We start from the raw sequence: 72,089 nt of genomic DNA on the forward strand, positions 1-72,089 counted from the left end.
TCTTCTTTCTCATGGTTGAATAATATTCCATTATATATATATACCACATTTTCATTATCCATTCATCTGATTGGCATATAGGTTATTTCCATATCTCGTCTATTGTAAACAATGCTAGAATAAACATGAGGGTGAACCTATCTTTTCAAGTTAGTGTTATTGTTTTCTTCAGATAAATGCATAGATGTAGTATTGCTGTATCATATGGTAGTTCTATTTCTAATTTTCTGAGGAACCTCCATACTGTTTTCCATAGTGGTTGTACCAATTTACATTCTCACCAACAGTGTACAAGTGTTCCCTTTTCTTCACATCCTCATCAACACTTGTTATTTCTTGTCTTCCTGATGAACAGCCAGTTTAACAGATGTGAGAAAATATCTCACTGTGGTTTTTCTTTGTACTTCCCTGATGATTAGTGATGTTGGACACCTTTTCATGTACCTGTTGGCCATCTGTATGCCTTCTTTGGAAAAATATCTTTTTATTTCTTCTGCCTATTTTTAAATTGGGTTTTGTCTGCGGGATTTTTGCTACTGAGGTATATGAGTTCTTTATGTATTTTAGATAGTAATTTCTTATCAGATATATGATTTGCAAATATTTTCTCCCACTTAGTAGGTTGCCTTTTCATTTTGTTGGTGTTTTTCTTTGCTGTGCAGAAGTTTTTGAGTTTGATGTAGTCCCACTTGATGATTTTTGCTTTTGTTTCCTTTGCTTTTTGTGTCAAATCCAGAAAATTTTCTCCAATACCAATGTCAAGGAGCTTATCTCCTATGTTTTCTTCTAGTTTTATGGCTTCAGGTCTTATATTCAAGTATTTAACACATTTTGAGTTAATTTTTGTGGATGGTGTAAGATAGTGGTTCATTTCATCCTTTTGCATGTGGCTGTCCAGTGAACCTGTGTTTTTTAAGTAAAATCTAATGGACTAACACAGCACATCCATGAAGAAAGGATATATTCACAATATATGTGTCCAGCATTCCTTATCACTCCATTCACATACAGTATTTGTGATGCTCCATGAGCACAGATTTCCAGTGGACACACATGCATGGGAGTCCAGGGAAATCAGGATGATTACAAAGTAAGCTGGTTACATCTACATCTGAATAAATGGAGGTACTGAGAGCTCCTAGAGGACACGCTTTCCTTTTGAGCCAAAACTTGCTTCAAATGCAAAAAGAAGCCAAAGGAGTTCTATGAAATACAACCCTATCATATCTTTTCATGTGTTACGTCCCTGTATTTGCCAACATTTACTGCTAAAAATGATGACATAGAATGTAAGGAAAAGATAGGGCAACCCATGGATCCTTTTCCTTCCAGGCCTTCCTTACCTATGAATAAGCCAAAGAAAGTGTTGATGGAATGTACACATACCAAGAAGAGAAATAAAAACAGTTGAGTTAGTTTTGTGCAGGGTTTCCAGTGTTCTGGTAAGAATGGGATATATGTACAAGCTGTGAAATACAAATGATGCAAGTTCAGTGATTCCATACAGGAGTTAAATGCTCTTATATTTGCATTTAAAACTATTATAAAGATGAAGGGTTAAATTCATGGTAATAATCTAAAATGTTGATGTTTCTTTACTTAGAACAGTAATAACTAGCAAATAAAAACTATGATAAGTCAAGAGAGAGACAGATTATAGAAGAAAGAGAAAAGCTTTTATTTTAGTAGTTTTAAAGGCACTTGTTCCTGCTTTTTGATCAAGGGATTCCACATTGCTGTAGTGCACTGCGCCCTGCAAATTACATAGCCAGCTGCAGATAGAAATGGTACCTGCTAGAGGTGGAGCAGAGAAAATTAGGTTTCTAACATGATTCCAAGGTCTTGGTTTGGTGACTGGGGATGACAGTGCCACTGCTGGGTCAGGGGAGCCAGAAGGAAGAGCAGGGGGAGATAATGATGGCAGCTCAGTAGATGTTGAGTTAGAGGCGCCTGTAGGACATTTAGATAGACACATCAGGCAGATGGAGAGAGAGGTCTGTACTTAAGAGGGAGATGTTATCCACAGAAGGGGGCTCTCATGCAGATGGCCAAGAATTGCTCTGAAGGCGCATCCCCAGAAGAAATGGGGAGAAGTGTGGCAGGTGGTCCTTATGCATAGGGTAACATGCCCAGGACACTCCAGGTGCAAGAAATGTCATATTTCTTAATTTTTATAAATAAATTAAATTCTCTCCAGGGATCCCATTTGAAAGACTGGCAAGAAGCCCTCTACCCAGTCGTTTTGCATGGTTCCATGTTCCTCTGCTGAAGGAGCAGCACTCTCAAAATTTACAAAGTTTTGCACACTGCTTTGGTTTCACAGTATTGCTACCAAGCACCTTAGCTGAGAAAGGAAAAATGTGTAGGCAGCCTTCTTTCTTTTTGACCTGACCACCTCCCTTGCTGTCCATCTTCTTCTGTAGGCATGAGGGGTGGATTTAGAAGGATGCAAATAAAACCAGTTTCAGAACCCCTTCTAAGGAACTATACTTAATTTACATGAATAATTTTGTATCTTTTCCTCAATATTTTATCTTCTCCTAAAACTGTATAAGCATCAAATCCCCAGAAAGCACATTTTCTCCCCAGATGCTGCATAACGTACACACCAAAGCCCTAGACCTGCTGATATGGTCAGTGCTCTAGGCCTGGGTGTCTTGATTGCAGTGTGAATGTTATACAATTCCTCTGATGCCATTTTCATCAGAGCTATTTAGGGAGGGGCTACCAAGCTGAGGAAAGTGAGGAAACTTTTTGAGATACGACCTCCCTGAAGAACTATTGCTATTTCTATGTATTCTAGAACATATAAAATATGTATATTGCTTAAAGTATTGCCATCTGCTGCAACAAATATCTTCTGAATTGTCAGGAGCGGAATGCAATGGTAATTGAGTTCTTGCTCACACAGTCATCAATGCAGTTGTTCCTGGCTGGCAGGCAGGTTTCACGGGTGTGACTCCTTTCATCTGACTCTTCATCCTGAGAGCACAGTCCTCTGGATCTCGCTAGAGAGAAGGAAGAAAAAGTAGCCACCTCCTAAAGACTTTGGCCCAGAGGGGACGCACCTCACTTCTACCCATACTGCATTGGGGAGAAACAGTCCGTGGACCAACCTAGATGCAAGGGGTGCTAGGAAATGTATTCCCTGGCTGGACAACTAATTACCAGTGATAACTCTATATTATATAAGGAAAAAACAGAAATTGTGGTGGACAGTTAGGTTTCTCAGTCTCAGTGGGGAAAGCTATTATTCAGACCACACATAAAGAGCAAATCCCACTTTCTGATTACACTGGGAAGAGTGAATAAATGTCACAGACAATCTCTTTAGCTTTGTTTTTGTTTTTGTTTAGGTTGTGGGGCTGTTGTTAGCCAAAAGATAGGTGCTCTCCAGAAATGTTAGTCTCAGCTCCAGGGATGGTAATTTCTAACTGACAGAGCATTTGTAAAGGCTGCTCCAGGTACTGAATGAAGCACGTGCCTTTAAATCCTATTTCTGTTTGTTTCAAATAGAGTCTGTACCTGAGTCCAAATTGTGGAATTTGAGAAGTTTGACTTCAGGATATCCAGTCATCTCTTGGTACTCAATTTCAGATGCCCAGGGCCTGCTGGATTTTTAACACTGTCCCTTATCAGACAAACTGCTCCAAGGCAAGGCCCTTATCTATTTCACATTTGCATACTTGAAGGAATGAAGTTAGCACCTGAAAGACAGTGATATGAAGCACATGGGAAGGTGGGAGTCTTCTGGTGGAAGGGAGTCATCTCATTCATGGGATTACGTGAATCATGTCCTGGAGTTAATCCTATTTCCAACACTTTCCCTTGTTGGGAGTGGAGTAGGAGAAAGAGCCCTTCCTTTCCAAGTTCCTTCCCCACCTTCATGCTTAGCAAGATGATTAAGCTGCTGTGATCTGCAAAATGGGGAACCTCAGACCTAGCCAAAAGAGTCCCCCAACCAATCAGTGGCAAGAAGTTACCATTATTATAAAAAAAAAAAAGCAGCAGCAGAATAGTAGTAGCATTTGCTCTGTACTGGGTATATGCCTACTAGACAGGTTTCTATTGCAATCATGCCTCAGAAAAAACACCAAACATCTCAGGAGATTATATCAACATATTTATTTTTCTCCTTCATGTGTCTGCAGGGTGACTGGAGTGCAGCTGGTCTTGGTTGGGCTCACCTGGGCTTGGCTGACTAGATTGGATTCCAGGCTGGAGGGTGGACTCTGATCAACCCCAAAGGTCTCTTTATTCTGAAACCAGGAGCTACAAGACGTGTGCTTCTCCCAGTTCTGGCAGATGGCAGAAGCAAAGGAGCCAAGTCAAACCATGCAAGCACATTTAGAGCCTCTATTTCACTGAAATTTCATGGATCAAACAAGTCACATGGCCAAGCCCAAAGTCAATGAGGTGTGGCACTGCAAAGACTCATGACTGATAACAGGAGAACTGGGGACAGTGAGTCTATCCACCACAGGAAAGAGCTCTGACCACAAAAGTAACGTGCACTAAAAATGGAAAACCAGAAATACGCACACGAATTCGCACGCAAGTACACAGAGCACACATAATCTAACCACCAAAGGAAACAAAATTGGAATACTTTTCACCTAGTCTCCCACCATTCACACAGATGCTCAAGCCAATACCTAAAAGTCATCTTTACTTCTATCCTCCTCTCACTCCCAGCATCTAATTCATCAGTAAGTCCTATCTCCAAATAAATCTCTAATCCACTGCATTCTACAAATCCATTGTACCTTCATGGTCCAAATCTGCAACATCATTTCTTGGAAAGATAACTGCAATTCTTTCCCAATTGGTCTAGCTCCTCCACAATTTCTCCTGCCCCAGGTACCCACCACACAACAGACAGAGCATGTAACCACCACCAGCAGACACAGCATGACAGACACCATGTACCCACCACACAACAGTTTCAGCGTCAATCTCTAATGCAATAAATACAGATATAACCCAAATAAACAAAAGCTCTTTGAGGTCCTCAATAATTTTTAAGTGTCTAAAGGCCAAAAAGCTGGAAACTGCTGCTCCTCCCAGCCAACCTGAACCTCATGATACTCTTGGTCCAGTATTCACCTGACCAATTGGGACCTCAAACCTTAGGCCATACTCAATAACTGAGTACTGACTCCTTGTCTATTGTAGGGACATCAGAGCCAAGCCAGATCCAGATGTGTTCTCATCCTTCAGCCTTCTTCATCCCAGCTCCGGGCCTGTGGAGATTTTCTGTGTGGTTTCAAAATCTTGGGGGTGGGTTGGAAATTGACCATCAGCTCCTAGGATCCCTTAGCTATAATGGTGGGGCCTAACAACACCTACAGCCTTGGCCACCTCCAACTTCTCTGGTCCCCCTTCCTCTATCCATGACCTCCATTTGTGGTTCCCCCTCCCCTCTTACATCCTAGGGTATCCTGTTGCCCTCACCCCAAGCTCAGAGTGTCTGATGTAACCTGGAGAATCAGGCTGAATCTGTCACTCTGATATTAAAGTAGCATATTTTCTGCCTGTTGCTTTCTCACGTGTTCTTTTACCTTTTACGTGAAGTTCTCTCTCTTTTTCACATGTTCTTTGCCCAGTTGCTTATGTGCAATTTCCTTTTCTTCATTTTCAAACTCTTTTCCCCCTGAGAGAAACCTCTTTTTCCCTGTGGCATTTCCTGATATGACAGATGTTCCCAGTGACGAAAAGGAGCAGAATAGGTATGATGACAACCAAGGTCACCATCTGGGGAGATGTGCTGGGAATAAAGCATTATGAAAAGAGAGCCAGAAAAAATCCCATTTAATGAGAAAAAGGAGACTCTGGATGAGAGCTCCCCTCAGGACTCATATCTAAGAGCACCCCCAGTGCCCTGCTCTGTTGGCTTCTCTTTCAGAAAGCCCAGATAGAGAAAGGGTCACCTCATAGTGATTGTCAGGGCTGGGGGCCAGGAAACCAAGAAGCAGAAAAACATGGAGTCACCATGAGTAGGACCAGGGTAATTAAAGCTAACCAATCACGCCGGATCACCATGGCCAACACCCTGGGACAAGCCACCATCCTCTCTTGCCTGGAATATTGCAATGCCCTCCTCCTGCTTCTGCCCACACCCTCTGCAGTCTATCCTTAGCACAGTAGCCTAAGTAAGAGCATGTTCTTGCTTTCCTCAAAACGACGTTTCCTATCACATTCAGTCTAAAAGCCAAAGAACATTTATTGCATTCATTGACCCATATGATCTAGATCTATTGTCTCTCTGCATTCATCTCCTTCAATTTTCCCTGCACTCAATCCACTCCAACTACACTTGCCTCTAGGGGTTCCTTGAAACTGTCAGACATGATCTCAACTCAGGCCTTTTGCATATACTATTCCTGCTACCTAGCTTGCTGAGTCCTCAAATATCTGGATGGTTCCTACCTCACTTGTCAAACTGCCATCTTTCCCATGAAGGCTTACTTGACCACCCTATTTATACTTACAACACCCCTATGCCCCTAGCAGTCCCTATACTATCCCTGCTTAATTTTTCCACAGTACTTGTCATCAACTGATATAATCCACAGTTTCATAAATGATTTCACCCGTTTTAATTACTTCATTTACTGCTCTCTGCTGCTCTCGAATGTGAGCCCCACGAAGGTAGGGATCTTCATGTATTTGTTCTGTGATTTATCTTTGGTTTCTAGAACAGTGCCTTGAGCATATGTGATGCTTATTAAATATTGAGTGAATTTATGAATGTCTGTAGATAGAGCATTTCCCTGCTCTGTCCCTTTGGGAAACTTCAGGGGCAGGAAGGGAGGGCTTCAGCAGGCAGCACTTCTGGGTGTAGACAGACACCCACCCATACCACTCTCCGTGTTTTATGATTGTTCTAAATGTTTAAAAATTGCTGCAGGATATGAATTATAACAGGGAAAAAATGAATGTATTTATCCTCAGAGAAGAGGCTCCCACTCACATGTTTTGAGACTATTTAATTTTCCCCTTGTGACAAGAGAAAAGTCTTTAGCTCAGATGCAGCCATGAGCTCTACAGGGCCCAGGACCCTTGCACCCCACGCCTCTACCTCCCCATTCATACTCCAGCCTCCAATCAGTCTACTGAGGATCCTACCTCCACACAATGAACCTACAGAGAGCAGAGAACTAACCTGGAATGAAAATTGCAATTTCCTTCTCCTGGCCAAGCAGGGTGTTCTTGATGCAGCAGGATACGTTCCTCACAGAGTGGTCCCTGATGATCACAGCCATGGTGACCATAAAGAGGCTGTATGTGTCCACAGTGTAAGCCTCTTCCATGGCAGGCATGATCTCTCCATAGGGGTCCCTCCAAACTACTCGGAGCTCTGGGTACCACCCTACAGACGTGCACTACAGCCAGATGCCTTCATCCTCATGGCCCTTCCTTTCAATGAAGGACTTCAAGCTCAGGCCTGAGGATAAAGAGCGGAGCTCAGATGAAAAGGCAATGGTGTCTTAGCCAAAGTTTCTTGGAAGATCAGCTCTTCATGTTGAGAGCCAAGGGAAGCAGTGAGAGCAAGCGTCCAGAGAAACTGATTATGCATATTCCATGCATTCCTGCAGTACCTCTTTTGTGAAAGGAGGGTGGAAGGAAGGAACAGAAGGAGGGACAGAGGAAGGAAGGAAGAAGAAAGGAAGGAGAAAAGAAAGGAAGAAGGGAAGAAAGAAAATTTCAACACTGGAGATCGCCAGGAGACCAACATGCCAAATAAATTGTGAGATCGCTAAAGAGAAAGGGTTTCATTGTACTGTTCTTTCATCTCCACCTACAGATCCCATCACAGTACCAAGCATCTGCCTCCTAATAAATGTTTGTTGATTAATTCATTCATCTAGAGGTTTTAATCTCCCCACTTCTGCGTCAATCTGTCCACTCTGACCTGAAACAAGCAGGTAGAGGATTTCACTTCTGGCCCTGGGAGGACTTCTCAGTAGCCTTGGCTTCCTGAGCTCTAGGTTAATTTGATAAGGACAGAAACCTGCCAGGATGGTAGAACCTTAAGAAACTTTTTGACCTCAAGACACTGTCCTCTCCTGGTTTAGAACTTCACATCATGACAGCTATCTGATAATCATAAGGAGCTGTTGGTTTGTAGGAGAATGGACAGAGCTAGAGTGAAAGACAATGCTTAACCCAATTCAGAGATGTTTACCTCCCTGGGGCTCAGTCAATTACACGGTTTTCTTAAAGTCCTTCCACAACATCCACCTATTAGATCTGGATGCTCTGGGATCCTCAAGATGACAATATCACCTCCTCAATGTCAGCAGAACATCGTCAAGAATCCTAAGAATCCAGACTCTTCCTAACTTATTCTGTCTTTAAAAGAGATACTGGGTGGGAGAGAGCTGCAAGTACATGGTCCTGGGAGACTTCTTCCCCTTTAGCCATGTGTCCAGCCGTCATCCAAACTACTTTTACGTAACCCCTTTGTTAAGCCTATCCGACAAACAATACCAATGACAAAATTAAAGCTATCACTTAAGTCTTAGTGCTTCCTGCTCAACTTGATTTTTGCCAAGTGGAAAAAAATAAAACTAGTTGTATATTGAAAGGCTCACACAGAAACTCAGAAGTCAATAAGACTCAAAATAACAAGGCAAGTTGGAAAGAAATTCCACAAAACATTTCATGGAGTTCAATAAGGGTGAGCATGAGACAACATACCTAAGGAAAAAAACAGCCAGCTTGTTAACAAAACAATAAACAAACAAACAATTTTACAAGAACTCAGTTCAGACTGGGGCAGGCCAGACCATGGTCATGCTTATAGGGAAACAGTAGAGGGTTCCTGCCAAATACACACCCACAGTGTCAGCTCTGCAGAGTTGTTATGAACAGAGTCAGGACACCATGTTGAGAAACACTCCTTCATGATACTTTGTATTAATCAGATACAAATTTGCTCTTCTGAGTAACAAAGATTGGGGCGCCTACCAGCTATGATCTGAGGTCTCCTGGGAGGTCACGCTGTCCCCAAACCTCACTTTTACTGGTCTGATGGACTGGTCTGTGTGGTCTTCAAGGCTTTTCCAGTCTTCAGGTGTTTCTTTTAAAGTATAATACACTGACTCCAGAGTGACATCATACCTGAAAGCCATTCTTAATGAACTCCTAAAAATCCCAGTTTGAATGCCACTTTTATTTTGAAGCCTTGCCAGACTCCTCCCAGCTGAATTCTCACCCTTTTTCTCTGTGAGACCAATAGGCTGAGTACTTAATTATGCTTTCACCTATGTACACGTGAGCCATTCTCACTACAATTAGTATTTAGAGAAATTTAAAAAAAGGCAAAATTAATCTTTATCAAGAGTGAGGTGTCCATACGTTGTCATTTGATGGGCAGTCCTTGTTTATTCCAGTTGTCCCAGTGTAATTATTGACAGCACCTCCCTTCACTCTCCAAAGTGCTCAGTTTGAATGATAAAGTACATGGTCCCTAACAAGAAGCCACGTGCCAGGCACTGTGCTGGATAGGGTTTCACATCGGATTCTCTCAGTCAGCCCTGGAGGTGCAAGGCTCACTCCCTCACTGCATTCTGGTTTTGCTCAATTGCCATCTTTTTTGATGAAGCTTTCCCAGACCATTCTGTTCATAATTCCATTACCTGCATGCCACCAGCACTCTCAACCCCTCCCTGATATCTTTTGTCTACAAGACTCATCACCATCTGATATAAAATACTATAAAATACAGCTTAATTAATTGTCTTCCTGTATTTTGTTCTCCGATTTATCCTTGGTTTCTAGAACAGTGACTTGAACACAGGAGATGCATGTTAAATATTTGTTAAATAAATTTATGAATGGCTGTGATGAGGAGCCCAAGGGTAAATATTTCCTGCTTTGAGATTTTGATTCCCATAATTCATTTTTTTTCACTCATTCATTTGATAACTATTATTAGGTACCTACCAGGGGCCAAGAAATTTGCTAGATGCTGGAGGTACAGTGATGACTAACAGCTTGCGTGAGTGAGATCCTGACTGGTTCTAGTGTGACTTGGAGTATTAAGCTTTAAAAGAATGTCCAGTAACAGAAGACTGAAAGGGTGCTCTTTAGAGCTGTCCACCCTTTTCAATCCCCTGTGCACACGGTTAGGACTGCACTTCCCTCTCCTGTGTGGTGAGGCATAACCATGTGACCTGCTTTGTCCAATGAAATGTGAGTATAAATAATGTGAACACCTCACAGGCAGGAGCTTTAGGATCCAGTGAGTGATTTGCAGGCTCTTTCCCTCTGTGAAGGTGAACTGCACAGGGCCAGGTCCCTGAGGGAGGTCTGTGTGAAGTAGAGTCCACCGGACTCATGAGGGACATGTTCCAAGTGTTAGAAATAGACCTTTGCTATGTTAACCTGCTGAGATCTGAGGGCTGCTTATTACAGAGCATAACCTAGCCTATCCTGACTAATGTACACCTCAAAGGTGATTAAGAACATGGACTGATCAGAGGCTCATGGGGAAAGGTTCAAACAACAGACCTCAGGTGTAGACTAGAGATAGCTCAGGTGTGATGATGACGACTTGCAGCTCATGGAGCAGATTTATGTCTTCATTAGATTAATATCTGTGGAGCAACTATTGCACTCCAGGCTACATGTGGATACAGCAGAAGCAAAATAAGGAACAATTCTTTATGGAACTTACATTCTAGTGGAAGAGACACAATAATCAGGATAAATAAGTAAAATGCATCCTATGTGAGAAAGATATACCTACTTCAAAAATGGTGTTTGATCCTCACAGTCATGGAAAACAACTGACTAGAAAGAAGAAATAGATTGAAATTGTATGTGGAGAATCTTCTCGGTGGAATTCACGAAAATTTTAAGGAGCATCACATACTATTGGTCAGAGTATATATTGGTACGAAACACTTGGGAAAACAAATTTGTAGAATCTATTAAGGATGAAAAAAAAATATTTCTCATTATACAGACTTCCATTCCTAGGAACATGTTTCAGTTGGGGATTTTGAGAAGAGGCATGTTAGGGACTGAATTGTGTTCCCACAAAATTCATGTGTTGAAGACTTACCCTCCAGTACCTCAGAATGTGAGTGTATTTGGAGATACGGCCTTTAGGGAGGTAATTAACTTAAAATGAGGCTGTTAGGGTGGGTCCTAATCCAATCTGATTGGCATCCTTGTAGGGAGAGGAGATTAGGACACAGGAGACACCAGGAAATAACAGTGGTAGATGCTGTTTTAGTGAGCTGGTAACATTGTGGATGATCAGCGCCATGCTCCCCTTGCTGACCTCTTCCTTCTCAAAGGTTGTCCTTCCTCGGTACTCCTCCATCTGCCCCTCTGTCCTCTGTCGCCTGCCCTTATACACAAGCACTGCGGGGAGAGCTGAGACCGGAACCACCGCACCTCCATGTCCTCAGTACTTTCCTCAAATGACGGGTGGCAGCATGACATGCTGTTTCCTCCCATTATGATCAGGATTGGATCAGCTGGCCCCACGACAGTAAACTGGTCTGTTTAACAAAGGGGTTGAATCAGACAGGGGCCCCAGGATCAAATATCCAAGGCAGGAAAGGAAGTGCATATTCCAGGGCACAGACAGATTCTTTCTCTATCTCTAATATTTTCTTTCAGACACATTCTTTCTAAGGCCACAGGGACTTACTTGGCTGTGGATTCTGGGAGCCAGAGGCTGTGGCTGGTCAGCAGCAATAGATACCTAGTAGGAGTATCTATTGAGGCTGCTAGTGTTTCCTGAACAAAGATTGAGAAGTATAGACTGAGCACCCGCTACGGATCCGTGCTCACGGAGGTTTTCTTCCATTCCCCAATCTAGCACAGAGCCTGGAGTGTGGTATAAACTTGAGCTGTTCAATATGGTAGCCACTGGCTAGTCCCAATGGAAATGTGCTGTAAATGTAAAATACACAGACACAATTTTGAAAATTTCGATTAAAAAGTATTAAATATCTCATAGTTACTATCTTACATTAATTAAAATTTAAATAATATTTTGGTTATTTGGGTTTAAACAAAATATGTTATTAAAATTTATTTCATCTGTTTCTTTTTTACTATTTTAAATGTAGTTACTAAAAAATTTAAAATTGTGTATGCAGCTGGCCTTTGTGTCTCTCATTGTGTTTTGATGGGACGGTGCTGGTATAAATTCAATGAGCATGTGCTGAAGGAACGGATGAGTGAACACGACTGCAGCACTTCTTCAGACTGCAGTGTTTTGCAGACCTAAGTGTCGATTTTCCTTTCTGAGAAGCTGATAAGAGCTAGTGGCAGGGACCCTAGCTGAGACCAGTGCAAACAAGCTGAGGAGGTGGAAAAAGAGAAAGGAGCCTCGCAGGGAGAAATGCAGGGAAGCAGCTGGCTCCATAAGCACCAAAGATGAGTCACCCAGGAGGGGCAGGGACCAGAGACCTAGCCGCACATACATGGAGAAATCAGCCAGGGAGACTTGGCACCACAGTTTTGATCTAGGTCAAACATTCCTGTGACCTGTGTCGGTATAATCAGCGCCCCGACTTCTGTCTTGAGCAGCCTCCTTCCTCTCTGGGTAAAGGTATCTCTTGAAAGATTGATTCATTAAACATTCCATGGAATAAGCCAACAATACAAGGTTGAGGGAGGCAGTTTTCCACCCTACTCTGCTCACTTAGCTGGCCAGAGTTTGAGTTTCTTCAGTTGTCACTTCATATTCTTCCATGACCTCCCTCCCTTCCCTTCCTCCTCCTCTGTGAGTCAGGCTGTGCAACCTGAGGTAAAGCCAGTCCTGGAGGGCCTCCCCACTAGGAAGCTTCCCCCTCTTTGGGACCCTGCCTTTCCCCCCATCAGGTTCCCTCCTCCACTTACCGCCCCACCTGCACCCCAGAGCTGTAGAGATTCCCCTCCATTTATTACCTTCTAGAATTAATTACTGCATTTTCTTCTCTCCTCTGATGCTCAAATGATGATTTTTCTGCTTATCCCTCTTCTTTATAACCCACTCATGGGCACAGTCACAACCACAGAACAAACATTATTGAAAATAGAGAAAATTTTTTTTTCCTCTTTCATTAATTACAGGTGGAGAGCTATGGAACCTGGGATCCCATCTACTCTGTGCCCACAGAAGTCCCAAGATTTCCAGTGAATGTTTCAGAGCTCAAGATTGGCCTGCTGTGGGTCAGCCAGCCAATGGTATCCCTGAGTCTACTTTCTCACTAGTTACCTGATAGAATACACAGAAATAGTATAAGAATTAAAATCTCAGAGCTGCAAATAGACTTTTGAGATGTTCTAGCCTTTTTATTTCCTTTTTCTGTTTTCGGAAGAAAGATATTTCTCTCTCTCTTTTTTTTTTTTTTTTTTTTTTGCAAAACCTTGAGATTCCCTGAGGAATGGAGCATTGCTGCTAAATAGGAGGAGAGGCTTCTGTGTATAGAAGTGTGTATGCAGTAGAGGGTGGCATTGGGCGGGAGGTGGCGAGGTGATGAGGTAAACATAAGCAGCCCTCTTTCCAAAGCCAGAGCAATATTATTCATGTTGTTTCCCTTGTTGGGGGCCATGGAGACATAAGGGGGAACACAGGGAGAGGTTAGAGGGGTAGAGAATGAAGCAAGACAGCAGCTGCAGTAGTAGACTGTAGACCTTGTCATTCAATCAAAAACTATTGAGGGAGAGACGCTGACGACACTGAGAGGAAAACTTTCTCTAATGGAAGCGGCATTCTAGTGGGGCAGGAGGATGGCAGCAAACAAAGACTTTCTAGTTGGGTTTCATCCTCTCCAGTAGATGGACCTGTTGAGTCCAGCACCCACTACACCCACACAATGCTCCGCTCCCATGCCTCACAGACCCCAATCAGGACATTGTATAGACTTCGTCTAGAATAATCTTCCTGAGACACATTGCTTCCCATTTTCCTCAAGAGCTTAAATACTTCCCCTGGAGGCCTCCAATTCCTTTCTGATTCAATTCAAAACTGTGCAATTAACACACTAGCAATGACTCCACAGTTTCCTCCCAGGACTGGGTTCCTTTTGGGAAGGGATAGAAGAGGGGGTTGTGAGCACATAAGAGCCTGGCCTGACTATAGCCTCCATCTGAAGAAAACAAGGCCCAGGGGTTCTGGGGAAGTTTGTGCCAGAAGTATCCAGTGAAGCCAGGTCTCAACCACTGCAGTAGCTGCCCTGAGCCAGAGGGACCCACATGTGTTCTGAGCATGAGGAGGACCCACTGCCCATGAGGTAACTTATCAGGGAACCGCTCCAACCAGGTTGAGCCACTTCTGATCGTGACAACCTGACCCAATCATTTTCTGTCATGAGGCGAACAAACCTAGAGGGTGCATTCCTTCCTTTGAGTCACCTCCAGCTGTGGATTCTTTCCAGGTTTTAGGTCCTGAAATTTGTGGTAATTTATTATGACAGAAATAGAAAACTAATACAAGTACAATTTGTGAAAATGTTGCAATAAAGTAAACTGTGAAACTGTGGTAAATGAATGTTAAAGACTTAAATTCTAGAAAAACTCAGTAGAAGAGTGAAGATTATTAACAAATTTATTGAACAAATTTAACTTGGAAACCACATGATAGTTAGAGGGGATTCAATAGTGAACAATAACAATGATGATAATGAAGAGTAGCCTTTCCCCAGTATCTATCAGTTAAAAGGAACATCTGTTAACGTCAAGGAAGGATCAGGGGTGGAAATATCCCTTTTCTGGAGATGGATGCTATGGTGTGATAAAAATACTGAAGGTTATCCAGCTGCCTTTCTCCCAAATTCTTATTCCACAGACAATCTTCAGGTGTTAAGTTGTGCTTCCTAGAGACCTTCAAAGTCGGAGAATTGGTTCTGGTTCCATGAGCACACATCATATTGACAGAGTGGGTACGTATGTGCCCATTATTAGTTAAGAGTTTGGCCTCTAGTCCCTTCACATCCTATATAATGCGGTCCCTGTGAATTTATTCTCTGGACCATATCACCCTGCAGAATCAGTCCAATGAGGGGCTGGACCTCTGGCTCTGACAACTGACCTTGAAGGAACCAAGTGGAGTGTGGCCTCCATAGTCACCTACAGTGCTCCTCACCCTGGGATGCACTGGAAAGGGAACCTCAGCGCTGCACATGGTCCCTTCCTCACAGGGGAAATGGGTTAGGAAAAGAAGAACAGGCTAGGGGGTGGGGATGGATAGGGGCCAAACCTTCCCCAGCAGCACAAATTTCTGTATGAATTATACAGTTTACTTAACTTGGCCCTGCCTTAGTTTCCACATTTATGAAATGAGACTACCTCACAGGGTTGTTATGAGAATTAAATGAGTGAAATTCACTTAAAGTCTTCAGCAAAACACCCAGTACATTCTAAGTTATCTATAAATATTACTTATTGTAGTTCAAATCCCAGCTGTCATTCACTTGTTGAGTCACCTTTGGAAAGTTAATTCACTTTTTTGCACCCCATTTCCTTATCTGTAGTAAGGAGACAATAAAGTGTTACCACACTCAACTGTCATATGGAATAATGGAATTAACATTAGTGAAGTGCTTCACATAGTGTGTGCATTTATTAAATATTTTCTTGCAGTCTTGTGTTGGACTGAAGGGGGAGGCCCTCAGTTCCAGGTTGAGCAGGGGGATGTAGGGATATTACTTCAGTCTAAGGGTCCCCATTCCCATCAGCAGAGCCAGGGGTCACTGGGGCCTCCAGGGAAAGGTCAGACACTAGGTCAGTAATAAGGGAACTCTGCACTTAAGTCAGTGCTAGGCAAATGGTCAAGGCAGTGCACTCCCATGACATCCGTCTGAAAACAGAACACAGATGCCCAGAGAAGGAGGTGTGCATGAAGATGTAGATATAAGATCCATCCATGGCATTTAGAATGAGACTTCACCATTCTTATAGTCCAGGAGAACCCCCACTCTTTGAGGAGGGTTGGCAATTTTTAGGTTGGTCCGGGGATGAGTGACAGCCAGATAGTCATTCCACTCAGACAGCCCCATAATCCAGAACCCATTCTCGGGCTCTCTATATAAACCCATTTTCTCTTCTTCACCTTCTACCTACACACCTCAATATAACACTCTTTCCTGTTCCCCCACATCTACCTCCCAGAAATGTCACCCCGCTGTGAAGCTCTTTGAGTCAAGCACACAGTAATGCCAATCAAATCCCTTAGGGTTGTCTGGAAAATTCCATGGTATGTCTGCTTCCTGCAGGCTCCTCTGGTCCTCAGCGACAAGGAGGATAGGGTTTGCTGTGTCTGGATCCAAAATCACATCCCCGGTAGAAATTTTGGGGATGTGCCGTGGAGTCAGCCATTTTTTGTAGATCACAAAGCCTCCGCCTTCAAGACCTGTGTCTGGCTGAGGAGGTCCAAGTCGAGAGCCTGGTGTCCCCAGCCTGACTTGAATGTAACCCTCTCAGCAATACCAAAAGAATGGCCCAGGGGTCTTGTTTTCAGTGTTATAGAGTGCAGAGGGTAAGCATCTGCCGGACCCAACATCTTGAGCTGTCTCCTACCTTTCATCATTTTCCTATTTCCCTCCCCAAAATAGCACTGCCCACCCATGATTTATAGTCTCATAGATTTACCTACCACTCATGAGCTAAACGACTTTTCCTTTTCTGCAGTCCCTTTTTCCATAGACCTAAGCTATATAATATCTTTAAGCCTCAATTTTCTCATCTGAAAAATGTGGATAAAAATATTAATCCCTGGGGTACAAAGGCAACACATGTGTTATACATACTCCAGGGCTAGGTATGGAAGAACTGCCTAATGTTATAATAGCTCCATGCCTCTTCTGTGCTAGAGGCCATTTTGAGGGCTTTCTGCACTCCCAGATCCACTCTCCACCTTTCTCTACTTCTTCTGGGCTCTGGGAATCTATCATCTATGGACAGAATCACTGGGCTCCCTTGCCTCTGGTTACCTGTTGGGTTTGGCCAATGGTAGGTACTAGATGAAGAATGGAAGGAGAAAGAAAAGAGAGGCTCAGCATTTATTTCCCCCACTTCCTCCCTGAACACATCAGATGGTGATGCTCTCACAAAGGCATGACTCCTCTCAGGCAGCCTGTCCTTGAGCTACATCCTCCTCTGGGCTCCAGGAACTGCTCCCTCTCCCTATTCCTTCAAGCCTAGGGGTGGTGACAGCCTCCTGCTATTGTGAGCCCTGGGGCTCTTCACCCTACCTTGTTGGTTTCCCTTAATCCCATTCCCGCTTTTGTAAACAGTTCCTTTTCTGAATCTTCTTCAACCACCCAGTTTGAACATGCCTTCTCTTTCTTGTTGGTTTTTTGACCAATGCACATTAAAAACCTCATTTAGTCTTTACCTCAGCACTCTTATAATAGGGATTTAGATCATTATTTGAAAATGAGGAAACTGAAGTCCAGAAACATTGAGTCACTTGGGGACCCACAGCAGCAGGAGGTGGCATAAGAAGCCTGGGAAATGCAAAGATATTTGCGAATTGCCTTCCATCCTTGGTCTTTCCACATCCTCACTCTCCCTGCAGTGTTAGTTCACTCTGCCTCTCCTTCCCTCAGCTCTATCCTTTATGCCTCTTCCTTCCCCTAAAGATCTGTGGAATCCAGGAGAGCAATCCTCCCTGCTTCTCTGGGCTCTCAGCAGGAAGGCCCTGGAGATGGGCACACACAGAGGAGACTAGGACCTCAAGTCACCCACCAGGAACTCTCCTCGTTATGATGAGTTTTCTTTCCATAGTCCCAAAAGGTGGGAAAAAAAGGGAATGTGGTTCCTCAGTTGTCGTCCTAGGGAATATACAATGATTCACTCACCAGCTTGGAAGAGGGCTATCTTCCATTCTGAAAGGCAAGAGACACAGATAAGGAAAGGACATTATTTCTATTCTTCCCCCCACCTATTCTCCTCTTTAATACTTTTCTCTCTCCGTTTCTTCAGTCTCTTCCAATGTCCAGCTTCCTTCATCTACAGCTCTGCAGGATCAGGCAAATAACCTCTCAAACATGATGGACTTGCATTGCTCCATCATGATGGGGCTGCAGGTAACATGACCATGCTTTGCCAGGGTGTGGGCATGTGAGCCAGAAGGGTAAGAGGTGGCTGAAAATGGCCAGATATTGTATTAGGTAGGTCCTCTCTGAGGCTCAAGAAAAGCAGAGGTGATATCCCCCACAGAAAATGAGCCTCTGGGCTAGATCTGATTGTTCCTACTGTGAATGCCAATGGGTCACAGGGCAGAGAAAAGGCTTAAATGCTTAGTACATATGTGTGAGGAAACTCATAGAGCATTCAGGGTCACTCACCAGTGTATGTCTGAGACTTTTCTCCACCTACAATGGAAGAAAGGTAGGGATTTAATCTGAACTATGTTATTTCTTTGCTCTTCTTTTGCACCCATCTATATTTTTTTGACCCCCACCCCCACCTTTCCTACCTTCTCCCTCTGCCTGTTCAATTCTCTCCTCCCCTTTCCTCCTTGATATCAAGTCTGAGAACATTAATTACATGCTGATGATACCACAGGCACCATGTAAGTGCTTTCCCAGCTGTGTCCACACAGATCTATTTTGTATGTATCTATACTCCCATTCCTGGGCGTAGATGTCACTGTGTGTACACATGTCTTAGTATGTGTACTAGAATCCATCTGTCTCAAGCTGTATTGTGTCCGGCCTACTGCTGAAAATAATTGGGCAACTTAATGAGGAAATGTCACATAGTATTTTTTTAAAAGCAGTTCTAATAAATCTATGACAACTAAGCCACTTTGGCCAATCCTTTTTTTAAGTGAACTTTTCTCTCCTTCTTCTCTGATTTTCTCCTTCTTTTAAATCTTACGTTCCTTGTTTTCATCTTAGCAGCCTACAGATTATGTAAAGCAACTAGTGAGGTTCCCAGCATAGGGAAAGCACTTCATCTAGGGAGTTCCCATCCCCCTCCTCCTCCTTTCCTTTCAAGTGAACCCTGGATATTCTATGATGTCTTGCTGGGCTTAAGAGTCTGTGGGCCCCTCCTGGAGAGAGACTGAAGTCCTTTTTCTCCTTTAAAAAAACACGACTCCCCTGTGCTTCCTCCTAATCAGCCACCCTTCTTTCTTTCCCTCCTGAAAGAGATCCAGGACATTTCACAACCCTGGGCAGAGTTAGGGGTGAGGAAAGGGGCTGGGAAATATTGGACCAGAGAGTCTTAGATGAGAATTCAGAGAAAATGTTAGAACCACTCACCCATGAGCCCTGATCAGGAACTCTCTCCTCCCTGCATGGAAGAAATGTGAAGAGTCATTATGACACTTAAAGCAGGGATACCAAGATGTGAGTGGGTCCCTGGGGAATTGGAACTTACAGAGTTCATGCTGGAGCTTCTCTGGAAAATAAGCATAAAAAAAAATTTACTGTTATGGGGCTGGAGTGAGGAGGACCTCTGCAAAATAAGCCTTACAAATGATGCAGTGCAGGTGTGGGTGCCCTGGGTGGGGATGGGGTAAGTTCTTGATGTACCCTCCCTTAAGCCAGGACCTTAGGTTCCCTGCCTGGTTGGATACCTCTTGCCCTTTGTTCCTGCTTCTTTTCGGCTTGTGCTGTTTCTTTTTCCACTTGCTCTCTCTCTTTCTCCTGAGATAGAGTCTCTTTTTCCTTCTCCTTTCTCCACAAGAGGTAACCCATCCCTGCAAGAAGCAGCAGCAAGACAGGCAGGGTCCCCGCCAAGGCCGCTATCCAGGACCAGGCCCTCCAGAAGAATGGATCTGCAATGGAATGGAGCTTTAGTCTCTCACCCCCAGGGTGGGGATCACAGAGTTGATCTCATGACATTAAATGATCCTTCTCCTCCTAAAGTCTCAGCAAACTTTGGGTTAAGACCTCAGTAAACTCTTACTAAAACATAATACTATATTTGCCTTGAAATGTCTGCTTTTCTTACATGTGAATATGAGTTACTTGAGCATCAGAATCATATGGTTTTTCTAATTTAATTTTTCAATAGGTTACATTTACATGGCTCATATATCAAAACAACATAAAACTCGTCCAAATCTCCCATCCACTCCCTCCTCCCTCCCCCCATTTATTAGCCTCTCATTAGTCAGCTTAATACGGTGGTTAAGAATAGGAACTTTGGAGCTGGAGGGACTATGTTCACATTCTGGCTCCTCCGTTTGACTAGCAGGATGATCTTCGGCTAATTACCTAACTGCTCTGTTCCTGGTGTCCTAACCTGTACCATGGGGTAATAATAGTACCTCATTCATAAGGTTAAAAGGATTAAATTAATCTTAATTAATTAATCACAATTAAATTGTGTACTAAATTTGTAAAATATAAACATACTCATTTTTTTCCTTGTTTACATCAGAGAGCATTCTACATAAACTGCTCTGCAACTGGCTTTTTCTCTTCATCTTGGAGATCCTGCCATATTAGTACATGGAGAATGTCTGTGTTTCCTTTCCCAGCTGTGTAATATTCCATTTCATAAAAGTTCTCCATTAATAGACATCTGCATAGCTTTTAACTTTTTGCTATTATAATTAATGCTAGAAGAAATAAAATTTACAGGGGTAATTTTATACATATGCAAGTGTATCTGTGAGATATATTCCCAGAGGTGGGACTTGGGGATCAATAAATAAGTAGTTTGGAGAAATACTGCTATATTTCCACTAATAGAAGTTGTGCCAATTTACACTAAAAATATACCAAATTGTACCAGCAAATGTCTAAGAGTGACTGTCTCCCCACAATCCTGCCATCACAATGTTGATCTGACACCTTTGTTTTGTTTTATTTCATTTTGTTGCCAATCTCACAAGTGGAAAATATTTTAATACACCTTCCTCTATTGAGTAAGATGGGACAATGTCTCATGTGTTATTTCTTTCTGTGAACTAATAATTCACGTTCTTTGCTCATTTTCCTACTGGGTTGTTTTACATTTTAAGGAGATTAGCTCTTTCTCTAAGATATGAGTTGCATGTATATTTTACAATTTTGTCATTTGTCTTTGCTTAAGCGTCTGATCTTTACCATTTTCCCCCAATTCCCATTGCCTGTCATAGCTTCTGGCACACAGGAAATACTCAGTACATATTTGTGACATAAACAGCTTTATGTGGAAAAGAAACATCCCTGGAGTAAGAAGGATGCTCTAGATCCCTGCTCTGTGACTCATATTCACTGCAGAGACCCAAGTCAGCAACAGAGAATCACACATCCTTCTCCTTTCACTAGCCACAGCTCAGCACAGTATACCTAAGACTAAGCAGGGGACTGACCTGCAATGGAAATCTTGGCGATCTTTTCCTGGCTGAGGAGGGGATTTCTGATGATACAGGATACCCCTTCCCCAGAGCTGCCTTTCACGATCACAGATGCTGTGACTGCATACAAGCCATCTGCATCTTCAACCAAAGATGCTGTCACAGCTGCCATGTCCTCTCCCTTGGCATCTCTCCACTGCAACTGGGGTTGAGGATACCAACCGGCGGACATGCACTCCAGATGGATCCCTCCATCTTCATAACTCTTCATTTCAATGTGAAAATCAGAACCCAGAGCTGTGAAAGGATAAATGAGCCTGAATTCTTTGAAATCTCCTTTATCAGTGAGGGTCTGAACTGAAATCAGTGGCACACTCACATTAGATAATTCAAGGGGGGTTTCATTAAGGAGCTGTTTACAATGTGTGGTCAAGGTGAGGGGAAACTACATGGGATTCAGCAATACCCCAGGGCCAGGAACAGTGGAGCTGTCACCACCCACCCCTAAACCCAAAGGGAGACAGAGAGAAAGCCTTTTTGAAGACTAAAAGAAGAAAATCATGTAGAGAGGGTTTTCTTGAGAGGAGTTGTGATCTTCAGGAAGGGAATGCAACCACTAGAAGTGGGTCTGCAGGGAAAAAGACAGGGAGATAAATGTCTGGACCTCTCCCTCCTCTCTCCCTCCTTCCATCTTCTGCTACGCATCTTCTGCTCCCTATTGACCAACCAAGCCAGAAACCACAGGGCAAGAGAGTGCCCTGAGAAAAAGAAATGCAACTCTTGACATCTGGACATTGGTCTGGTCTTGGTGTTTTCCTGTGGAACATAAGCAATGTCCTGGAACATCAACATCCAATAAGGGCACTTTGTCACTATGACGGGTCAAGAGAGAAACAAGACCACTCAGCAATTGTGTTTGAACATAGAGAAAAATATGAATGCTGTCCAAACCACAATCATGAACAAACATTTCCCTATCCTATATAATATGAGGAACCAATGCGCCTTGACCAATTACAGCTTTAGACTCACTCTAGTCCTTTTTCTAGATAAGACTTACTAAGACCTTCACTCACAGAATCACACCTCGCATGTTCCTGACAGTATCCAATCCAGGGCAAAGCCCCACTTCCATAAACCCTCCCCCAGTTCCCCTAACACAAGCCCAAATTCTACACCAAAGCTTCTCTAACACCCTCTTACTGAGATACTCTATGGTTCCCACATGGTGTTCATTCTCCCGCCCTGCTACAAGTAATAAACACAACTTAGTCAACTCTAGATGTGTTCCTGGTGGCCTTTGGTTGGAGATCATTGGCAGCACAGATGTTGTCCCACATCAATCCCCCAGGGCCTGCAGCAGTGTGTACCTGGAGGGGGCCACAGAAGCTATCTGGAACCCAAACACCTGTGTGCCATGACTGAGGAGATATTTTCTTTTCCTTCCTGTCCCTGAACTTCCACACCCCTGCTTGGACCCTGGTGGCCAGCATGAAGGAGTGCTTTACTTGATATCACAGAGTACAGGAGGGATTGTTCCTGGAGGAAAACCTGTGTCTTTCTCAAGGACCTGAGAGAAACAAAGTTGGAAGGCAGTGGAGGAAGTTCCTAGAGACCAGCCACAAGTGCCCTGAGGTGAATTTGGAGCATGAACTCTGCCTCTGCTCCAAGGTCCCACGAGAAACGAGCTTGGAACAAACCCTGGAGGCTCACCTGCAACGTCCAGCTCCACGATGGCGTTTTCAGAGAAGTTGCCATCTTGGAAATAACACAGGTAGTTTCCACTGTCAGAGGTTCTGATATCGTGAATTCGGAGAGTAGCCTTCCCTTCAGTGATGCCATCTCTTAAAATCGAAGTTCTCCCTCGATACTCTGCCATCTGTTGGTCTTCTACTTCCTTCCTATTTGCATACTCATATACTACATGCCTAAGGCTGGATCTCACCCACATCAGGTCCATGGTCTCCGCGCTCATCTTTGGGGACAGATGACAGGGCAGATCAGCATGTTCACCCACCGTGGCCAGGATGGGCTGACGGGGTCCAATCACAGAAAACTGAGCTGATCAATAAAAGAAAAAGCTCTAACAGAGGGAGTTGTGACCATGAGGTTAAGGGGGGTTCAAGGCAGGGAGCGTGAGGTATAAAAAACCTAGAGAGGAACATGATCCTAACAGAAGTACAATTTTTCTTAATGGCATATGCACCTTCAGCTTGGAATGCCACTTCCAGGCTGAGAAGTTGTCTGAGGTTCTGGCTGGGCACTGACAGGTAATTGCTTCAGAAACATAAAAGCAGAATTGTCCCTACCTGAGCAAGGGGTAAGCAGCTGGACCACGATGAGGAAGACAAGGAGTTCGAGCAGAGGGAAGTCTAAGGAACTTGCCATTTCATCCGTGGTACAGATAGACACCAGAAAGAGTCGAGCAGAAACTATGACCTGGAAGAAGATGGCGAATTCCACATTAAACCTCCACCTCCCCAGGGCCTACTCAGGGTGAAACCACAGACTCAAGATCCTCTTCTGCCAAAGTGTCTGTTTGAGAGTCTTGTAACCTTTGAGTTCCAACAAGGAAAATCATCCATAAAATATGCAATGTTAAATGTACACACATTTAACATATAAATGTTATGTATGTAATGTTAAATGTACATACATTAACAGTAACCCATTAGAAAATCTTTGACTCTACTGTCCAAATATATTCAGAATCCTTCCCCTTTCCCACACTTCCTCTGTTATAGCCAGATCCAAGACTCCACCATCACACCTTGAATAATGCAGGACCCTCCTCTCTGGGTCCCCTGATTCCATCTGTGTCCCCTACAGTCTATGCTCAACACAACAGTCAGAATGTTTCTTGAGTCACCTCATGTCACTGCTATGCTCAGTACCTTCCACTGGCTCCCATTTCACTCAGAGTAGATGCTGAATTCCTCACAATGGCCAACATGGCCCTCTGGGACCTGCACCTCTCACTTCATCTCCCCTACTCTCCTTATCTTTTCTAGCTACACTGCCCATCTTACTGGTCTTTGAACAGACCAGGATGGAGGACCTCCGCCCTGATTCTTCCCTCTACCTGGAACCCTCTTCCTCAAGGCTCACTCCCTCACCTCCTTCAAGTCTTTTCTTTAAAGTCAGTTCCTCCATGAGACCTTCTCTGACCACAGGATTATGGCAAATTGCTCCCATCACCCTGATCCTGCTCTATTTTCCCCATTGAATTTTCACCATCTAACATACCATGTCTTTACTGTCTGTCTCCACCTGCTGGAATGGAAGCTCCACGAAGCAAGGATATTGATCTGATTTGTTTCCTGATGTGTACGGAGCCTGTAGAACAGTTTGTGGCTCACACAGAACCCTCAGTAAATATTTGTTGAAGGAGTGAATGGATGAGGGGTAATATATTACCCCATCAATACTTCCTAGTATTTTAAATCTCTTTAGATGATCAAATTGATGGTTGCCATCCAACTGCAGGGGAAGTGAAGAGTTGTGAAGATAAACATTTGCCTCCTTAGTGGTATCATGCTCTTTTGGTCTGGCTTCCAGAGAAGAGCCTGGCCTCCTGTGCTCCCACAGGGACTTACCTATATTAATGTATTTATTCCTAATTTTAATGAAGTGATTTCAAGAATAAGTATGTCCTGGATATGCATGTAAGAGTGTCACAGCTAAGACTGCCTCAGTGTACAACTGTTCTTTGGGGGGGAGAAACAGCCCTGGAAAGGAAATTATTCACTTCCTATCTTCCCTTTCCCCAGGTGTTCACCAATGCTTCTTGGCAGATGGCCTCTGGGCTCACCAGCGATGGATAATTCCCCTGGTCTTAGTCTTTCCACTCATACAGAAGTGACTTTTAGAGGCAGAGATGTTAAGAGCTGGTATTTAGAGACAAGCAGTAAATATGTTAGGCTAGGAGCACACAGCAGCCCAGCAAAGCTCATGCCTCTACGAAATGTTGAGGTTCTCTCAGCTCAGAACCAGGGCCCCTGCAACTCCCTACTCCCTGCCCAGTGCTCCCAACTGTATCTTGGCTCAGAAAAGTACCTCCAACATCTTTTAAGCATGGTCTGTGGCATCACTGTGAACCTTTGTGATAAGGGAAGCCTCAAGAGCTGGTAAGGCTTGATTCTAGCTGGAGTTCTAGCTTGGCTTCCATCCTAACCACCCAACAGTTGTCTGCATCCCTAGATAGTGGAGAGCCTGAGAGCAGGCCTAGGTGGACTACTCAGAGACAGGACTGAGAACTCAAGACCTAGCTCTTCCCTTCTCCCTTAGTCCTCTCCCATAATGTATCCTCTCCTTCCATGAAAGTATCAGGTGGAATGGGTGTTGATAAATGACTTGAGGGTGTGCCTATCTGAGGAGCAACACTCCAGGCTCTTCTAGGCCCCAACCCACGGCCATCACCAAATTGGAATTACACTGCCATTAGATTCTGGTAAGATCCAGGCAGATTCCCTAGTGGACGTTCTGGAGTCAGTCAGAGGCTGAACCCACCATTTCTTAATCATAAGTTAATGAATGGAACATCTATGAATAAGACCAGGTCTCATCCATCTTTTCATTCATTCATTCAACAAATATTTACAGAGCACACACTATGTGCCAGGCCCACTATGTCTTAGGTGTAAGAACAAAAAGGAAGTGGAAACTAGGTAATGGCTCCATGATTCACAAGCTGTATGATCTCAGTCATGTGACAAAATCTATTTAAACTTCAGTCATTTCTGAAACAATCTGAATTATGAACTTTAGAATGTGCAAAATTGACCCAGCAATTCCATTTCTAGATATGTGTTCCAGCAAAGCACTTGCATATGTCCAGAGAGAAACATGTGTAAGGATGACAGTGCAGCATTATTTTTAAAAGTGAGAAAGCGATCAATAACCTAACCAGCCACCTATAGGAGACTGGTTAGTTAAATAATGGCTCATCCCTATGAAGGAATTCAATGTGGCAGTTAAGGCTAATTTATTGTCACCAACTCAGATAATCAAGACGTATTAAGTGAACAAACAGCACTTTGCAGAACAATAGTAATGATTCTATTAAAAAGCAAAAACAAAGCAATAAATTTGTATGTTCATGTTTATGTAACTGCCTTAAAAAAGATCTAAAAGGATAAATGCAGCGCTGAGAATTGGGGTTTGAGTGAAAGATACTTTTGTCCTTTGCACTCCATGCTTTGAACATTATTTGCATGTTTTAAATTTGAAACGTTTTCACGTATAATTTAACAATTTAACAATTTAACAATTAAAAATTGTTACCAGTAATTACAGTGACTGCAACATATTAGTTGTTCAGACAATACCAACTCCTCCAAACAAACCAGCATGAGGCCCACAGTCACAGTACCTGCAAGTCCAGGAACTGCTGCAGGAGAAGGGAGCAGAAGTCTGTGCAGCTGGCACTCCTTGTTTGAAACCTGGATACACCCTGAGACGAAGTATTGGCTTTCACTGATCCTCTCCTCTTGAAATTGTTCTCTACTCTGCTAGAAGAGGGCAGTATCATTATTATTATAATAGGTAACAATTTCTCTGCTGTCGTCAGAGTGGGAAGTATATTTTCACTTATTTTTTAGGATGTTTATTGCTTTATCCAATATAAAATTGATCATGGACAATTTTAAAATGGAGAAAAATATAAAAGAACAAAATTTGAATAATCTGTAATGGTAATCATATACTTTGCTCCAGGGGAATGTAAATATTTCTGGAAGTATTTTGGCCATGTATATATACCAAATGCCTTAAAACTGTTTCAACCTTTAACCCAGAAATTCCACTTATAGAAATTATTCTTAAAGAAAAAAATCTGGTTTTCACACCAAGATTTATGCTTAAAGCTGTTCATCATAGTAAAATCTACAAGAGAAAAATGTAGATATAACATAAATATATGAAGTCGATCCAATTTTGTTACAATTATAAATAAAAACTCTTTATTAAAAACCTGATTCCTAATGACTGTATGGAAATCCCTTCATTATTGGACAATGTGTTGTTTATCCATCCTCCAACTGTTAGGTTGATTCAGACTTTTCTGCATTACAAATAATTCTGTAACGAACATCTTTACATATAACTTTAAGGCACATCTGTTTTTAGAATCTCTTAGAATACATTCCCAGAGGTGACCAGGACAGATTATAAGAGTCCTTTGCTCCTTCCTAACACAGAAAGTTCCTAAGACATGAAGTTGGCAAGTTTCTTCAGGTTGTTTCCCTCCCACCAAATTTCCCAGTGCAGGTCTTTACCATTTGCTCTGCCTCCCCATTCCCCATCCCCTCAACTCACACACAAGCCCCAAACCCCTTTCTCTGGATAAGGACTTCCCTGTACCCACTCTCAGCATTTTAGCCTCTCTCCTTCCAGGGCCTGTGGGCCTGGTTTTCCCAATTTCCCCCACTTACCCTTTGGCATTCACATCTGAAAATCACAGCCCACAGAATGAAGGGAATCAGTAGTTCTTCATTAATGTTGACAGTCTGCTCTGGAAGAAAGGGAAGAGAAAGAAAGGCTGTTCACTGTGAGAAACAGTAACAGAGGCCCTCTTTGGAAAAATTAGTTTTCTGATTGGCTCAGAGGGGTGTTTCTTATCAGTTGCTGGACAGAAACCAGTGGGGAAGGTTAGAATGAAGACTGAAATATATTGGATTGTACAAAATGAAGAAACATTGCAGTCCTAATTCCCACACTGTTTGTGTCTCTCTCTGTTTACTTATTTGAATCATTTGTGTGTATGTTTGTGTATACTCAGTATTTCATTATACTCACCTGTTCTATGTCTTTTATATCATAATAGATTTATAGGCAGAACTAAGCAGAAAAATCACAAGATTTTAATGTGTGCAGAGAGGAAGATGTGCATTAACTAAAATGTGTCTGTGGCCATTTGCTAACATCTGTGTGCATGTAGGTGGACACATGGAGAAGGACATCTTTTACAACAGAGCCAAATGCAAGTACCAGTGGAAAGAAAATGTTTCTGCTTTAACATTCCCCATATGGGGAGCTCACTACCTCTTAAAATGGACAAGCCTAATTGTGAGAAAGACTTTTCTCCCACAGAGCAAAATCTGCCTCTGTGTACCTTTGATTTTTGTTTGTAGATCTGCTCTGAGAAGCTAAACAAAATTAATCCAATCCTTCAAACATTACTGCTCCAAATGTTTTGATTACTGTAACAAACTCCCTCAATTTCTCTTTGTATTGTTGACATTTATGGAGTACTTGCTAAGGCCCATAATAACTCCTTTGTTCCTCACCACAACCCTATGAGGTGGGGGCTGTTGTCCCCATGTCACAGAAGGGAGACTGCTCAAAACCCTCCTTGACCACTCCCTCTGCCCCGCCCCTCTTTCTCTCTCTTCATGATTAATTTTTCTCTGTAATATTTAGGTCACCATCTGACATGCTACATTTGTTACTGATTTATTTTCTCTTGCCCTTTCACTAGCATGCCAACTCTCTGAGGACAGACTTTTTAAAAAAATTATTTTATTGAGGTCATATTGTATTATAATATTGTATAATTTCAGGTGTACATTATTATATATCAGTTTCTGTATAGACTGCATCATGTTCACAACCAATAGTCTAGTTTTTGTCACCATATGTATGTGCTACCCCCTTTTTGCCCACCTGCCACCCCCTTCCCTGTGCATAACCACCAATCTGTTCTCTTTGTCCATGTGTTTGCTTATCTTCCACATATAAGTGAAATAATATGGTGTTTGTCTTTCTCTGTCTGGCTTATTTCACTTAGCATAATACCCTCAAGGTCTATCCATGTTGTTACAAATGAGACAATTTTGTTTTTTTTATAGTTGAGTAGTGCATATATACCACATCTTCTTTATGCATTCATTAGTTGATTGGCACTTGGATTGCTTCCACATATTAGCTATTGTAAATTATGCTGTAATGAACATAGAGAAGCATTAATCTCTTTGAATTGTTGATTTCAAGTTCTTTGGATAAATACCCAGTAGTTGGATAGCTGAATCATATGGTATTTCTATGCTTAATTTTTCAAGAAATCTCCATATTGTTTTCCATAGTGGCTATGCCAGTTTGCATTCCCACCAGCAGTGTATAAGGGTTCCCTTTTCTCCACATCCTCTCCAACAGCTGTTATTTTTTGTCTTGTTAATTATAGCCATTCTGACATGTGTGAAGTGGCAGCTTATTGCAGTTTTGATTTGCATTTCCCTATTAATCAGTAATGTTGAACATCTTTTCATATGTCTGCTGGTAATCTCTACACCTCCTTTGGAAAAATGTCTGTTCATAGCCTCTGCCCATTTTTTGATCAGATTGTTTGTTTTTCTGTTGTTGAGTTGTATGAGTTCTTTATATATTTTGGAAATTAGCCCCTTGTCAGATATATGATTTGAAAATATTTTCTCCCAGTTGGTGGGTTGTCTGTTCATTTTGTTTATGGTTTCCTTTGCCTTGCAGAAGCTCTTTAGTCTGATGTAGTCCCATTTGCCTATTTTTTCTTTTGTTTCCCTTGTCTGGGTAGACATGGTATTCGAAAAGATGCTGCTCTTTCCTGTTGCCTCAGTGTCTGAGCTCTGACATGAGGATGGCACCTTCTAGTGACATACTATTCATATTTTGACAACAGAAACGGATTTAATAAAACTGTAAAATATAGTCAAGGTCCATTTGTCTTGACAGCTCTCCAAATGTTTCTCTTCATTTCATCATATATAAAGTAAATATATATTTTTTAATCCACAATATTTCAGGTTGAAAATAAAATAAAATGTGGGTAGGAATCATTACCCAACAGGGTTGTTATCGCCAGGAGAATATGAAACTTATCTACCACACATTGTAAAATGTAAAGTACCTACAAATGTCACTAACTGCTGTCCAGAAAGTTATCTTTTCCCTTCAGTAACCTGCTTTCCCCGCTCCCCTGCTCTTTCCACCTCTCATGTCTCCTTCCATCTCTCCTACTCACCTCTTTCTCCTCCTTCCCCTTCCTTCCTCTCCTCCCTTCTCTTCCCCTTTCCTCCCACTTGTTTCCCTCCCGTTCCTCCTTCTTCTTCCTCTCTCCCTTCCTCTGCCTCTCCTTCCGGCTCTGTCCCTTCTCCTGCTCCTCCTCCTCCTGCCTCTTCCCGATGCCACTTCTTGAAGAATAATCTTTAGGCTTCTCCGCCTCCTAGTGGCCACTGCGCGTCACTGCGTGCGCTGTGTGCCTGGGAAACAGGCAACTAACTTCCAACCGATATAGAAGAGGCTGATAAATAGGAAGCCAAGGGACATCCACAGACTTAGGTTTCCCCCACAAGAAAATTATAACGGAATTAGAAGGTCCCTTGAATAGGTTTGAATTCTGTAGGCCGTAAACACAAAAGTTAAATATGTACATTTATTTGTAAGTAAACTGAGGTTAATTTCAATCCCCAGCCTTCTTTTCTGCTTGACGGCAGGACCTGGAGCTTAGTCAATCTGGCTACACCGAAGACAGCGGGCTTTGTCTTAGTCAATTCAGGACTTCATCAATCGATTTTGGGGCTCCCCGTTTCCTCAATTGTATCTCAGTTTGGGGTGAAGAGAAGAGCTCTCTCCTGTCCAGGTTCGGGGAAGAGTCGCCGGCTCTCCACTGTCACCTGTCCCCTCGGGCATCTGCTTCCACAACCTTGTGTCCTGATTTCTCCGCATGGAACTGCGCACATCCCAACTTCTTTCCTCAGCATCCTGGCGAGGTGTCTTTGGGCTTCTGTGCCCCTCAGCCACGTCCACACCCGGCAAACGAACCGGGAACCTGCGGAGATTCCCTTCCACCCTGTGGTTCTGCCTCAGGCCCTTCCCCCACAGCTGTGTCCTGCTAAATTCCTACATCTTAGTTCTAACGTCATCTCAAACCGTTTTTTTTTTTTTTGTACTACGATATAGTAAGAACTACATTTTATACTGCAACTCAGGGCACACATTCAAATTTATATATACTGTGTGCTCTTACAGTTCCATCCTGTTCTATTTGTTTTTTTTAAAATGTTGGTCACTACTCAATACATTGATTTCACAGGCCTTTAATGGACCAGGACTTGAAGGTTGAAAAGCACTGTTCTGTGGTTTTTGTCTTACAGAGTAAACATTATGCCCCAAGTCCTGAAGGGCTCAGTTTTGAGACTCAAAAATTTATTCTCAAATTACAGTTTTTGACATGGATTTTTAAAAATAATTTTGGGGGCCAGCCCCATGGCCGAGTGGTTAAGTTCGCGTGATCTACTTCCGCTCCCTGGTGACCTGGGGTCCACTGGTTCGGATTCTGAGCATGGAATTATGCACTGCTCATCAAGCTATGCTGTAGCAGCATCCCACATAGAAAGAAGTAGAATGACCCACATAGAAGAAGTAGAAGGACCTACAACTAGGATATACAACTATGTACTGGGGCTTTGGGGAGGAAAAAAAAGAGGAAGATTGGCAACAGATGTAAGTTCAGGGCCAATCTTCCTCACCAAAAAAAAGTATACTAAAAAAATAATTTTGGAAGTTAATAATGCATGCTGTAAGACCCTTTCATTTGAGCATGAGGCAGAGCAGAGAGTTTTCCCATCAAAAAGGGTAAACAAATGAGTTAACATTTCTTAGTGTTTTCTTGCCTACCCCTCCTCCTCACATATATAAAATACTGCAAATTGCACATCTATGTCAAATCATTGTATAGATGTGTACTAGATTCCCAGGGCTGCACAAAGTGCCACAAACTGGGTGACTTAAACAACAGAAATTTATCTTCTCACAGTTCTGGAGGCTAGAAGTCTCGGATCAATGTGTCAGCAGGGTTGGTGCTTTCCGATGAGGTTGAGGGAGAATCTGTTCCAGGCCTCCACACTAGCTTCCAGTGGCTTGCCTGCAGTCTTTGGCATTTTTTGGCCTGTAGAAGCATCATTCCAATATCTGCCTTTGTTTCACATGGCGTTCTCCTTGAGAAACTTGTCTTTCTAACTTCTCCCAAGGAGAAAGAAGCTGGATCAGTCTTGTGTTTCCAACGAAATGCAGTCAGAGCTCAGAAATTCCATTTCAGTCGTCTGTTAGAAGGACCTCTCTTGATTTAACTCAACTGTGATACCATCTCCTCTGGAAAGTCTCGTCTCTGAGCTCTTTTATTTAATGTTGATGTTACTGCACATAATAGGGTTCTCCAACAGATGCTCATAAATAAGCCAATTAATTATGGCTTCACTTTTTGGCAGAGAAATCAGCTTTATTCTGTGAGATCAATCTGCAGGGAGACAGGGGGTGCGTGCCCTCAGATCTGTCTCTCTGATTCGGGATTTTGGGCAGAATTTAAGAGGTTAAGGAAAACAAGCTGGAACTCAGTAACACTGGTGGGACAGGTTTTGAGGTAAGCTTCAAACATTTATGGTAAGGTTCTAAACATTTGTGACAGGGTTCTAAACATGTATGAAGAGGTTTTAAAAATTTATGATAGGGTAGGGAAGGAGTTTAAACACTGGATCTTCCTGAATGAGGGGGGCCTCCCTTCTGATGAGTCCAGCTTTTAAGTTCCAGTCCTGTCTTTGTACTTTGGTTCTGTGAGAAGGAGAAATTTTGGTTCCACGGTCATTTCAGGTCAAGATTTTTTCTTCTGAGCATGATCTGACTATGTGACTTTGCAAATTTTCTGAAAGCCAATTCTTACACTTTGTTGACAAGAAGGGGTCAATTGAACTGGTCCTGGAGGCCCCAGGGTTACATTGTAACTACACACGAGTGAAGGAAGAGATCTAAAGACAAAGGTTAAAGAGTGATGGTGGGTATGAGAGAATGAGGTTGAGGCTCAGAAGATCTAACCTAAGCTCCCACACTCCAACCATCGCTAACTGATTCCATACCATTGGGTGTCAGATTGCTTTATCAGCTTAAATAATGAGTAAGATTTTTCTCATTTAAGAGGAGGTCCTGAGGTAGGACATGGGAAGGATATGGTGAGGTGGCACCCCACAGCCATCCTCCCTCCTTCTAGTGGCCTTTTCTGTACTGGTGAAGCAAGAAAACTAAAAAGAACATTTCTCAGGTTCCACGCAGCTATGATTTGGGAGAGATTTAGTTTTGGCAAATCAGACAAACTCATGTGGGATTTGGAGAATGAAAATGAAGGAGGGGCTGCATTTCTGTGGTTTTGAGTGTTGTTTTGAAGCTGGGTACCTGAGGGTTACTATAAATATGCAATAAGATCACCTTTAGACCTTGTTACCAACAGAGGCATAGATGAAAAGAAGTTAATCTTATCAATCAGCTGTTTCCTTGTTTAGCCTGAGGGGTGACTCAAGGGCCACAAGGATTTATGAGCTTGTTTTATATAAGAAAGAGAATGCCTTCAAGGAAGTTATGATCACCAGATAACCAGCCCCCAGCTGCCACTGATGCCCAGGAGTCAGATTGCCCAAGGACTTATTTGGAGTGAAAGAGACAGGATTTCCTCTTTGTTTCTGCAAAACTCCTCCTGCCAAGCCCCTTAGCTCTATAAAAGCCCCGCTTTCTTCTGTCATTAAGGTGCATTTGAGAGAGCCTATCCTCCCACCTTCTCATTTTTTCCAATTCGAATAAACCTGTCTTCATCTCCAAGCATCTGTGTCTCAGTGATAGGCTTACTGCACCTCAGGCACATGAACTTGAGATTAAGAGGTTCAGCATCACATTGGTTTTCTTATGTGGTGTTAGCAGAGTCCTCAGTGGCCTACTATTGATTTTGTAAGCATTGAGAGGCAAGCCAGAAGGCATCTGCTTTGCTGAAGCGGATGGTAGCAGTTGCTGCACGGTTCTGGAGGTGGCAGCAAGCAGGGCTTCCTCATGGTGGTGGATTTCTTGGTAGTGGTAGGGGAATTGTAGTCCTGATTGTAGAAGAGCCAGGCCCCTTGGTGACTCAGTTCTGCAGCATGACTTTGGGAGTCAATTCTCAATGCTTAATGTAGAGAGTACCTTGTAATAAATTCTTTCCTGCTTAGACAAAAAAATGCATTCTATTTTCTGTAACTGAACCCTGCTCAACACAGGGGACAACTCCAGAGCATGTCACTAAGGATCCAGGTTCTTTCCATCTTTATACTTTGCAGGCTTAGCAAATCAGATTAGCTCTCCTCATGGTCAAAGATAGCTGCAGTTGCCCCTATGATCATAGCCAGGCCTAATAACATCCAACAGATTAATTTTTTGTTTTAATTGTTTTCTTAACTGAAGTATCCCCTGAGTCTAGAAAAGTGCCTGCCATCTTATAGGTCAATAATAAATATTTGTTAAATGAATGAATGGGTCACTAGAACTACAAAAGGGTCTGTTTAGGAGCCAGCCTGGTGGCACAATGGTTAAGTTCACACATTCTGTTTTGGCAGCCTGGAGTTTGCTGGTTTGGATCCCAGGTGTGGACATGGCACCACTTGTCAAGCCATGCTGTGGCAGGCGTCCCACATATAAAGTAGAGGAAGATGGGCATGGATGATAGCTTAGGGCCAGTCTTCCTCAGTTAAAAGAGGAGGATTGGCAGCAGATGTTGGCTCAGGGCTAACCTTCCTCAAAAAAAAAAAAAGGATCTGTTTACTTTTCTGCTGAGAGGATATAATAGCCTACACTCTCCCCAAAATGGAAAGAATGTTTCTTTTAAAGTAACACACGCACACACACACAACATAGATTGAGTTTTCATATTCTAATACTTTGGTTTCTAACAACCAAACTCCACCTCATTAAGAAGAAAAAAAAAGAATGAAAGAATGTATTATATTATTATAAAGATACACTGGTAACTTGTGGAACTCAAGAACAGAGCTCCAGCTGGACCTCCAGCCAGGGCTGGGAACCCGCAGAGGCAGAGAGGCAGGCAGTCCAGGTGGCCTGCAGTTGTTGCTGAAGGCCACCAGGCACTCAGGTCACTGCTAGGCACTCATGTCTGTGGACTGCATGGGCTTGGGCCTTGGGCAGCAGTGTTTATGGGACAGCCAGACCCTTCTGTCTGCCCAGATCTGGTTGTTCCCATGACATTCTGGAGATGGTTCAGCGCCAGGAGAGGAGCAGCTACCTCTATCTCCAAGAAAATGCTTTTCTCTAGCCCAGGGATATATAACCTTTTTTCTGTAGGTTGGATATCATATATTTTCAGCTGTGCGGGCCACATGGGCTCTGTCATAATTACTCTTGTAGCACAGCCATAGCTAAATGGACGTGGCTGTGCCTCGATAAAACTTTATTTATGGGTACTGAATCACAAAAATAAGTCAATATCCCCTTTTCCAGCTTAGCACAGGGACTGTGCTTTCTGACCAATGACATCTCCAGGCCCGCTTTACTTCTCCCTCCTCCTGGGTAAAAATTACTGAGACACTCATTCACTAAATTGTCCCGCTTCCTGACAACACCCAGTTCAGAACTGAGGTCTGATTTCCTTACACCCTCCTGAGAATAAGAAGCTTCTCCCAGCTCCCTCTTAGCCAGCTGCCCCACAGTTCCTCCAGGGGGTGCTCTCCCTGCCCCAGCGAGTTAAATAAACCTGACTGTGTTTGACCACGGGTGTGTCCCTAGACATCTTTGATCAATGGACTTGAGCAGAGTCAGTTGCCTCACTTTACAGCAGAGAAAATTAAAGTTTAAACTGAAGAGTCCTCAGGGAGTCTGTCCTCTGAGACAGAATTTCATACAAGAGACTGCCTGACCTGCCTACAAGGAGCAGATGGTCTGCGCTGAATTTAAAAGTCATTGTCTGAGAGAACAAAATGAACTAGCTGCCAGGATAGGAACTCACATTGAAAATCTCAGAAGGAATTTGTCCAAAGGGCAAACTCTAGTGAGAAGATTCATTTACAGATTTATTTAAACAAATTTTTTGTAGATGTAATAATTTGATCATAGCTGGGAGGGGCATTGTGTCAATCAAGTTGCCTGTTGTCAGATTCATTCCCCACCCTGCTCTGTTCTGCGTCACAAGGAACTACTTTTCCCAGGCTTCCTTGCCCTCTGGCTTCTGGTTTAGCCAATAGGAAGACTGAGGAAAGACTGGCATGCAGGAGGAAGGCAGAAACCAGGATATTCTCCTCCCTCTCTGCTTCATGTAGCATTTTCTGCTGCAGCTGCATCCATTCTCTGACTTGAGATCCTCCCTCTGGCATTCTAGCTCCTGCTGCTCATCCCGGGGCATCCACTGTCACTGTTCCAGCTTCCTCTCTGGGCTCTCATGACACTACTTCCCACTGTCCCCCCTTCTTTAGGAGTGAGACAGCTTCTTGCTTTGGCTAATCTGTGGGTTACCCTCCTGTGAGTCCCTAACTTGGTAGCCAGAAAGCTTCTCCTCTCCTGGGGTCCCCAACTTTCCTTTTCCTGTCATCAGCTTCCCTTCCTCCACTTACTTCCCCACCCACACCCCAGAGCTGTAGTGGGTCCCCTCCCTTTCCTACCTTCTAGAATTAACTTCTTAGGTTTCTTTTCTCCTCTGACACTTGTGGGGGACTGGTCTTGGCCACGCCAAGATTTGTGTCTTTGGCATGAGGATTATTTGAGGCTGATTGCTTTTGATAAACTGGGACAGGGAAGGAGGCTCTGAGGGGTGGAACTTGCTTGCCCTTTGTTAGGAGACATTTACATTGTAAAGGAAATCTCTACCTGTAAAGGTGCCTCCCTCTCTGTACCAGGAAGAAGAAAGGGGATGACCTTCTCTCTAGAAACTCTTAATCAATTCCAAAGGCAAGGACTTAAACCTGTATAATAATCTTATTCCTGTTTCTGGTAACCTCCTGTAACTGACTCCCCCCACCCCCAACATCCTCCTTTGTCTTTAGCTGGATATGATTTAAAGTGAGGGCTTCAGCCATTTTGGTGAGTTGCTCAGCTTGCCTGGGCCTCTCCCTTGTATACATGTTATAAAGCTTTGTTTAATTTTCTCCTGCTATTCTGTCTCATGTGAATTTAATTCATCCTCCAGCCAGATGAACCCACATTGGGTAGAGGAAATGTCTTCCTCCCCTACAACACTCAAATGATGATCTTCTGCTTATCCTTCTCTCTAATCCCCTAGTGGGCACAGTCACAACCAGAGAACAAACTGTGCATAAAGCAGAGAAAATAATTTTCTCATCCACCTGTTACTCACATTGTGCAGGGCTGCTGGACCCAGGACCTAGTCCACCCTATGACCACAAGGTCTCAAGATTTCCAGTCAGTGGTTTAGAGCCCATGATTGTCCAGCTGTGTGTCAGCCAGCCAATGCTATTGATGGGGTTCAGGGCAGGCCACCCCAAGATGCACCACTCTGGTATGCAGATTATTTTGAGCTGAAGACAACAAAGGCTCAGACTCAGGAAGAATATTCAACCTTACCTGCCTAACTGCCTAAAAGAAATTGAAAATAAAAGCCTGTCCCTAGGACAGGCTATCACCATAGATAACTGGGTATTCAATAGACTGGGAAGATCCTTGCTAAGCCCACTGTTATCAAAGTTCTATTTACCAAACATTTGCTTTTCCATTTCCATGTGAGTTGCTTTTCTGCCCTTTGAAGCCCCAACTCACTGCCCCAAACGTCTTCCTCACCTGTAGCTGAAGATACTTACACAGGCAGCCTCAGTCAGTTGGCTGAGTTACTCAGTTTCTCCTGAGTTTCTTCCATGTATACATGCTATTAAACTTTGTTTGATTTTCTCCTGCTAACCTGCCTTTTTAATTATTTGACCAACCATAAGAAGCTTAAGGCAAAGAGAGGAATTCTCCCACTCCCCCCACAGTTTCCCTGAGTCTACTTTCTCCCAGTTACTAGGTTGATTATACAGAAATCTTTAGGATCTAAAGCTGCACAGCTGCAAACAGCCTTTTGAGATGATCTTGCTTTATTATTTCCTGTTTTTAGAAGCAAGATACTATTACCAAACCCAAAGTGGGTTTGCCTCCTGGAGAGTTAAATAAGAGTCTCCACCAGGAGTAAGTTGTCTCAGAAAGTAAAGTATGTTTGCAGAAAATAGGAGACCACATGGAATCATTTCCAGAGTCATGTTGTCCTCAAACAAAGGGAAGCAGGGACAGTTATTTTAGATGGGGAATGGATATTCAAAAGGGAGAGGTGGGTATTCACTTGTGCAGGCTCAGTTGGAAAACATGCTTCCACATACACTGCAGGTTATGGTAATAAGGCCTAAGCTCCTCCTGGAGACATCTTAGCCCTAAAAATAAGGCAAAGGTCATAAATGTAAGTCTCATAGTGAGGCTTGGACTGGTTCAGGGTGGTTGATGATTGCATCTCCTTAACATTACAAAAGGGAAAAAAAAAAAACAATTTGGAAAAACAGTTAAATGGTTCCAAACCCACCCTTGAGTTCCTGGAGGCAATTAGACTAATCATTTTTTTGCAAAACCTTGAGATTCCATGCAGATTGTGGCTTTGCTGCTAACCAGGAGGAGAAGTCTCCATGTAGAAATGTGTATGGAACACAGGATGGGATTGGGGTGGGGAAAATATGAAGTAAACATAAGCAACCCTCTTTTCAAAGCCAGAGGATCTTATTCATTTGGAATCTTATTCAGAGGAATCTTATTCAAGTTGTTTCCCTTGTTGGGGCAGTGGAATGAAGCAAGACAACAGCTGCAGTAGTAGACTGTAAACCTTGTCATTCATTCAAAGACCACTGAGGGACAGATGCTGAGGATACTGAGAGGCAAAACTCCTCTCTCTCAGGGAGGTGGCATTCTAGTGGGGCAGGAAGATGGCAGCAAAGACTTTCTAGTTGGGCTTCATCCTCTCCAGTAGATATACCTGTTGAGTCCAGCACCCCCCTACACCTGCATAATGCTCCCCTCCAATGTCCCATAGACCCCAATAGGGAATTGTATATATTTCTTCTAGAATAATCTTCCTGAGACACATTTCTTCACATTTTCCTCAAGAGCCTAAATACTTCCCCTGGAGGCCTCCAATTCCTTTCTAATTCAATTCAAAACTGTGCAATTAACACACTAGCAGAGGCTCCACCGTTTCCTCCCAGGACTGTGTTGCTCTTGGTAAGGGACAGAAGAGAGGACTGTGAGAGTGTAAGAGCCTGGCCTACCTACAGCCTCTGTCTGAAGAAAGTAAGACCCAGGGCTTCTGGGGAAGTTTGCACCAGAGTTACCCAGTGAAGCCAGGCCTCAACCCCTGTGGTAGCTGACCTGAGCCAAAGGGAAACACATGTGTTCTTAGTATGAGGAGGACCCATTGCCCATGAGGTAGCTTAGCAGGAAACCAGGTCCAACGGGATGAACCATTTCATATCATAACAACTGGACCCAGTCATTCTCTGTCATGATAGGAATAAAGCTAGAGGATGTGTTCCATCCTTTGAGTTACCTCCAGCTGTGGATTCCTTCCAGATGAGGCTAAGACGTCTTGGCTTTTCTTAGCATGCACAAAAGACATTCTACTCTATCCAGTTCAAATTCCAAATTTCTGACTCCTAGAAACAGAATAGTAAAATAATTTTGTTAAGTTGCTAATTTTCAGAGCTGCAGCAATAGTAACCAGTACATTCACCTTGTCACAAGAGAACAGATTTCATAGAACACATAGCATGAATAAAACTGGGCCCCAAATGCACTTAATCTGTCTGTAGATCATCTTCCTTTTGCTTCTCTAGACCACACTGCTTATGGAAAATGCCTTCCCTCTGCTCATATGTGTACTTGCTACTATAACCATATAGCCAGGTATAACTGGTTATATACCACTGAGCCATTCAATCAAAGTGTGCAAGTTTTTCTCTCTGGCCTAGTCTGGGTCTGATGTCCACCAAGATCCAGTCCATGTCAGGGGTCAGTGGGGCCGCATTATATGGACATGTATTGGAAGATGGGAAGTCATCACTGCTAGATGGATGGAGGTGGAATGAGGGCAGACAGGTCGTAATAGGCATTCAGTATATGCTAGAGGCAAAGCCTTATAATCAAATGCTGTTAATGCTGAATCCCATAGCCCCTTGGTCTACCCAGGTAGATGGTTTCCTTCAAGGTAACAATTTCCCAGGTGTCTGCCTGCCTTCTTCTGCACCTTCAAGTTTTCTCTAACACCAATGATACTTGCTTCTTTGCATGTACACATGGGAGTTCAGGGGAGTTAACACTCCCAGGGGCAACCTTCAGCCAATGGGGGATGGGAGTTGTGGATGAACATCCCTGACTCTCCTCTTCTGCTAGGAGGATTCTGAGGTATAGCCCACAATTTCACTTGGTATCTCAGTGTCCTGAGTGGGACTGAGCCTAGTTTCCCACATGAAAACCAACTAATTAAAGTACCATTTATGCCATCTTTCACCTGGTTGGCTTTTCTCCTTATATTTATTTACAAACTTGGGTTTCCTGGGATCACTTCCCAATTAGACTGCTTGAACCCAAGTCCTTGACTCAGAGTCAGCTTTTGGGGAACACAAACTAAGAGATGGGATTAGGTAGAAATTTCACCACACATTGTGTCCAACAGTGAGAATTATCTTTTCTGGAGAAGTACACTCTGACATATATACCTGAGTCTAGCAAGTGAAGAAAGGGCTACAGATAAAATTTCCAAGAATTCAAAGGAATTTTTAATCATGGAGGCCGCTAGTCTATACAGGGGCCTACCAGGATGGACGCCTCCTCCTTCAGAGTGAGCAAGGCTGTGACTACGGTAAGTGAAGTAGGCTAAATAGACCATACCATCATCTCTGCAACCTGTGAATATGGTACATTCTATGGCAAAAGGAACCTGACAGATGGAATTAAGTTTAGGGACTCTAAAGTAGAGACACTATATTGGATTCTCAGAAAAATTATCCTCGATTATCTGAATGGACTTAATATAATCACTTGAGTTCTTAAAAGAGGAATAAGGCAGAACACTCAAAGAGATTCAATGGAAGAAAAAGCAGGGGCTGGCTCCGTGGCTGAGTGGTTAAGTTCTTGCCCTCTGCTGCGGCGGCCCAGGGTTCAGATCCTGGGCGCTGACATGGCACTGCTCATCAGACTACGTTGAGGCGGCGTCCCACATCCCACAACTAGAAGGACCTGCAACTAAGATATACAACTGTGTACGGGGCGGGGGGGGGGGGGGGGAGGGAGGGTGGAGATATAAAGCAGAAAAAAAAAAAAAAAGATTGGCATCACTTGTTGGCCCAGGTGCCAATCCTTAAAAAAAAAAGAAAGAAAAAGCAGGATACATTCAAAGATTGAGAGGGACTAAAGCTGCCATTGCTGCTTTGAAGATGGAGGAAGAGAAACCACAAGCCAAGGAGGTGGCAGTCTCCAGAAGCTGGGAATAGCCCTCAGCTAACAGGCAGCAAGGAATGGCAACCTCAGTCTTACAACTGCAAAAGCTGCATTCTGCCAACAATCTGAATGAGCAAGTGAACAGATTCTTCCCTAGAGCCTCCAGAAAGGAACACAGCCTGCAGACACCTTGATTTCAGCCCTGTGAGACCCACGTTGGACTTCTGACACATGGAAATGTGAGACAAGAAGTTCATGTTGGTTTTGGTCCCAAAATTTGTGGTAATTTATTATGGCATCAATAGAAAATTATACAATACAGATTTTGTGAAAATGTTGCAATGAAGTAAACTGTGAAACTGCAGTGAATAAACCATGGTGCCTTAAAATCTAGAAAAAGCTGAGCTGAAGAGTGAAGATTACTAACAAATTTATTTAACAAATGTAACTTGACAGCCACATTCCAGGTGGAGGTGCTATATGTAGTGGAGAACAATAATAGTGATGATAATGAACAGTAGCCTTTCCCCAGTATCCATCAGTTGAAAGGAACATCCGTTAACATCAGTGAATGATCAGAGGTGGAAATATCCCTTTCCTGGAGATGGATTCTACGGTGTAATAAAAATACCACTAAAGTTCATTTAGTTGCCTTCCTCCCAAATTCTTTTTCCACAGACAATTTTAGGTATTAAGTTAGGTTTCCTAGTGACCTTCAAAGTAGGTGTATGAGTTCTGGCTCCATGATCACACATCACGTTGATAGAGCAGGCACACGTGTGCCCATAATTAGTTAAGACTTTGGCCTCTAGTCCCTTCACATCCTGTATGATGCAGTCCCTGTGAATTCATTCTCTGGATCACGTCACACTACAGAATCAATCCAATGAAGTGCTGGACTTGTGGCTCTGAAAATCAACCTTGAAGGAACCAAGTGGGGTGTGGCCTCCATAGTCACCTACAGTGATCCTCACCCTGAGATTCCCTTCCCGTGGTCTCTTCCCTACAGCAGCAATAGGGCAGGAAAAGAACAGGCTGGGGGTGGGGGTTGGGGAGAACAGTGGTTGAACCTCTGCCAGCAGCACATTTTTCTGTATAAATTCTAAAAGTACTTAACTTAGCCCTGCCTCAGTGTCCACATTCTCTTAATGAGACTACTACACACGGTTGTTGTAAGGATTAAATGAGTAAAATCACTTAGAGCATTTAGCACAGCACCCAGTACATTTTCACTTATCCATAGGTGTTAGTTATTGTTCAAATCCCAGCAATCCTTCCCTCGCTGAGTTAGCTTTGGGAAGTTAATTCACTTTTATATACACTCATTTCCTTATCTATAGAAAGGAGACAATAAATTGGTACCAAACTCAACTGTCATGTGGAATAATGGAATTAATACTAGCGAAGTGCTTCACACAGTGTTTGCTTGTAATAATATTTTATTGTTGCTATGTGTTGCTGTTAAAGAAGAATCTCTTAGCTCAAGGATGTGCAGGGGGAAGCAAGGATGTAACTTCAGCATGAGGGTCCCCATTCTCATCAGCAGAGCCCAGAGTCACCGGGGTCTCCAGGGAATGGTTAGGCACTACGTCAGTAACACTGGAACTCAGGGAACTCCCCACTCCTGTCTGCAGTGGGCAAATGGTCAAGGCAGTGTGATCCCATTTCTTAATTCTGAAAACAGGCCACAGAGGCCCAGAGAAGGAGGTGTGTGGGAAGGTGTAGATATGAGATCCATCTGTGGCATTGTAGAATGAGACCTCATCAGTCTCATAGTCCAGGAAAACACCCACTGTTTGAGGAGGGTTGACAATTGTCAGTTTGGTTGGGGGGTTCAGTGAAAGCCCAATAGTAGTTCCTCTCAGACAGTCCCATAATCCAGAATCCATTCTCAGGTGTTATATAAACCCAATTTTTCCTATCCACGTTCTCCCTACACACCCTGAGTTACCGTTTCCTGAAACCCACCTCTGCCTCCAAGAAATGTCTCCCTGATAGGAAGCTCTTGCAGCCAAGTACACAGCAATGTATATCAAATCTCTTATGGTTGTCTGGCACATTCTGTGGTGCATCTGCCAGCTTCACGCTCCTCTGGTCCTCAGAAACCTGGAGGATGGGGTTTGCTGTCTCTGGATCCAGAATCACATTCTCTGCAGAAAGTTTGGGGATAGGCCATGGGGTCAACCACTGTTCCCAGACCTCAGAGCCTCAGCCTTCAAGACTTGGGTCTGGCTGAGGAGGTCCAAGTCCAGAGCCTCGTGTCCCCAGCCTGCCCTAAATGTGACCCTCTCAGCAACCAAAGGAAAAGCCCAGGTGTCATGTGTTCAGTGGAGAAGAGTGCTGAGGGTCAGGGTCTGTCTAACCTGACATCTTGAGCTGGCTCCTTCCTTCCATCTTTTTCCTACTTCCCTCCCCAAAATGACGCTGTCCACCTGTGCTTTATAGTCACATAGATTTGAATTTCAATCCTTGCTCTACCACTCATGATCTGAATGACTTTTGCTTTTCTGCAGTCTATCGATATAGACCCAAGCTATATAATATCTTTGAGCCTCAATTTCCTTCTCTGAAAAATGAGGTTAAAAATACTAATCTCTAGGGGGCGACCCAGTGGTGCAGCGGTTGGGTTCACACGTTCTGCTTCAGCAGCCAGGGGTTTGCCGGTTCAGATCACGGGTGCAGACATGGCACCGATTGGCAAGCCATGCTGTGGTAGGCATCCCACAAATAAAGTAGAAGAAGATGGACGTGGATGTTAGCTCAGGGCCAGTCTTCCTCAGCAAAGAGAGGAGGATTGGCAGCAGATGTTAGCTCATGGCTAATCTTCCTCAAAAAAAAAAACAAAAACTAATCTCTAGGCTAGAAAAAGACAATATATGTTTTATATATAGCCCGTGGCGTGGGATGGAGGAAGTGCCTGATATTATAATAGCTGTCATGCCTTTTCTGTGCTAGAGGCCATTTTGGGGGACTTCTGTGCTCCCAGATCCACTCTCTACCTTTTTATACCCTCTTCTGGGCCTCAGGAATCTATTCCTTATGGACAGCATCACTGGGTTCCCTTGCCTCTGGTTACGTGTTGAGTTTGGCCAATGGGAGTTCCTAGATAAAGCTTGGAAGGAGACGGAAAAGAGAGGTACAGCATTTATTTCCCCCACTTCCTCCCTGCCAATGTCAGATGCTGATGCTCAGACAAGGCTTGACTCCTCTCAGGCAGCGCTGCTCTTGTGCTACATCCTCCTCTGGGCTCCAGTAACTGCTCCCTGTCCCTATTCCTTCAGGCCTAGGGGTGGTGACAGCTCCCCACTATTGTTAGCACTGGGGCACTTCACATTTCCTTGTTGGTTTCCCTTAACCCCACTCCTGCATTTGTTAAGAGTTCCTTTTCTAAACCTTCTTCCACCACCCACTGTGACCATGCCATCCCTTTCCAGTTGTTTTTTTGACCAATACACATTCATTACCTCATTTAGCCTTTACCTCAACCCTCATACAACAGGATGATAGTCATCATTTAAAAATGAGTAGACTAGGAGTCTGGCCTTGTGGCCAAGTGGTTATGTTCACACACTCTGCTTGGACGGCCCGGGGTTTTGCTGCTTCAGATCCTGGGTGCAGACATGGCAACACTCATCAGGCCATGATGAGACAGCATCCCACATAGCAAAACCAGAGGCACTCACATCTAGTATATACAACTATGTACTTGGGGGCTTTGGGGAGAAGAAGAAGAAGGAAAAATAAAAAGATTGGCAACAGATGTTAACACAAGTGCCAATCTTTAAAAAAAAAGAGAGAAGACTAAAGTTCAGAAACATTAAGTAACTTGAGGACACACAGTAGCAGGACGTTGCATAAGAGGCTTGGGAAAAGCAAAGGTCTTTGTGCGTGGCCTTCTCTCCTTGGTCATTCCACATCCTCACTCTCCCTGCAGTGTTAGTTCACTCTGCCTCTCCTTCCCTCAGTCTACCCTTTATGCCTCTTCCTTCTCATGAAGATCTGTGGACCCAGGAGAGCAATCCTCCTTGGGTCTTTGGGCTCTCAGCAGGAAGGCCCTGGAGATGGGCTAAGCTTTGAGACAATCACCCCCCTGGAAGTCTCCCAGTTATGGAGACTTTTCTTTCCAGAATCTCAAGACTTGGAGAAAAAGGGTATAAGTTCCCTCAGTTTGTTGTCCTAGGGAACATACAGTGATTCAGTCACCAGCTTGGAAGAGGGCCATCTTCCATTCTGAAAGGCAGGAGACACAAACAGGGAAAGGGCATTATTTCTGTTCTTGCCCTCACTTATTCTCTTTACTAAGCTTTTCTCTCTCCCTTTGTTCACTCTCTTCCAATGTCCAGCTTCCTTAATCTACAGCTCTTCCAAATCAGGTATATAACATGTAAAAAATGGTGGACTTCCTTCACTCCATCATGCTGGGGCTGCAGGAGAAGTGGCCAGTCTTTGCTAGGGTGTGAACCTATGTGCCAGCAGGATGAGGGGTGGCTTAAAATGGCCAGAACCTGTTCTGAGGTTCCAGAAAAGCATGGGTGGTATCCCCCACAGAAAATGAGCCTCTGAGATAGATCTGATTATTCCTACTGGCAATGCCAGTGGGTCACACAGCAGAGAAAATGTTTAAGCTCTTGATACACATGTGCCAGGAAACTCAGAGAACGTCAGGGCCACTCTCCTTCATAGTCTTGAGACTTCTCTCCACTTGCAATGGAAGAAAGGTACAGATGTCACCTGAAACATGTCACTTCTGAATCATGTGCTTTCTCTCCTTTTGCATCCACCTAATCTTTCTTTTTGACCCCCAGCCCACCCTTCCTACCTTCTCCCTCTGCCAGTTCAATTCTCTCCTCCCCTCTCCTCCTTGGTATCAAGTCTGAGAACATCAATTCCATGCTGATGATACCACAGGCACCATGTAAGTGCTTTCCCAGCTGAGACCTGCAGATCTATTTTGTATCTACACTCCCATATCTGGTCATAGGTGTCACTGTGTGTAGCCTGTATGTGTATGTATGATAAAATCCATCTATCTCACTTATATTTCATGCATGTTTCTGGAAAGAATTGGGCCACTTAATGAGGAAATTGTAGGTATTATTTTTAAAAAGATGTTGTAATAAATCTAGGACAACTGAGCCACTGTGGCCATTCCTTTCTTATGAGAAACTTTTCTGTCTCCCTCTTCTCTGATTTTCTTATTCTTTTAAATCTTTCATTGTTTATTTTCTTCTCAGCAGCCTACAGATTATGTAAAGCAACTAGTGAGGTTCCCAGGATAGGGAAGGCCCTTCATCTAGAGAGTTCCACCCCCTCCTCCTCCTTTCCTGTCAAGCGCACCCTGGATATACCCTGGTGCCTTGCTGGGCTGAAGAGTCTGGGGGCCCCTTTTAGAGAGAGACTGAAGATCCTTTTCTCCATTAAAAAAAAATATTAGCAATTCTTCCCCCCAGTCAGCCACCCTTATTTCTTTCCCTTGGTAAATGGATCCAGGACATTTCTCAGCCCTGTGCAGAGTTATGGGTGAGGAAAGGGGCTGGGAAATATGCCAGCAGAGAGTCTTAGATGGGAATTCAGAGAAAGTGTCAGAGTCACTCAGGCATGAGCCATGAACAGGGGATCCATCTCTCTTAAGGCTGCAACAGAAGAAGCCTGAAGATTCATTTAGAAACTTAATGCAGCGATAGTGAGAAGTGGGTGGGTCCCTGGGGGAACTGGAACTTACAGAGTACAAGCTGGAGGTCCTCTGGAAAATAAGCAGGAAAAAAAATTACTGTTATGGGATGGAATGGGGAGGACCTTTGGAAAATAAAACTTACTAATGACTCAGTGCATGGTTGAGTGCACAGGGTAGTAAGTGGTGAGGTCTCTGGGCTCCCTCTCCTAAGCTAGGACCTCAGGTTCCCTCCCTGGTCAGATACCTATTGCCTTTTTTTCCAAATCCTTTTTTGTTCATTCTCAAAAGTAGAAGTAACTTGCCCCTGATAGATGCAGCAACAAGGTGGACAGGGTCCCTGCCAAGGCCACTATCCAGGGCCAGGCCCTCCACAGGCAGGGGTCTGCAATGGAATGGAGCTTTAGCCTCTCACCTCTGGGGCAGGGATCACAGAGTTGATCTCATGACATTAAACGATCCTTCTCCTCCTAAAGTCTCGGGGAAAACTCTTACCATAACATAATTCTATTACTTGTCTTATACTGTCTGTTTCTCACATGTGACTATGAGTTATTTGAGCATCAGAATCACGTTTTTTCTAATTTAATATTTCAATAGGTTACACTTATGTGGTTCAAATATGAAAAATATATAAAAAGTTGTCCAAGTCCTCCATCCACTCTCTCCTCCCATTTATTAGCCTCTCACTAGTCAGCTTAGTATGGTGGTTAAGAACATGAACTTTGGAGCTGGAGGGCCTACGTTCAAATTCTGGCTCCTCCACTTGACTGGCAGTGTGATCTTGGACTAATTACTTCACCATTCTGTTCCTGGTGTCCTAATTTATAACATGGGGCAATAATACTACCTCACTCATGAGGTAAAAGATTCAATTAATGCTTATAAAGTGCCGGACATACGGTGAATGCGATGAAAGTGTATATTAAATTTTAAAAATAAAAATATACTCTTATGTTTTCTTCTTTACAGCAAAGATAGCATTCTATATAAACTGCTCTGCATCTGGCTTTTCTGTTCATCTGGGAGATCCTACTGTATTAGTACAGAGAGAAAGTCTGCGTTTTGTTTCCCAGCTGTGCGATATTCCATTGCATTAAAGTTCCCCACTGATGGACTTTTGCATAGTTTCTACCTTTTTGTTATTATACTTACCGTAATAAGAAATAAATTTTTAGATGTGTCATTTCATCAAATGCAAATACGTCTGTCAGATAAATTCCCAGAAGTGGGATTTTGGATCAAGAAATAATTAGTTTGGAGAAATACTGCAATATTGCCCCCAGGTGAAGTTGTCCCAATTTATACCAAAAATATACCAAGTTATATCAACAAATATCTAAGAGAGACTGTCTCCCCTCAATCCTGCTTTCGGAATGTGAGATCTGTCACCTCGGTTTGGTTTTGCTGTTTTGTTGCCAACCTCACAGGTGGAAAATATTCTACTACACATTCCAGACTGAGATGGGACATCATCTCATGTGTTATTTCCTTTTCCTTTTCTGTGAACTAATAATTCATGCCCTTTGCTCATTTTTCTACTGTTTTATATTTTAAGTTTTATATTTCAAGGAGATTAGCTCTTTCTCTAAGATACGTCTTGTTTATTTATTTCCCATTTTGTCATTTGTCTTTGTTTAAAGGGTCTGATCTTTACTATCTTCTACCTATTTCCATTGCCTACCACAATTTCTGGAACACGGGAAATACTAAGCAAGTGTTTGTGACATAGACAGGTTTATGGGGAAAGAAAACATCCCCAGAGTAAGAAGGAGGTTCCAGATCCCTGGTCTGTGCCTCATATTCACTACAAAGACCCAGTCAACAACAGAGCTCAGCACAGTGTACCTGAGGCTCAGCAGAGTACTAACCTGCAATGGAAATCCTGGCAATCTTTTCCTGGCTGAGGAGGGGATTTCTGGTGATACAGGATACCCCTTCTCCAGAGCTGTTCTTCGTGATCACAGATGCTGCAACTGCGTATAGGCTGTCTCCATCTGCAACCAAAGATGGTGCTATGGCTGAGATGTCTTCTCCCTTGACATCTCTCCACTCTGTTTGGGGCAAGTTATACCAGCCAGTGGACATCCACTCCAGATGGATCCCTCCATCCTCATAACCCTTCATTTCCATGTGAGGATCAGAACCCAGCCCTGTGGAATCCTTTAGAGACTGCTCTATCCCTGAGAGTCTCAACGTGAATCAGTGGCACACTCACTTTAGATAATTCAAGGAGGTTTCATTAAGGAGCTGTTTACAAAAGCATGGTGATTGCGATGGGAAAACTACATGGTTTGGAGCAATGCCCCAGGGCCAGGAACAGAGGAGCTGTTACCACCCACTCCTACACCCAAAGGGAGAAAGAGAGGAAGCCCTTTTGAAGACCTAAAAGAATAAAGCCATGTATAGAGGGCTTCCTTGAGAGGAGCTGCGATCTTTGGGAATGGAATGCAGCCAGCTAGAGGTGGTCCTGCAGGGAGAATGCTATGGGGATAAGTACCTAGACCTCTCTTTCCTCTCTCCTTTCCACCTTCTGCTTTGGCTCCCCATTGACCAAACCCAGCCAGAAGCCACAGAGCAAGAGAGTGCCCCGAGAGAGAGAAATGCAACCCTTGATATCTGAACATCGTCTTGGTGTCGACGTTCTCCTGTTGAATATAAGAAATTTCACGGAACATCAACATCACACAAGGACACTTTGTTACTATGATGGGTCAAGACAAAAACAAGACCACTCAGCAATCCTATTTGAACACGCAGAAAATCGTGAACACTGTCCAAACCACAATCATGACCAAACATTTCTCTATCCTGCCTATGAGTTACAGCTGTCCTTTTGATAATTACAGCTTTAGCCTCAATCTAGTCTTCCTTCTAGATAAGACTCATTAAGACACCTACCCACAGAGTCACAACTCCACACCTTCCTGTCAGAATCAAAAGTAAAGCAAAGCTCCGCTTCCTTAAATCTTTCCTCAACTCTCCTAACACAAGCCCAAATTCTATACCAAGTCTTCTCTAACACACTGAGACACCTCGTAGTTCCCACATGACATGCATTCTCCCTCCCTACAATAAGTAATAAACACAACTTGGCTGACTCCAGTTGTGTTCCTTGGGGCCTTTGGTTGGAGAACATTGGCAACATAGATGCTGTTCTACAGGTCAGCCTCCTAGGACCCCCAGCCACATGCACCTGGAGGGGCCACAGAATCTATCCGGAAGACAACTGAACCCAAACAACTGTGTACCATCACTGAGATATTTCCTTATCCTTCCTATTCCCGACCTTCCATTTCCCTCCTTAGACCCTGGTAGATTGCATGAGGGAGATCTTTACTTGATAGTATAGGGTGCAGAAGGCATGCTTCCCGAAGGAAATCTGTGTCTTTCCCAAGGGGCTCAGAGAAACAAAGTGGGAAGACAGTGGAATCGAGCCTAGTGAACAGCCAGGATGCTCTGAGGTGGATTTGGAGCGTGAGCTCTGCATCTTCCCCCATGTCCCAGGGAGGAAAGAGTTCCAAATAAAACCTGGAGGCTTACTTGTAACCTTCAGTTCCACATGGCTTTTTCAGAGAAACTGTCATCTTGGAAATAACATAGGTAGTTTCCACTGCCAGAGGCTCTGACATAGTAAATTCGGAGAGTAGTCTTCCTTTCAGTAATGCCATCTCTTAAAATAGAAGTTCTCCCTCAATACATTGCCATCTGTTGGGCTTCTACTTCCTCTCCATTTGCACACTCTTATACTACCTCCCCAAGGCTGGATCTCACCCACATCTGCCACCTAAAAAGGTGGAGTGGATCTGGTTTTCCTTCTGTTCATACATCCACCTACCTGCACACAGTCGTTAGCAAATGACCACAGAAACATTTTAATTAATGCACATCATCCTCTGCTCACACATTACAATCTTCTAACTTTTCTTCTTAGTTCTGCTGATAAATCTATTATGATATAAATGACATAAAACAGCTGTATATAATGCAATGCTGACTATACACAAACATACACATAAATGATTCAAATAGGTAAACACAGATAGACACAAACAGTGTGGGAATTAGGGCTGTAATCTTTCTTCATTGTATAAAATCCAGTACAGTTTCAGTTTTCATTCTAACCTTTTCCACTAGTTTCTGTCCAGCAACTGATGAGACACCCAGCTCTGGGCTGATCAAAAAACTAATTCTTCCAGAGAGGAATTCTGTTCCTGTTTCTCACAGTGTGCAGCCTTGCTTTCTTTTCCCTTTCTTCTGGGGCAGATTGTTTACATTTTTTGAAAACTATTGATTATCTCCTTCCTGTGGGCTGTGATTTTTGGATTGGAATGCCAAGGGCTAAGTGGGGAAAACTACCTGTTATAAATATAATAATAATACTGTTCTCTCTCTAGAAGCATAGAGAACAGTTTGAAGAGGAGAGGATGGACTGAAAGGCAATATTTTGTCTGAGGTTGTGTCCAGGTTTCAAATAACTTTTAAAGTATAGGATGCAAAGGACAAAAGTATCTTTCACTAAATCCGCAATTCTCAATGTAGCACGTATCCTTTGAGACCATTTTTAAGGCAATGACATAAACTTGTATATACAAATTTATAACTTTGCTTTTTAATACAATTGTTAGTATTGTTCTACAATGTGCTTCTTTTTTTCATTTAAAATATCTTGAGTATCTGAGCTGGTGATTTTAAATTAGTCTTAACTGACACATTGAATTCCTTCACAGGGATGAGCCATTATTTCACTAACCAGTCTCCTATGGGTGGCAAGTTAGGCTCTTGATCACTTTTTTAATTTTAAAAACAATGCTGCAGTGTCATCCTTACACGTGCTTCTCCCTGGACACATGCAAGCGCTTTGCTCGACCAGAGATATGAAATGGAATTGCTAGGCCAATTCTGCACATTCTAAGGTTCATATTTTACATTTTTCAAGAGTGATTAGAGTTCAGATAGGTTTTGTCACATGGCTGAGGTCACACAGCTTGTGAATCATAGTTCCATCACCTAGTTTTCACCTCCTTTTTGTTCCTGCAACTAGCACCTACTGGGCCTGGCACATAGTGTGTGCTCAGTAAATATTTGATGAATGAAAAGATGGATGAGACCTGGTCTTGTTCCTAGCTCTCCCATTCACTAAGTCTTCTGATTAGGAAGTGGTGGGTTCAACCTCTAACTCCAGAACTTCCACCAGGGAGTCGGCCTGGGTCTTAAACAGAGTATGGTAAGTCATAATTTGAACTTGGTGATGGGAATAGGTTGGGGCCTAGAGGAGTCCACAGTGTTGCTCCCCAGATAGACCTACCTCAATTCATTTCTCAGCACCCCATTTCACCTGATATCTTCAGGGAAGGACAGGATACGTGACGGGAGAGGACCAAGAGAGAAGGGAGGGGCTAGGTCCGGAGTTCTCAGTCCTGTCTCTGAGTAATCCACCTAGGCCTCCTCTCAGGCTCTCAACTATCTAGGATGCAGCCAATTCTGGGGATGTTAGGATGGAAGCCAAGTTAGAACTCCAGCTAGAATCAAGCCTTCCCAGCTGGACAGGGACCTACACGTCCCTTATCACAAAAGTTCACAATGATGCCACAGACCATGCCTAAAAGATGGTGGACGTGCTTTTCTAGGCCAAAATACATTTGAAAACACTGGGCTTGGAGGAGGAGTTGCAGGGGCCCTGCCTCTGAGCCAAGAGAACTTCAGTACTTCATATAATCATGAGCTTTGTTGGGCTGTTATGTGCTCCTAGCCTACATATTTGCCCCTTCTTTGCAAGTACAAGCTCTTATATTTCTGCGTGTCAAAGGCACTTCTTTAGCAGTGGAAAGACTAAGACCAGGAATTTTATCTATTGCTGGTGAGCATAGAGGCCATCTTCCATGGAACACTGGTGAACACCTGGGGAAACAAAAGACAGGAAATGAATAATTTCACACCCAGGGGTGTCCTCCCCAAAGAACAATTGTGAGGTGTTTAGGAGCTAGAGATCCCCAGGTAAAAATACCCTACTGATCATGTTAAAACATATAACTGAAAGGTACCCCTACACTTGTGTTTCAAACACAGCATTGGTGCCTCAAGCCTTTCAGAACTGTGTTCTTCTATGTGATAGGTGTGCTGAAGTATCCAAGGGAAAGGGCATTGATGTTAGCGACTAACTTTAAAAGGCATGAAATAAATAAATAAATAAAAATAGACATGGGAGGAACAGAAGGATAAATTATAAGAAAGCAAGTATAGTAAAATATTCTGTGCAGAATCTAGGTAGTAGGTATATTTGGTGTTCACTGAAAAGTCTTTTAACTTTGCTCTATGTTAGAAAAGTTTCATGATAAACTGTTGATAGTGGGGGGTGGGGAGGGAAGAACTGTATTTTGATGCTGATAACAGACACCAAAAGTACCACTGGCTTCAACAGAACAAGAGTTTGTTTTCCTCTCACTTCAAATGAATTTGGAGGCTGGCAGACCAGAGCCAGTCAGCAGCTCAGCAATGCATCCATGCCCCAGTCCCGTTCTGTCTTTATTCTCTGCCATCTCAGCATGTGGCTTCCATTCTCAAGATTGCCTCGTGGTCACAAGATGGTCCCTGCACTCCAGCTCCAAGGACCATGTTCCAGGCAAAAGGAAGGAGGAAGTACGATGCATATGGACCTCTCTTGAGAAACACAACCCAACAACCTCCACCTACAAATCATTGGCTCAAACTTAGTCCCTTGATCTCTCCTATCTATAAAGGGGATGGGCACATTGCAGGAACCCAAGCCCCCAAAGCTGAATTTAATCACTAAGAAGAAGTAGGGAGTTGATATTGCACAGTCTACCAGCCATATGTACCATAGAACCTAAATTCAAACTGTTGGAAGTTAATAAATTCCATTAGACAAGTTCACGTCAAGCCCTAGTAGCTTTAATTAGGGACTCAAGATGAGAACAAAGTGTCTTAGAAGGCCCTAGGCAACAGGTAGGAGAAGTTTGTCCCAAAGACACCTAATAAAAACGGCATCCACAGTCTATCCAGAGTCTAACCTGAGACAATACAGAATCCTGCAGGCAGACATACAAATGTAGCACAAATAGGGCACAGAGGGTGGATGCTGCTGCTCAGCAACACTCCAAATAAGAACATTCTGAAAAATGTAAGACATGCCCATCAGTCTTGGGCAGCACTGCCTCTGGAAACCTAAAAATTGTATGATTTGCTCAAGGATCTGAGTGCTGAGTTTCAGATTTCCTGTAGGAAATAGACAGGTGTGTACATATATCAACAACAATTCCTGTCCCTTTTGTACAGCAACTGCACTTTCAACAATTGATGCTAATGACAAATGCCATTTGGAAATTTATTCTGTGGAAGTGACCAGAACTAAGCAAAACGATTTACATACAAAGATGTTTCTGGTAGCATTATTTGTAACAGGAAAGAAAGGAAACCACCTTCTTTATGAATAATATAAGATTAGTATTTATGGTTTAGTGTTGTAAAAGAAGCATGTCATGGGACAATATATAGAGTAAGGTCCAATTTTGATCAGAAAAACTGTGTGTATGTGTGTATTAGTATACACATAGAAAAAAGTTAAAGAATATGCACTTAACTGCTGATGAAGTAAAATACTTAAAGGTAGGAAGCTATTTAGGGAAAGGAGCAGTAAATAAATTCACAAACAAGAATGGAAATCTTGAAAATTCTGGGGTGACAAGTGTCATTGAAAGGGTCATTGAAATTGCTTGAGAAGGAATGACTGGATTCTCAGAGGTGGAATGATGTGGCCTTAGATGAAAGAATGTTGAATGTAACATCAAGTCCCAGACCAGCAGGTGACCTGGAGAAGTGACTTTTCTCTGTGCACTTTATTTAGGATCTCCCAGGGTTGCATGTGGGTCAAAATGGAATAAATTTCTTGTAAGACAAGACTGAAAACAGCAAAGCCCCTTCCAGATCCAGCTTCCTGCTGTGGTTCTGTTGTGCAGGCATTCAAGACAACCACTGCTGGTGGGCACTGGCCTTTCTTCTCTTTATGGGGATCCAGGAGATCAAGCTCAGAGATCACTCTCCATCAGTCTTTAGTCTTTCCATCAGTATTTCTTGTCTCTTAAGGTTCCTTTTTCAGTTTCCAGCTGGGGTGACACCACCAGGCAGTTTTTTTAACAACATTCTGTAGGGTTGCATCATTGTTCCTGGCCCTCTATTCCAATCAGGCCCAGAACATTATAAACTATTCACAGCCTTTGTCCAGTCCTGTACAGGTATGAGAAAGAAATGGCTGTATCTCTGAGAGCAGAGGTCTGAGGGGTTCCCCTTCAACCACTGGCTCTGGTGGAGCTCTGGGACTGTTGTCCCTAGAAGTGGATCCTCAACTCCAGTGCCCAGTTTTCCCCTGGAGATTCAACTGAGAGAAAGGCTGGGGGCTGATGGCCTCAATGGCAGATGGTCAGAGAGGTTGGGTGGTAGAACCAGAGGCGGAAGAATGGTAAGAGGGGACCTGAGAAAGAGGCCTGGGGGAAAGTGTAGATGTGGGACCCATCAGCCACACTATAGAAGGAGACATCCTCAGCCTCATGGTCCAAGAAGAACCCCAACTGGCTGAAGCACTCTCTCAGGGGAGGAGAGTATGAGGGAAGCTGAGGGCCTGATACTTATTAGCACACAGTTCCAGCACCCAGAATCCATTTTGAAGTGACACTGATTCCCCATGTCCTTTTCATGTTTTCCTCACAAACCTCAAGCTCCCAGTAAATCCTGTCACCCACTTCTACCTCCCAGTAATGTCTCCCTGATGAGAAGGATATGTGCCGCAGCACACAAGGGCCAAGGAGAAATCTCCCAGGTTTTGGGGGAGATCCTGCCTTGTATTTTTCCCATCTCACACTCAGGCAATCTTCAGACAGAAAGAGTCCAAAGTAGGCAGTATCTGGAGTCAGAGTCACATTAGTTGCAGAAAGAGTGAGACACAACAGAGAACCAGGTCAACTCTGGCATCCCAGGGCCCTCAGTGACTGTGAAAGAGAAGAAAAAGACGTTGACCCTAACCCATGAAGTCCCCTTCCTTCCTCTTCAAAAGGAAGTGATAAGCATCTCCCCAAGTCTCCTCAAAAACAGGTTTCAAATAGCCACTAGGAGAGCTCAGAAACTTTCACAAGGAGGAGATGATGCAGATTCCTGAGATCTGGAGGTCCCAGATTGCCGGGAGCAGGGATGTCTAATGAGGAATCCCCCCTTCCCACCCCATCCTCTCCTCTCCCACAGCATTTTGTACAAATCTCTCACATGTCACTGCACTATTATTTGTTTCATATTCTCTCTTCTACTAGACTGGGACCTGAGAATGTAGAGACAATGTGTGTTCATCACTGCATTCTCACTGTCTAGCACTGTCAGTCCCTGGCTCCCAAGTGGTGCTTAATAACGTTTGTAGAGTGAAGGAATGGGGAAGGTCCTGTGGAGAGACCTCAGCCATCCCTGTCTGCCAGCCTGAGGCCCCAGGGGATCCCACAGGGGGCTATTTGACCAGGGCCTTATGGCCAACTTTATAGGATCCCTGATCTAGTCAAAAGCCATCTTTAACACACTTTCCCAGAACCTCATGGTGGGAGAGTAATATGAGAGAAACTCTTATGTGTTCACAAAACGCTGGTTCCTTTTCTTCCTGGGGACACAGCTAGATGACATTTCCCAGCCTCCCTTGGGTACCCAGGAGAAAAGTTGGCCCTTTCCAGGCCTGGCCCATGAGAAAACTTCTGCACAGTATTTCTACTCTTTTTTCCTCATCTGCTGGCTGAATGCAGAGGAGAGTGAGGCCCTAGAAAATCTGTGTGGAGCAGAGCCCTCACCTCCCCATATGATCCTTCCTGAACTCTAAGGAGATGGAGAAATACACTTTATTATGTTTACCTACTGTGATGTTTGGGTTGATTGTTACAACAGTTGGTTTATCCTGACCAAGAGAAGTCAGCTCCCTTTACAGGCTGTTTCTGTGGACAGTTTTCTTATGTGCTGGATACTGAGGACTCACAGATGGTACACACAGTCCCTGCCCTGTCAAGAAACTCAGTCTTGAGACAAACAAAGCAGCAAAGAATATCACTTCAAAGAGAAAGTCTATAAAATCCTGTCAGATCTTTCTTATAAAAGCTCTCAAATCTATGTTTAGTTCTCTATTTTATTTATTTCAGAGAATTCTTGATAACTGATTCCTTTCCTCTTAAGTACACTTATGTGTGTCTGTTTCCAAAGCTCAAACTATCTCTTTGGCAGTTCATCTGGAGCCCACACCAGAGAGTCAAGCTCCGCTTTGCAAGATCAGAGTTTCCCTGCCAGACCTAGCAGTAAACCCAGCCTAACTCTCACTATGTCTCTGATTCTTTATTTTTTTTTCATCAAAGTTCAGCACTCACCTTCATTTGTCAAATCCAATTGTCAATTGTCAGTTCCTACCTTCTTCACAATCTCAGCCACATTGGACATAAACATTTCCTCCCTCTTGATATATTTTTTTTCCTCAGATTCTGGGACACATACCCTCCTGAGAATTTTCTTCTTATTCACTGGTTACATTTCTCAGTCTCCTTTGCTGGATCTTCCTTTTCTCAATCTCTGAAAGTTGGAGGGGCCTGGAGCTCAGTACTTTGGACATGTGTTCTTTTCTCTCTGAACACTCTCCCTAAGGAATTTCATCCAATCCCCGGATTTTAAAACCACATATGCACACATAACTCTCAAGTCTCCAGCTCCAGCATCTTCTAGGCACTCCAGATGCATACATCCAATTACCTACTTGACTCCAGTCTAAAAGAGAACTTTTAATTTCCTTCTAGGAATTCCCCATCATTCTACCCAGGTGCTTGGGCCAAAAACCCAAGAAGGACCTAGCAATTGGACCTATCACTAAGTTTTTTTCAACTCCTCCTTCAAACATATTTCTAACCCAACAACTAATTTTCACCATCTTCATCAAAGCCACTAAGATATCTTGCCTGGATTCCTTGCTTCCCATCTGGTCTCTGTATAGTCTATTCTCAACATAGTAGCAGCCAATGTGATCTCTAAAAAAACATGAGTCAGAGGATGTCACTCCCCGGTTCCAAAGTCGACAATGGTTTCCCATCACACTTAAAATAAATCCAAAGACATCACCACGGTCTGGAATACTTCCCATGTCATGGCCTCAGCTTATCTCTTGCACCACATCTCCTGACATCAATGAGCCCACTCACACTGCCCCTTCCAGGCACATGGGCCTCCTTTCAGTTCCTCAAACACTCTGGATCTTTCCCACCTTGGGATCTTTGTATCTGCCCCCTACTCTGCCCGGAACAGGACAAGCCCTGGGTCTTAACATTTTGATTCCTTCCCATTTATTGCATCCTGTCTTAAATGTCATTTCCTGAGAAGGGCCCTCTCAGACGTCCCTCCTGTATTAAGTCTTCCTTCTTCATTCTCTATTCCTACATCTTGCTGGTTTTCTCTATGGCCTAGCATAAGAAAAGCACTTAGTAAACATATATAGCATAAATGAGGCCATAATGGAGAAAAACAATACACTACAAAGGATTATCTGAAGCAGAGAATTGCAGGTAGAGTAGAAGATGGAGTTAAGAGCTACATAGAAGAAAGAACTGACAGGGTTGGCTAGTCAATGAGAATGGGATGATAAGGAGAGAGGAGTCCTAGATGACTCAAATTCTTGCTTGGGCAGTTGAATAGATCATGGTGCCATTAATACAAACATCAGAGAAGAAGAAAGAGTGTATTTGAGGGGTTGAGAGAATATTAAATTTAACTTGTTCTGGTGTGACATGAGATAATCCATATAGACAAATTTTAGGGGGCTGGTGGAAGTGGAGCTTGGGAAAGAAATCATGATATGAATATTGGAGTACTCCATATGTAGGTTTCCCAAGGAACATATATAGAGAGACTCGGGAGCCCCTAAGTCATACCTGATGAGGATTTCTAGGCTTGTTAGTTTTAAAACTACAGATCGGATTCAGGCCTCGAGGAGTGGAATTTTCTTGCCCCTTTGTTGGGAAACATTTACATTTCTAAGGGAAACCTCTAACTGTGGAGATGCCTCCCACTCTGTGCCAGGAAGAAGGGGGATGGCCTTATCTCTAGAAACTCTTTATCAATGCCAGAGGCCAGAACTTAAGTTGTTTACTGTCTGGCAACCTCATGTAACTGACCACCCCCCCCCCCCCCAAATCCTCCTTTGTCTTTAGCTGAGGATAAAATTCAAGTGGTGACTTCTGCCATTTACTCAGTCCGGTTTGATTCTTATCTAAAAGTTTTTGGGACCACCAAATGGCCGGACCCTACAGGCACTGATACCGTTTTAACTTTTTTACATATTCTTTGCCTTGTAAAGAGATAACTCACATACCTATGCCTTAAATTTAGCTCTAACCCTCAACTTGGGGCAGCAGAAGCTCTGACTGCCCATGGGTCCTGTCCCTATGCTATTCTATTCTCTAAATAAAAGAGCACTACTGCCAGATCTTAAGAGTCTAAGAAATCTTTCTTTTGACTCCTCGGCTCACCGACCCCGCATCAATACCCACACTTAGGAAGTAGAAAAAGAAGAAGAGTTGGCATCCCTTGAGTCAGAATTAATCAGCTGTGTGACCTTGAGCAAGTTGCTTGAAATTATTGGGCCTTCTTCATGTTAAGGATAAGAGATCAGAGTAGGTCTATTCCAACTATACACCATATGAGCAGGGGAATGAATGTGTGAGCCAGTGAAATTGGGACAGATAAATCCAGATGGTGTAGGAGTGAGGATGGCCTCATGGGAAAGAATCAGGTTAAAGACACCTAACAAACAAGGCAGATGAAGTCTTAGATTAAAATCAAAAGTTCCAGTTTACTCACCATCTACTTTCTAGGTTTTTCTCCCTCCTGAAGTAGAACAAAGAAATCTCATAAGATAACACACTTGAGCACATCTTAAGTTGTACACAGAGGAAAAGGATGCACAGAACTTAGTGAGCTCTCTTTGGAGTTTCTCTGCAAAAGAGCAAGAAGTTAATCAATACCATCCATAGCAGAGGAGCCAGGTCTACTGAGTAAAGGGGCCTCTGAGAAACCCCTTCCTGGGCTGTGTGTGCAGTGAGTCCTGGGAGCTGTCCCTGAACTAGGAACACCAGGGCACAGTCAGCATCGTAGGTGGGGAAAGAAATGGAGCATGGTTGGTGGTAGTGTGTGAGGAAGGAGTATATTTAAGAACCTCCATTACAGCATGCCTTGATTCTCTTCATCTTTCCTCTCTCCCTTTCCCTCTGTCCAACCCCCTGTTCCACAGTCTTCTTTAGACCTCACTGCCTGGGTCTTCTGATTGCTTTACCTTTGGTCTGGCATTCGCACTCTTTCTCCAGCGAAGTTTCTGGATGAAACTCAGCCCACCTTCCAGGAGAAGTCCCAGAAGAAGCAAGAGTGAAGTGAGCTGCCACCCAAGGAAAGTCCTTCAGGAGGAACATGCTTGAGCCAGAATTGCTGAGTATTATTGCTGCAGAGAAAAGTAGGAAAGAGTCAAAGACAGCCAGGTGCTGGGGTACAGAGATGCTGCAAGGACTCTCCAAAATTCCTGGCCTAGCCTAATGGCAGGGAAGAACCTGGCTGGGATAGTGACTCCAGCCTTGCCCCATTCTCTCCCACTGGGTGACTGGGAACCCAAGAAATCTTGAGAGTTGTTGTGAAAAAAACAACAAAAAATCCCCAGAGACTTAAATCAGGGAGGCATAAATCATCCCTGAAATACAGAACTGAAACTGAGATCTAGAGGAATGGGTGGAAATTATTCCCTTTTACTCAAATCATGGTAGAGGAGCCTTCCACTGAGAATTATCTTGACCCCTAAGACATTTCACTTCTTTGGCTGGATGCTTTAATGGACTTGTCCAAGCTCAGAGATAGTTGGTTTTCTGATTTATAGCCTAGTGATCTTTCCCTGGCCCCAAGGTGCTCCTATGTAACTCTGAGAGTCAGATCTGGAGGCTTCCTAGGGAGAAAGAGTCCCTGATCCCAGGAATGTGAAGACCTGAACTGGCAGTTTTGCCTTTGCATTGAGGCACATGGGCTTCCTCTCCAAAGTACCATTCCATGCATAGAAAATAAAGGCATTTCCTGGATGGGGAAAAGTTCGTGGTAGATGATGGGCCAGGGGACCCTGGGCACAGGAAAGGAATGCACTAAAATGAATTGGAGAGGCAGGGTCTAAAGAGGAGATGGTGGAAGGGAGGGTTGCAGTCTCACTTCTGGATGCTGTAGGCAGCACTTCTTAAGCTCCATCATTAGTGTCCTTCCAAACTGCATCCAGTCTCAACTCTTTCTCTTCTCCTCTATCCCCTCCTCCCACCCTTTGGTTGCTACAAAAGCTTTGAAGTGAGAACCACCATTCCCTAAAATTTCTTCTGTTCCTAGAATAGCTGCCACCCCAATGATGGGATGAACATTCCCACAATTGGCTGCAGACTGTTCTTCCTAGAACAGTGCATGTCTCCAGGATATTCTTCCTCAACGCTGCTGCTACCATGGGTCTGTGAACGCTGACTCTAGGATCTTTGCTGGTCTTCCAGTCCAATCGCTGCTCCCTGGACTTGCCTAAACAAAGGAAACACCCAGATACAGGGTTTTCACCATTGAGTATGATGTTGGCTGTGTGTTTGTCACCTATGGTAATTTCCTTCTAAACCATTTTATTGAGAGTTTTTATCATAAATGAATGTTGGATCTTGTCAAATGCTTTCTCTAATTCTATTGGGACAACCATGTGATTTTTATTTCTCATTTTGTTAAAGTGGTGTGTCATATTGATTTATTTGTGGATATTGACCCATCCCTGCATCCCAGGCATAAATCCTGCTTGATCATGGTGTACAATCCTTTTAATGTATTGCTGTATTTCAGTTTGCCAAAATTTTGTTGAAGATTTTTGCATGTAAGTTCATCAGCTATGTTGTCCTTGTCTGGTTTTGGTATCAGGGTAATGTTGGTGTCACAGAATGTGTTAGGAAGCATTCCATCTTCTTCAATTTTTTGGAATAGTTTGAGAAGGATAGGTATTAAATCTTCTTTGAATGTCTGGTATAATTCACCAGAGAAGCCATGTGGTCCTGTACTTTTGTTTTTTGGGACGTTTTTGATTATTGTTTCAATCTCTGTGCTTGTGATTGGTCTATTCAGATTTTCCATTTCTTCTTGATTCAATCTTGGGAGGTTATATGAGTCTAAGAATTTATCCATTTCTTCTAGGTTATCAAATTTGTGGGCATATAGTTTTTCATAGTATTCTCTTATAATCCTTTGTATTTCTGCAGTAGATGTTGTAATTTTTCCTCTTTCACTTCTAATTTTATTTATTTGAAACTTCTCTCTTTTTTTCTTGGTGAGTCTGGCTAAGAGTTTGTTAATTTCGCTTATCTTTTCAAAGAACCAGCTCTTAGTTTCGTTAGTTCTTTCTACTGTTTTTTTAGTCTCCATTTCATTTATTTCTGCTGTGATTTTTATTATTTCCCTCCTTCTGCTGATTGAGGGCTTTGTTTGTTCTTCTTTTTCTAGCTCTGTTAGGTGCATTTTAAGATTACTTATTTGAGATTTTTCTTGTTTGTTGAGATTGGTCTGTATTGCTATGAATTTCCCTCTTATGACCACTTTTGCTGCATCCCATAAGAATTGGTACTTTGTATTTTCATTTACATTTGTCCCCAGGTATTTTTTAATTTCCCCTTTGATTTCTTCATTGATCCCATTGTTGTTCAATGGCATGTTGTTTAGTCTCCACGTATTTCTGATTTTCTCAGGTTTTTTTCTTGTGGTTCACTTCTAGCTTCATTGCATTGTGTCCAGAAAAGATGGTTAGGATGATTTCAATCTTCTTAAATTTATTGAGGCTTGCCTTGTTTCCCAATATATGGTTTATCTCTGAGAATTATCCCTGTGCACTTGAGAAGAATGGATATTCTGCTGTTTTGGAGATGAAATGCTGTCTATATATCTATTAAGTCCATCTGACCAAGTGTTTCATTTAAATCTATTATTTCCTTGTTGTCTTTTTGTCTGGATGATCTGTCCATTTATGTAAGTGGGGTGCTGAGGTCCCTACTATTATTGTGTTGCTGTTAATTTCTCCTTTTAGGTCCATAAATAATGGCTTTATCTACTTTGGGTAGCTGTGTTAGGTATATATAGATATATATGTTAATGAGTGTTATGTCCTCTTGATGGAATGTCTCTTTTACCATTATATACTGTCCCTCTTTGTCTCTTATTGTCTTTTTCTAACTTAAAGTCTTCTTTGTCTGATAAAAATATAGCAACACCTGTTTTCTTTTGCTTGTCATTAACTTGGAGTATTATCTTCCATCCCTTCACTCTAAGCCTATGTATATCTTTAGAACTGAGATGTGTTTCCAGGAAGCAGCATATTATTGGGTCTTGTTTTTTAATCCATCCAGCTACTCTGTCTCTTTTGATTGGAGAAGTCAATCCATTTATATTTAGAGGGGTTATTGATATAAGAGGACTTATGCTACCATTTTATCTCTTGTTTTCTGCTTGTTCTATGTTTCCATTGTTTCTCTTCCTTTGTATTTCTGACTGCCATTTCATTTTGATGGTTTTCTGAGGGCATTTCCTCAGTTTTCTCTCCTTTTGTGAATTGTGGCTCTGCTCGGAGTTTTTGTTTAGTGGCTACCATGAGGATTGTATGAAAGATATTGGAGATGAGACAGTCCATTTTCTCATAGCCTCTTATCTCCATTAACCTAAGCAAGTTCCTTCCCTTTCCTCTCCCCTTCTGAGTAGTTGCTGTTACATATTGTCCTTTTTTTAATGTTGTGAGTTTGTGACTAAGTTGAAGTGTTTATCAGTGCTTTTGATGCTTTCTTTCCCTTCTAAGTTGTAACTGAGGCTTTGCCTCTCTGTTCTAGTAGAGAGCTGCAGTTTTCTGATTATGTCTGTCTATTTATCTCTTTGCTTGGAGCTTTGTATACTTTTCCCCTTTTGTTTCCAATATGAAGGCATCTTTAATTTTTTCTTGTAGGGGAGATCTAGTGGCAATGAACTCCCTCAGCTTTTGTTTATCTGGGAAAGCTTTTATTTCTGAAGGAAAGTTTCACTGGGTAGAGTATTCTTGGCTGAAAATTTTTGTCTTTCAGTATTTTTAATATATCATTCCATTCTCTCTTACCTCGTAGGATTTCTGCTGAGAAATCCACTGAAAGCCTGACAGAGTTTCCTCTGTAGGTTATTTTCTTCTGCCTTGCTGCTCCTCATATTTTTTTTCTTTATCATTGACTTTTGCAATTTTTACTATTATATTCCTTGAAGAAGGTCTCTTAGCATTGATGAAATTAGGCATTCTATTAGCTTTATTTATTTGCAAATGCAGAACCATCTCCAGGTTTGGGAAGTTCTCAGCAATTGTTTCTTTGAGCAAGCCCTTTGCTCCTTTCTCCCTCTTTTCTCCCTCTTGGATACCTATTATTCTTATGTTGCTTTTCCTAATTGAGTCAGATATTTCTTGAAAAATCTCTCCATTGTTTTTTAAATCTTAGTTCTGTCTCCTCCTCCACCTGTAGAATTTCTACATTTTTATTCTCTAACTCACTAATTCTTTCCTCCATAACATCAGCTCTATTTCTTAAGGATTCTAGACTATTTTTTATTTCATTAATTGTGTTTTTCATATGAAGAATTTCTGCTTGATTTTTTTTTTACAGTTGCAATCTCTGGTCAAGAGATTCATTTTATTGCTGAGCTCCTTGAATTGTCTTTCTGTGCATTCTTGTAAGTCATTGAGTTTCCTTATGACAGCAGTTTTGAATTCTCTATCATTTAGGTTGTAAATTTCTGTGCCTTCAGGGTTGATTTCTTGAGAATTGTAATTTTCCTTCTAGTCTAAATTGTTCTTCAGTTTCTCATGCTATTTCATGAACTAATCTTTTGTCAGGGCATTTGTGGTATTTTTAGGTCATGGATTCCACCTGTTACCACTGGGGGAAGCAAGAGCAGAGTTTCTGGCCCCACCTCATCTGCTGGAGGCTGTAGGGGTATTATAGTTGCTTGCCCTGGCCTGGGGTGCCTTCAGGCACTTGTGTGGACTGTGCTTGGTGGGTGGGGCTTCCTTGCTAGACTCAGCTAGGGTCACTCCTTGATGCTGTAGGAGCACTATGGTCTCCCCCCTCGGCCAGGAAAGTGATCATCAATGGGCTAAAAGCTGCTACTGCCTCTTCCCACAGCCACCTGGGAGATGTTCCCTCTTGTGGAGCTCAGCAGCACTACAGGTGCTCGACCCGGCCCGGGACATATGCCTCATCATGTAGATGTGCTGTCATCTCTGCTTGAGGTCTGTGGGACCACTGTGATTGGCAACCAGGCCTTCCTCACTGGGACCTGAGCTATGGCTTCTCCTTGGCAGCACAAGGGCATGATGGGCTCCCCCTCCTCACCACAAAAGTGATCATGAACACACATTAAGGAATACCACTGCCTCCTCCTATGGTCAGTCTAGTGCACATTCCCAATTTCAGGGTGCTTGCACCAAGCTGGAAAGCATTTGTATGTGTGCACAGCACTACTGTGGAAGTGCAGGGTGTCGTCACCTATCTCTGCCACTTTCCAGGGGTCCAGTCTATCCACCCTCAGGTGTATAGCTGTGTGTGTCTCTCAGGCATCCTGTTGCACTTTGTGGGTTTCCTCTGTTGGCCAGTGAATGTCTATTTAGTGGTAGTTCAAAAGAAGGAGAGACAAAGGGAGCAACTCAATCCACCATGTTGCTGATGTCACTCCTACAGTACAATGTTATTAACTATGGTCACCATGCTGTATATTATACCCCTATGACATTTATTTTATAACTGGAAGTCTGTGCCTTTGAACTCCCTTCACCCATTTCACCCACTCTCCTACCCACTGCCTCTGGCAACCACCAATCTGTACTCTGTATCTATGAGTTCAGCATTTTGGGATTTTCTTTAGATTCCATATACAAGTAAGATCATACAATATTTGTCTTTCTCTTTCTGACTTATTTCACCTATCTTAATGAGGTCCATTTATCTTGTTGCAAATGAGAAGATTTTCTTCTTTCGTGTGACTAAATAATATTTCATTATGTGTTTACATATATATATATACATGTGTATATATGTGTGTGTGTATATGTGTACATGTGTATATACATATAAAGATATTGTCAAAGGAATGAGAGAATTCTTCATAAAGTTACAGTAATCCCTTATATGTGGTTTTGAATTTACTACAATGTAACCAATGAATCAGCAAAATGGCATCTTGAATCTGCAATCAGATTGATAATTTATTGTTCACTAAAAATTGTTTTAAGGCTTCTCTTTCTTTCAGTTACACTGAGATTCTAGGCAAGTTGTCTTACTTCTCTCGAACTTTGTGCTTACTTTTTCTCCTTTGAGCCAAGTATACATTTTCTTTATCCATTCCTACACAGATGGGTGCTTTTATTGTTTCCAAATCCTGTCTATTGTAAATAATGCTGCAATGAACATTGGGGTGCATATACCTTTTCAAGTCTTATTGTTTTCTTTGGATAAATACCTACAAGTAGAATTGCTGAATCATATGGTAGTTCTATTTTTAATTTTTTGAGGCATCTCTGTACTGTTTCCCATAGTGGCTGCACCAATTTACATTCCCACCAACAATACACAAGGGTTCCCTTTTCTACACGTCCTCACCAACGCTTGTTATTCTTTGTCTTCCTGATGATAACCATTCTAACAAGTGTAGATGATATTTTTTTGTACTTTTGATTTGCATTTCCCTGATGGTTAGTAATGTTGAGCACCTTTTCACATAGCTGTTGGCCATCTGTATGTCTTCCTTGGAAAAAAATATCTATTTGTTTCCTCTGCCCATTTTGCTTTACTATTGACATTTAAGAGTTCTTTATATATTTTGGATAGTAACCCCTTGTCAAACACATGATTTATAAATATTTTCTCCCACTCAGTAGGTTGCCTTCTAATTTTGCTGGTGGTTTTGTTTACTTTGTAGTTTTTCACTTTGTTGTAGTCCCACTGAATTATTTTTACTTTTGTTGCCTTTGCTTAGGTCTCAAGTACAAAATATCATCCCAAGACTGATGTCAAGTAGCTTATTCCCTATGTTTTATTCTAGAAGTTTTATGGTTTCACATCTTATGTTCCAGTCTTTAATACGTTTTGAATTAATTTCTGTGTATGGTGTACGACAGTGGTCCAGTTCATTCTTTTGCATGTGGCTGTTCAGTAAATTTTCTTTTAAGTGAAATCCAATGGACCAACAGAGCATGTTAACTAGGAAAGGATATATGCACAGTATGTGTCCCCACCATTCCTTGCCACTCCATTCACATATAGCATTTGTGATGCTCTATGGGCACAGAGTTTCAGTGGATCCACATGTGTGGGAGTTCAGTGAAACTCAGAATGAGTACAAAGTAAATAAGTTATATCTCAGCTGAGTAAATAGGGGTGATGACAGCCCATGGAGGTCATTCTTCCTTTTTGAAACAAACCTTGCTTCAAATGCAAAAAGAAGTCAGTGGAGTTCTAAGAAATACAATCCTATTATATAATGTCATGTGTTACTTCTCAGTATTTGACCACCATTATGCATTTGCAGTTTCATAGTCCAGGAAGATGTCCACCCGGTGAAGCTACTCTGTCAGGAAGAGAAACTATCAGGAGAGGACAGGGCCTGGTACTGGCTTTGAAACATCTCCAAGGTCCAGAAGCCATTCTGAGGAACCAGTAGGGCTGCCCCTTTCCTCTCAACACTGTCTCTACAAACCTCCATGGCCCAAACCATCACATTTTTTACCTCCACCTCTCATTAATGTCTCCCTGAGGAGAAGCTCTCCAAACCCAGGACACAAGGCTGACAGTAGAATCTCTCTGGGTTGTTGGGCACACTCTGCCTGCAGGGGCCCCGTCTCACACTTCTCTGGTCCTCTGACAGGAAAAGCTCAGGATGAGCAGTGTCTGGGTCCAGGACCACATCAGCTGTAGAGGAAGACTCAGGTTTAGACCTGGGGTTTCAGGAGATTCTGTGATCCCTCATCCCAGAGACATCCCACAAAGTTGATGGGAAATCCCCCACGTGATGGCCTTTTCCATGAAGGCCCCTTGATACCTGATCCCAGGCAACTCACAGACTGAGAATTACTGAGGCTTCACTTCTATCTCATGAGCGACAGGAGCATTGCCTCAGGTAGGGGAAAATTGGGACTCTAGGAAATGTAGAAAGTTTAGTATACGAGGTGAAAGTAGTGACTCCCACTTTTTCTCAACATTCTCAGATCTGACCCCTCTTCTATTCAAGACATATGATTTCTTGGACTCTCTTGAGTTAGAAAATTTCCCACTTGGTTTAAACCAGCAAAGGCCTTATCCCTTTCCCAATGAAGCAATTAAGGCCAGTTTCTCCCTACACATGTTCCAGGGCAGTAAAAGACCCCTTCATTTCTCCTCTATGTTCTATCAGCTTAACCAGATGACAACTGATTTAAATGACTACAGGTATACCCTTCAAAGGATAAAAAAGGAGCATAATGTCCCCAAAAGTCAACCTGCTGCCTGAGAGATGTGTATGACAAATGGTACTGGGAACTATTTCCATCCAGTTTTGCTTTAACAACATGGGTCTGAGTCTGCAGCTATGAGCTCTCTGGATACAGGAAATGCTTCAGACCCTGACATTCTCCTGTTTCTCCCACCTGCACTTATTACTACTTACTCAGTCTACATTTCCATTATATGTCCAGGAAAATGACTTTCTCCTTTCCCCAAATTGATTTGTTTGCTGTGACAATTTTGGAATTCAAAAGAAAAAGGAGGAAAGGGCCAAGTGCCATAATAAGTACTAGAGCCTGGATACTTTAGTTCTTTTAAGCAGAAGGTGACAAATCACAAAATGCAAAGTGCTCATTAGGACCAAGCAAGTGGATTCCCTGCTATCCCACTGCCCACTTCCCCTCCTCTCACAGGCTACACACAGAGCGTCAGTGTTCTCTTGGAGCAGGAGGCATTTCTGGCACCTGTCTCTGCACAACTGAGACAGGCTTGGGGAAGGCTCACTGCCTTCCCCACATATGGTTCTTCGACTGCACAGTCCATACCCTCTCCCAGGTTATAGATAACTAAGCCAGTTTTCTCTTCTTTCAAATTAATTCAGGCTCCACAGAGCAACAACTACTATACTGTAACCTTTGTGGAGGTCCACTATGTCTGGTAGACCTCTGTAATCATGGATTAAATTATTATAAAAGCAAAGCTTTGTGGAAACTAGGATGCAGAGTTGATTGACAGCTGTGAGGATTCCCTGACAGAAGAGCTGGGATCCAGCATTGGGTGGGATACTGACAGTGAAATGACCCCAGCTCCCTGCAGCCCACAGCCAACCTTGGGCCCCTTTGTTCATCTCCTCTAATGTGTCCTGTAGGGAGAAGACTCAGGAACTGACGGAATGTCAGCGGTGCTCACCAATCTGTAAGAGGGTTTTTCTCCATCCTGCAATGTGACAGACAGTGAGGTGAGCTTCATAAGATAATGGCTAACCAAGCAGAAGACAAATTGTGCCTAGAGTGGTTCAGGAAATGCTAAAGTTATACAATTCCTCTTGAAGTTGCTCTGAAAAAATAAGTAGAAACAAATGAATGTCTTCAATAGAGGAACTAAGATAATTTGAGTTTGTATTAAATGATAAGGGACTGACCTTTCCTGTAAACAATAGCGTTGGCCCTCCCCTCTGTCCAGGGAATTGTCAAGATGCCAGAGATGATAGATGATCAGGTGGCTAGAGATTATCAGTACTGATGGAGGTTTGCTTGTTCAACAAGGTAGTGCTCCATGTAGCCAAGAGAATGGATATAACACTTGCAGAACGGAAGCACTCAAGCTCTGAGGGATTAGTTCCTAGGATGTAAGAGTCCTAAGCCCTTGCTGCTGCCTCTGTTCATTTCCTCTCTCTGTTTCCAAGGCTTCCAGCTGTCAGAGCTGTGTCCTTTGGGTGACAGTGAACTGTCCTATTACTCTTTTACCTTTTTGTGATGTTCTTTCTCGTTTTTCACACATTCTTTCCCCAGTTCCTTATGTGCAATTTCTTTCTCTTCATTTTCAACCTTCTTTTCCCCTGACAGAATATTTTTCCCTATGGATCTTGATAAGACAGATGCTCCCAGTGATGAGGAGGAGGAGAGTAGGCAGGATGACAACCAGGAACATAATCCAGGGAGAAGTGCTGCGAATAAAGGATTATGAAAAGGGAGCCACAAAAGTGCCATTTAGTGAGCAAAGGGAGACCTGGGATGAGCATTCCCCTCAGGACTCATATCTAAAGAGCTCTCCCGAGTCCCTGCTCTAATGGCTTCTCTCTCAGAAACCCCAGATAGAGAAAGATCACCACACAGGAATTTCCAGGGCTGGGGGCCAAGGAGGCAAAAAAAGCAGGGACACTTGGAGTCACCATGAGAAGGACCAGGGTGAATAAAAGGTACCAGCTATGCTGAATCACCTCAGCCATCATCCGGGACAAGTCACCATCCTTTCTTGCCTGGAATATTGCAATACCTCCCTCCTTGCTTCTGCCCGCATCCTCTGCAGTCTATCCTCAGCACAGCAGCCTAAGCAAGAGCATGTTATTTCTTTGCTCAAAACCCTGTAATATTTCCAACACCCCCCTACACCCACATGATGCTCCCCTCCCTGCCCCACACATCCCAATCAGGCCACTGTATAGATTTCTTCTGGAATAATCTTCCAGAGACACGTTTATTCACATTTCTCCCAAGAGACAAAAAGTTTGCCCTGCAGACCTCCAATTCCTTTGTGATTCAACGCAAAACTGTGCTATTAACACACTAGCACTGGCTCCACAGTTTCCTCCCATGACTGGGTTGCTCTTGAGAAGGGACAGAAGAGGGGCCTGTGAGAGTCTAAGAGCCTGGCCTGCCTGCAACCTCTATCAAAGGAAAATAAAACCCAGAGTTTCTGGGGAAGTTTGTACCAGAAGTATCCAGTGAAGCCAGGCCTCACCCCCTGTGGAAGCTGACCTGAAACAGAGGGAAAGACATGTGGTCTGAGCATGAGGAGGACCCATTGCCCACGAGATAGCTTAGCAGGAAACCAGTTCCAACCTGGGTGTGCCACTTTGGATAATGACAACCTGATGCAATCAATCACTGTCATGAGAGGAATAAACCTAGAGAGTGTGTTCGTTCCTTTGAGTCATCTCAAGCTGTGGATTCTTTCCAGGTGAGGCCAAGACAGCCTTGTTCGTAAAAGGAGAAGAAAGCAGAAGAGTCAAAGAGATTCACAGGAAAAGAAACAAGGAGAGATTCAAAGACAGAGAGGGACTCAAGCTACCATTGCTGTTTGAAGATAAAGGAAATCGGCCATAGGCCAAGGAAGGTGGCAACCTCTAGAAGCTGGGAATAGCCCTCAGCTGACAGTCAGTAAGGAGTGGCAACCTTAGTTCTACAACTGCAAGAAACTGGATTCTACCAATAATCTGAATGAGCAAGTAAACAGCTTCTTCCCGAGGGCCTCCAGAAAGCACAAGGCCTGCAGACACCTTGATTTTGTCCCGGTCAGATTCATGTTGGACTCTGACCTACAGAAATGTGAGATAATAAACTTATGTCATTTTAGGTCCTGAAATTTGTGGTAGTTTATTATGGAAGCAATAGAAAACTAGTACAGTAAGGATTTTGGGGAAATGTTGCAATGAAGTAAACTGTGAAATTGTGATTAATAAACTGTGGGGGCTTAAAATCCAGAAAAAGCTCTGTGGAAGAGTGAATATTATTAACAAGCTTATTGAACAAATGTAACTTGACAACCAGATTCCGGGTGGAGGGGATATATTTAGCGGTGAACAATAATAGTGATGATAATGAAGAGTATTCTTTCCCTGGTA

The 72,089-nt window shown here is 43.0% G+C and overlaps 2 pseudogenes; both read right to left on the reverse strand.

Annotated features, from left to right (window-relative positions):
- Positions 1–15,450: 15,450 nt before the first annotated feature.
- LOC106837804 (butyrophilin subfamily 3 member A1-like) lies at positions 15,451–26,753 on the reverse strand (annotated as a pseudogene).
- A 16,213-nt stretch (positions 26,754–42,966) lies between these two features.
- Positions 42,967–50,936, reverse strand: LOC106837881 (butyrophilin subfamily 3 member A3-like; annotated as a pseudogene).
- Positions 50,937–72,089: the final 21,153 nt, after the last annotated feature.

This window comes from Equus asinus, chromosome 8, assembly GCF_041296235.1.
Source record: "Equus asinus isolate D_3611 breed Donkey chromosome 8, EquAss-T2T_v2, whole genome shotgun sequence".
Classification (NCBI taxonomy): Eukaryota; Metazoa; Chordata; class Mammalia; order Perissodactyla; family Equidae; genus Equus; species Equus asinus.